Genomic DNA, 72,089 nt, shown 5'->3' with positions numbered 1-72,089 from the left:
ATAAGGAATTTAATGATACTGGCGTTTAGATTTTCAGCTAAATGGTGAGTTAAAGTTAAAGTTAGAGTTCAGGTAGAATGTGTTTGACCGTCAGGGGAAGGTTGCGGGTTGGGCAGATGTGTGGGTCTTCTTTTTTCATCTGGAAAACATGGGTTAATCTGGTGTGCCCTATCCTGAGCCTGCTAATGGTCACTTCTTTTTTTCTAGTGAATGAGTAGAATGCCATGGAAGAATATGATTTTCAGTTTCGTTTAATTTGGTGCTAGATATTTTTCATTCGTTTTGCCAAATTTTGAGAATTTTATTTTTAATTATCAGTTTAATGTCGGATATTGAATATACTTGGCATTGGGTTGCATCTGCTGATAAAATGGCCTCTTTTGCGAGTTTATCCGATCTTTCGTTTACGGAGATATCAGTGTAGCTCGGTATTTAAATTATTTTTATAATAAAGGTTTAAAATTGTTTCTTGTATCTACTTTAGTTTCTGTTGGCTCATAAAATAGTAAAGCGTCAAGGTCGCAATTACAGTAGCCAGACGACACGCACATCTTTATTTAAATAAAAGAATCTAACAAACTATGTACACGTCTCATATGTTAGTATACCTATGTATTTTTGGTGCTTTACAATGATACGAATAAAATACCTATATTGTTATAATAGCGATTTAAAAATATCCATATTATTATATTTTCACGCGTTCTCTTATTTAAACACCTGGAGCAGCTTACTTACATGTTTTGACAAAATTAGAACCATTTGCTCATTTATTTTGTAGCTATTTTGTTTTTTTACAATTTATAAAATGTGTCAACCAGTTTTTAAAACATTATTTACGAAATTACCGAATAGGTACATATCCGTACAATTTCTAAATAATCTACATAAGTGTACCTACAGATTAATAATATATTATATTCATAGAAATTATTTAAGGACTTATGGTAGTCAAACTAATCAATACCATTAAATCTAAGTATAGGTAATTGATAATATTATAGATAATGGCTATATTATGTTTATATTAAAGTTACACGCATATAGTTAATCCAAATTACAATATTTTGTTCTTAAACATTGCAACAACCTCAAAACACTTTATAATCTGATGTACATTTAACCGGGTTACCAAAACCATTTTAAATTCTGAGAGGACTAGAGGAGCGATTATTGTATTGATTTTACAATGTTCTGTTTTTTATTTTTTTTATGTGTGTCGTGTGTGTGTATGCCTGTATAACCGATAAGTATGTACTTAGACGAAGACGTGCTTTGATTTTCCATTTCAGCATCATCTGTATAATAGGAAAGTGAATCCAGCTGATACTTTCAGAGGTAAAAATTAGATACCCAATACATTTAATAATTTATAATTGAAAACTATTGTAAAAACGTAAATATGTATTATCAAATTACAAAACAATAAAGTCACTCTTCTCTACATTAGGTAGGTAGGTAGGTAGGTGTCTAGATGAGTCGCTGTAATGGGAGTGTTATTGTATTTAAAGAAAAATTATTTTACAATGAGGCATTAGCACTACTGTAGGTTAAGGGGATCGCATCACACGCATTTTTCGTACGTTTTAGACCAATAAACAGTGGTAAATTACACATACTTTCGCCCCCCCCCCCCCCCCCCCCCCCCCCCCCCCCCCCCGGAGAGGAGAGATTCACGTTTGCTCACTGTGTAAGTTGATTTTCAATTTTCAATTTTAAACGTTTATAAAATTTGGTTATTTTTTTAAAATCTCATGAAATAATTGCATAACATTTGTATTTATTTTGGGCTTTTTGGATTTTATATTAAAAAAGTGGTTCTTACAAAACATAGTCTAGGTTACAAATTCAACGATTTTTTTGAAATTACAATCAACTTCAGGAAGTATGTTTAATTTACTACCGCTTTGGTAGCTTTTATAGGTGATGCATAGAAATATATTTCGTTTTTATTGACATAATATGCGTGTGCGTGTGAGAGAGGCACACGACGGATTCTGAACGTATCTACGCACACTAATGATCATTTACTTCGCACACAACCACAATGCGTAACGAGTATAAGACATCGGATTAGCCTATACGAGATCCCTTATTAAATCATTGCCTTCAACCCCCCTTAAATAAATGTTCACTGAAAACATTGCATTTAAAAATAAATATCCTTGAGTGCAAAAATACATATTATATCGTAATAATATACTTTAAAAGTTTCAAGCACCCACCAATAATATTTAAAAATTACAACAAATAACTAAAATTGTTATTATTCTTTTAGTATCTAATTTTGTCCATATTTGAATTTAAAATGTCAATAAAAAACTGTGTGGTTTTTTATATTTCGTTACCTTATGAACTATTTATGAAAATTCTTGTTTTGATTCTCTGTTCGTATCTATAAAATGTTTACATTATATACATTTTAACTACAAAATAATTTGCAAAATACTAAATAGATTAAATTCTTAACTCGTAGAATTGCAAAAATTTCTGATAAATAAATTCAAATTTAACACCATCCATAACAGTGACCCACTTGTAACCTCTTGTACAGCGGAGTCGCGAGTGACATCCACTTGTCCACATTTTTAACAACAAATATTACAACAATTAATGAGGAACCTTGTAACATTTATAAGCATTTTGATCCAATTAATACATTTTTATTTTCACTCAGAGGAAAATTACTTAAAGAAAGGTGGGCAAGTGGGCGTTGCTCTGCTGTACAGAAAGTTTCAAGTGGGTCACTGCAATGAATGATGTTAAATTTAAATTCAATGATATAATATCATTGTATAAGAAAAACGATTCTGAGCGAAAACGGTCAGTCAGCAAATTATATTTACTAATGTTACGTCCCCAACTGACGTCGAACGCAGAAATGAATACTTGATGTACTTGGTTATGATGTGTGTTTTTATTTTAACAAAATACAAAATTACAATAATATAAACTTTGGTGGAGAAGTGAGTGGTGTTTACGATCTGTCTCTAAGTGTCTTGGGTATCCCTAACCGTCTAATCGTTAGCTAACCCATACTGTAACCGTCTAACGAGCTCTTGTCATGGACATATATATAAGATCGTGTTCTTTGGAGTGGGTGGTCATAGTAGTAGCTAAACTCGGTTATGACTTATGAGGCAGAGCTCGGGTCTCGTACTTGGTATTCTGGTCGACTCGCATCCTTCCGTATGAGTATAGAGACTTTCCCGAGGAGAGATGTGTGACATAACTTTTATAGTTTAATTGCTTAATACTGTGTTCACTACGCTCTTGCAATGACCTCAGCATGTTATGTTTATACTAATTGCCTTATTAATTATATCGTCAAATACTACTAGAAACGGGTGTTACGCTATACATAGATAATAGGTACGTAACACTAAGTATATTTTATGATATTATTGTGAATAAAGTAATTTATACATAAAATATTTATGTGGAACCTTATTTATAAATTGTAAATTGATAAACTTTGTCAACATTTGAACTTAAAAATGCTTATAAAAAAAAACTGTGATTAAGGATTTTTAATATTTTTCAAATGTCATTGTAACACTATAGTAGTAGCCTTGTAATAAATTGTCAAGCTTTTTTACCTAACAAATAAAGTTTTATTGACATTCATAGAAAAAAAGGTGGATAAGTGGATGTCGCTCTGCTGTACAGTAGGTTACAAGTGGGTCACTGTAATGGATGGTGTTAAATTTGAATTCAATGATATAATATCATTGTATAAGAAAAACGATTCTGAGCGAAAACGGTCAGTCAGCCTATGATTTTACTAAGGTATATTTGATGATATTATTGTAAATAAAGTAATTTATATATAACCTATTAACGTGGAGCCTTGTTTTAAATTTTCAATCCTTAGCCATAAAAGTTAAACATTTTATAAATTATAAATTATAAATTTGATAATGTTGTCAAAATTTGAACTTTAAATGCTTATAAAAAAAAATTGTGTCTATGTATTTTTAAATTTTTCAACTGCTATTAGAACGATATATCAGGAGCCTTATATTAAATTTTCACGCTTTTTTACCCAACAAATAAAAATTTATTGATATTTATAGAAAAAAAAACTAAATAAATTGAAAACTGACAATGTCTGTAAACAGCTCAAAAAGAGTCAAAATATTTTCAACATTTATGGTGTATAGAAAATGCTAATATAAACATTCAGTGAAATTTTCAAGTATCTACAGTCATTCGTTTTTTAATTACAATAAAATAAGAAAATTGTTACATGAGAAATCGAGTAAATATCAAATGTTGTAAAAATATAAATTTCAGACGCTCATAAAAATTTAATTTAAGTTTCTTCTAGACATTTTTTTTTTTGATAAAGGTAGACAAACTTATGAGTAATCTTATATTACATTTTCAAATCTTAGATTTAAAAAGAAAAATTTTTATGAATTCTCATCAAAATAATTTGCTATTTTTCGTGATTTTTCCGTATTTTGTCAAAATTTGAACTTTAAATGCTTATAATTAAAAACTGTGACTAAGGATTTTTAATTTTTTTCATCTGCCTTTGAAACAATAACCTAGGAGCCTTCTATTAAAATTTCAAGCTTTTTACTTAACAGATAAAATTTTATTGATATTTATAGAAAAAAAAACTAAAAAAATTGAAAACTGACAATGGCCGTAAACAGCTCAAAAAGAGTCAAAATATTTTATAAATTTTATGGTGTATAGAAAATGCTAATATAAACATTCAGTCAAAATTTCATGTCCCTACGGTCATTTGTTTTAGAGTTACACCAAAAACCAAAATCGATTTTCTCGAAAAACAGATTTTGCGTAAAAATTCCCGTTTTTCCTTAATTTTTCTTTTGTTTTTCACATCGTTTGTGAAAACTACTGGGAAATTTTTACTTTTGACCCCCCAATGTACCAACTAGATTCACTTTCCTATCAGAAAAGTTACTATTGAAGAAAATCCAAGCCTTTTACTGTCCTAAAAGATGATGACAGACACAAAAATAAAAAAAAAATAAAAAAATAAAAAAAAAAACACACATCAATGTAAAATCAATACATTCATCGCTTCGCTCAGAATCTAAAAGACTAATACAACTAGAAACTGAAAATGTTCCTAAACAGTTCAAAACAAATCAAAATATTTTGAAAATTTGATCATGTATATAAAATGCAAATATAAGCAACCAGTGAAAATTTCATGTATGTGTTTATTTGTTTTAGAGTAGGTAACACCAAAAACCAAAATCGATTTGTGGAAAACCAATTTTGCGTAAAAATGCCTGTTTTTCCTCAATTTTTATGTTGTTTTTCTCGGTGCTTTTGAAAACTATTAAGATTTTTACATTTCGACTTCCCGAATGTACCAACGAGATTCATTTTTCCATCGAACAAGATACTGTTGAAGAATATCGAAGCAGTTTTAATGCCCCAAACCGTGAAGCACAAAAAAAAAACCACACAGTTTCGTTGTAAAATCAATACAATTACCGTTCCACTCAAAATCTAAAATGTCTATAAGTAGCCTAAGACGAGTCAAAATATTTCAAAAATTTGATCATGTATCGAAAATGGTAAAATAAACATTTAGTTGAAATTTCATGTACCTACGTTTAATAGTTTTAAATTTTACATTGTTGCTATTGTTCATAAAGTTGTTTCGGAAAAATAAACAAATAAGACAAATAAAAAACTGAAAATCATCAACAACAAAAAATAAGATATGTGTTTAATAAACGAAACATGAAACGTGAAACGATAAATGTATTGATTTTACAATGATGTGTGTTTTTTTAATTTTTTTTTTGTCTATCATCGCCATTTAAGACAGTAAAAGTGCTTGGATTTTCTTCAACAGTAACTATTCTGATAGGAAAAAGAATCTAATTGGGGGGGGGGGGGGGGGGGGGGGTCAAAAATAAAAATTTCTCAGTCGTTTTCAAACATGACGTGAAAAACAAAAGAAAAATTAAGGAAAAACTGTAATTTTTACGCAAAATCTGTTTTTGAGAGTTTCGATTTTCGTTTTTGGTGCAACTATAAAACAAATGACCGTAGGTTAATGAAATTTTGACTGAATGTTTATATTAGCATATTTTTGTATACACCATAACATTTTCCAAATATTTTGACTTATTTTGAGGTGTTTATGGACATTTTCAGCACAATATTCTGCGACGCGACGTATATTAAATACTATTGTACATTTATACGTATTAGATTAATGATTAGCCTGTCTTTATATTTGTTTGTTATAACTTATAAGTTTTCATCAAATATCGATAATAATACTGGAAAATACAAAATTAACTCTATTAATAGAATTTCAAGGGCACTCGCGGCACACCAGTTGAAAACCACTGGTCTATAGACTCTAAACCCATCAAACGTTTAAGCATTCGCACATATATCTATAAATACCTATTTACATTCAAATTTACGTACAAACATACATACACATACATACATGCATACATACATACATACATACATACATACATACATACATACATACATACATACATACATACATACATACATATATACATACATACATGCATATATACGAACATACGTCATGCTCATAATATAATATAAGGTACCTACAACATCACACATACCTATCTAAAAATATTATAATATACTTATTACTAGGGCCCGGATTTATGTGCAATAAAAATCTATAAAATATGCAAATTCATATCATGAATATGCAAAAAATATGGAAAATGAATTTTTTTACAAATTAACAATATATTATGTATAAAAATTGTTTATTAATAAAAATGAAAAAAATTAATGACATTGTGTAAGTATAAAAGTGTTATAAATTAATTAAAGTATTACTATTTTCTATTTATATTAAATTATTATTAATTAATTATTATTATTGGACGAGTACCAGCATGAAGTAACAAATATGGATTTCAAGTTTTCGAATTGAAAACTCCTACGGTTATCTCGAAGCATACTTTTGTACTTGGAAAAACTTCTTTCCACGTCGCAAGATACAATTGGTGCATATTTAAAACTTGATAAATCTTCAACTAACAGTTCACCACATTCAGTTACATCGCCGTTGATTATATCATCGATTTTTTTCAATGTAGAATATCCACGATTTTTTGACAACACATTTGTAAATTTAGATCTAGTGAAATCTATTCCTGGCCCTCTTTCTTCGAATTTAATTTTAATATTTTCTATGAGAAATAAACTATTTCTTAAAGTAACATTCGATTTCTCTAGTTTTGTTATTGTATCTATTAAACACTAAAAGTGTGTTGTAATAACGTCGAGCTCATTTTTAACTCTTTATTATGAAATAAACTACGTTCGTTTTTCAATACACTTCGCTTCATTTTGGTTTAAAGCGTGAATAACACATTTTACCTCATTGAAATATAGATAAGAATATAAATTAAAATTAAATATTATAATATTTATATGTTATAAATATCTAAAATAGTTTAGATTTTTTGTAATGTTTAACAGATATTATAATCATTTTAAAAAGTGTCCTATACAGACCCATATACTACTGATGAATGTATTGATTTTACAATGATGTGTGTTTTTTTTTATTTTTTTTTTATTAATTTTTTAGATTCTGAGTGAAACGATGAATGTATTGATTTTACAATGATGTGTGTTTTTTTTTTTTATTTTTTTATTTTTGTGTCTGTGTACACGATAAGTAGTCGAAATAATGCTTCGATTTTCGACTTCAGTATCTTGTTCGATGGGAAAGTGAATATCGTTGGTGCATTGGGGAGGTCAAAATTTTAATTTCCCAGTAGTTTTCAAAAGCGATGTGAAAAACAAAAGAAAAATTAAGGAAAAACGGGAATTTTTACGCAAAATTGATTTTTAACAAAATCGATTTTGGTTATTGGTGTAACTCTAAAACAAATGACCGTAGATGCATGAAATTTTCACTGGTTGTTTATATTTGCATTTTCTATACACCATAAAATTTACAAAATATTTTGACTCTTTTTGAGCTGTTTACGGCCATTGTCAGTTTTCAATTTTCTTAGTTTTTTTTTCTATAAATATCAATAAAATTTTATCTGTTGAGTAAAAAAGCTTGAAAATTTAATAGAAGGCTCCTAGGTTATTGTTTCAAAGTCAGATGAAAAAAATTAAAAATCCTTAGTCACAGTTTTTAATTATAAGCATTTAAAGTTCAAATTTTGACAAAATACGGAAAAATCACGAAAAATAGCAAATTATTTTGATGAGAATTCATAAAAATTTTTCTTTTCAAATCTAAGATTTGAAAATGTAATATAAGATTACTCATAAGTTTGTCTACCTTTATCAAAAAAAAAATGTCTAGAAGAAACTTAAATTAAATTTTTATGAGCGTCTGAAATTTATATTTTTACAACATTTGATATTTACTCGATTTCTCATGTAACAATTTTCTTATTTTATTGTAATTAAAAAATGAATGACTGTAGATACTTGAAAATTTCACTGAATGTTTATATTAGCATTTTCTATACACCATAAAATGTTGAAAATATTTTGACTCTTTTTGAGCTGTTTACGGACATTGTCAGTTTTCAATTTTTTTAGTTTTTTTTCTATAAATATCAATAAATTTTTATTTGTTGGGTAAAAAAGCGTGAAAATTTAATATAAGGCTCCTGATATATCGTTCTAATAGCAGTTGAAAAATATTAAAAATACATAGGCACAATTTTTTTTTTATAAGCATTTAAAGTTCAAATTTTGACAACATTTATCAAATTTATAATTTATTAATTATTTTGTAGTTAAAAATTTAACGGTGCTGGTGCGGGGTGTTTGGCGAATGTTGATTGAGACGGCTGTGGTATAACCTTATGTAACATTATTACCAATAAATAAAAAAACTTTGTATCATGATCAGGGGGGGGCGAGCAGTTAAATACCTATAATATATCCAGGGAGAATCGTAGGATCCTATAGATATAAATACCATAGGTTAGGAGCAGATATGTAGATATCAGAATCTTAAATAATATATTTAAATTACTAGGATTCCATTTCAGTTATAATTATGGTTTATTGTCTACTAAACACTGACAAATAATAATACTCGCAAATATAATATTCCTATGCTATGTTCTATTATACTATGTGACTGTATCGTAGTCATACATAGTTGTAGTGTGTATTGAGACCTGAGGTGTATAGTGAACTGCTTTACTAATCCATGGTGTGTGTTGGTCATAGCCCTTGCAATATTGTGTGTCTTTTAATACTAATGTATCGATCAGCAGTTAATCGTACATAATGTAGAGTTCGTATTATATACATAAGTGTTATGAAACATATAAAAATGTTATATTTTTATATTTATAATTGTTACAAGTTTACAACTTGTTTTTAAATATCACGGTTGTTTTTATTTTATACAAAAATTAAAATATTAAAATGAAAAGTAAGTATATTAAGCATATTTGTGTTTAATTCAAATATATTAGATTAAATGTTGTATTATTTATGACGGTGAAGTCAAAATATGATAGTATAATTTTTGCATTTAGTGACCAAACTATATACTCAAAGACGACGTCTAAGACACTCAGAGTCGATATTATCCTCTATTCTCCTTAGTCAGTAAACCTACTAGTTACACAAATTCATAATATTGTGTGTCATAAATATATAATTTTGCGGGGGGAATGTCGTATACGTATGTGATAGATTGACTCAACCCGTGGGTTAAGAAGGTACACGGGTTGAGAAATCAGGTATAGGGTTGAGCCAGCATGCAGGTTGAGGGTCCAGAAATCTCTTTTTAATCCTACTTATTTAAAATACATAGGCACAATTTTTTTTTATAAGCATTTAAAGTTCGAATTTTGACAAAATTTATGAAATAAAAAATTTAATAATTATTTTGTAGTTGAAAATGTATAAAATGCTCAACTTTTATAGCTAAGGATTGACAATTTAAAACAAGGTTCCACGTAAATAGGTTATTAATATAAATTACTTTATTCACAATAATATCATCAAATATACTTGGTAATATCATAGACTGACTGACCGTTTTCACTCAGAATCGTTTTTCTTATACAATGATATTATATCATTGAATTCAAATTTAACACAATACATTATACATTAACCCACTTGTAACTATAACCGTACAGCAAAGCAACATCCATTTAGCCGCTTTTTTTATATTATTTTTTTTTTGCCACACAATACTGCTCCAAGCCGATCCGTATATATTTTTACCATATTTTCATGTATACCCCGCGATAAAGTGATGTGAGATAGCGTGCGCGTTATCATTAAGTACACAGTTTTCAGGGGTAAATTGCAGATGGGTTACGTGGTGAGGCACAACATATTATCGAGGAGTGATATGTCATTACATGGTGGGGTGTGGCGGGAAGGATAGTGCACGTCATAGACTTGCTCGGTTTAGGAGTCCATGGGCTAAGTTTCAGAACTTATTTTTCATACAACTTACATGTTACATGTATGCTTAAATTTGATAACAGTAGAAATATTATACCTATTTTGCTGTAAAAAACGAATGTGTGCCCACCATTAAACTCTGGGGAAGTAAAACTTCTTTCATAATTATTGGAGCCCGTGAAATTATAATTGAATTAGGGAGAGAGTGAGAAAAATCAATATAATAAAATTAAACATGCACGCCGTCACCAACGTGTATGACTTGCAAAATAAATAAATAAGCAAACGTGTCGTTTCATTTTTCGTTACGATTATTTTTCCACCCACACCTCAAGAAAAAAGTTTTACTTCAATATAACAATAGGTTTGCAACGTAAGCATTTTGTGATTTTTGCACCACTGTACCGTGCCTAATATGTAAACAAAAAAATATTATTTACTACAAAGTATTTGCTCAAATGGTTTGTTCAGTTGCTCTGGATAGTCATGTTTTGTTTTCTGTTTACAGAATTACCTTTTAAATACCGTTGCTGAACGACGCCTTACTATTATTCTTACTTTGTCTTCTTCAAAGCTGTTATTATTATTAATTTATAGTAGACACCTACTTTCAAAAATGGTTAATAAAATGAATAAAATTTTAGCTTTTTGTTTTATGTTTTATTTTGTTTCAAGTATTTTAGCGAGATCTGGTGATTATATTTTTATTTTTATTTTTTATTTTATATGGCTTACTTAAGATTTGCATTGGCAGCTAATCGTTACCTACATGGTATATGGACCACATGGTCAAATTAGTTAATAGTTTACAATTTTTATTCATTGTGTTTAAATAATATGTAATTTATTATATTACTACTATACAAAAGTATTACATACATTTGTAATAACAATGTCTTCAGTACACTATTTTGTTTCATCCATCTGCCCACGCGCAACATAGTTAGTTTACGTTTAGCGGTATCATCCTTATGTTATTACTTTTAATATTAGAGTAAATTCACTTTTAATAAGACTTAAATTTAAGAACTTTACCTGTGTTTCTAAGTTGGCTATTTAATGATATTTTTATTTTTATGTAAGTTATGAGCATGTAAATTATTAAAATTTAAAAATGATAATAAATTCTACTGAAATTAAAATATCGTAAAAAAACCAACGTAGTGACACAGCTAATGTTCTTAGCTTAAAGTTTGATAATATGTGAGATGACTCTAATATTAATAGTAAAACACGGGGTTGCTTCTGTTAAAAATACATTTACTCTGTCGTGCGTGGGTCAGAGGGAGAAAAAATGGCGCGCGGATATCCTCTTCAGAGTAGGTACCTACGCCGTATGTTATACCCATAATATGGGACACCCGTATCTTACAATCGTAGATTTAGAAAAACCAATTTTGTATTCTTACTTTCAATTGGCTAATTATGTTATTATGCTCATATGAATACCTATATTGATATCTTAATTTTATAGTTAGTAATTAGGCTAATTTTGAACTATCGATGTAAATAATAAAAAAAATGTCTGCTAAGTTTGTAAGCAAGTCTAACGTTCCGTTAAAAGTCGTTTATCTTGCCCTCATCTAGATTGTAAATTAATACGTTTTTATTAACTTTTAACTTATTTTGATTCAGATAAGAAACTTGAGACATGTCGTTGTAAGTTAATTGATTTTCATTGCAATAATATATTCACGTAAATACATTGATCTCTTTTCTACTGTACAATTGTGTAAACATTGAACAAAGTAAGGGACATTACTGAACAATGCGGTAGATTGTTTTTTAAACATTAATATTTAGTCTTATTCTATTTAAATTAACTTTAAATTTCCGTCTGATAATATGTTGTCCATGAGTCATAAAGACGTTTTGCATTTTAGTATTTTGGATAGCTTCAATACTAGGCTACATTTCCATACAGTATCAGAAGTGACAGACAATACTAGGAAAATGGCACCAATTTTCAGTTTCTTCTGAAAACCATGGACAGTACCTGTTCATTATAGCTTAATTGTCAACCAATGTTTACCTTTAATACCTAGATGTTTGTCTGCAATAAAAGTTCAGCTTTTGATGTCAATTGAAGCGTTAGAAAATGTTATTAGTATGTAAATTAATATAAGTATGTAACTACTAACTAGTAAGGTAGAAATTCTGCTAACTCACATTCTGACCTTTTCACGCAATACACTATTATATATATATTATATTCACTGTTATTATTTTATGATCTGACCTTTTACAGTGCAAATGATGAATACTAACCTGTTGTCAAGTACGTTACGCCACTAAAATTGTGTTAATTTAGTTGATTAATGAAAGCATACTATTATACTAAATGTTATATGACTAACTTTTTTGTAAAACTAAATTATTAACTGGCGAAGTAAGACTGAAGTTCTTTCTGAATACACATCACAGATAATCAAAAACCAGTACTAATTGTATTTGGGAACTGCTGACTATGTCTGTCTACTGCAACGGTCGAGTACAGCCATCTCTCGACCAACAGATCGCCCTCGATACTAAAAAAATAATATACAAAATATATGATATAAAGAAACAAAAAGATTGCTTTAAATTTCCTGTCTGATAATATATTGTCTATGAGTCATAATGACGTTTTGAATTTTAGTATTTTTGCTAACTTAAAGAGTAGGCTACATTTCCATACACTATCATAGGCGCCAGAAAATTCTAGAAAATGGGAACAGTTATTAGTTTCTTTTGAAAACCATTGAAAGTACCTATTTGGTTCCATGCCTGAAACTCGACTGTGCTACTGACAAAGACTCATCGACTCGTGTTTGAATTCTGGCAAGGAGCACTCATTAAAATATCTTGTATACTCTCTTGAAGTTAAGAAACGTAGTTGGCGGCTGACTTGTGCTCAGGGGCGTGGTAATACTACACGGGTGTTCATAGATAATTTACTGATTGAGGATGATAAACGAGTATTGCCTGCTGATACCCGATGAAAACGAGTCACCAATCAACTAGTTTTCTTATCTTGAACAGAGTATAAACAACGGATAGTAACGATAACGGTCTGTACATTTTTGGGTTGAAATCAGTTAAACCCAGTTTTAATAACACGATTACATTGGCTTCCCGCCATACTTTTAGTACTACGTTGTAATTGATCACCCTCAATACTAAAAAAATAATATACAAAATTAATAATATAAAGAAATAAAAAGACTGCTTTAAATTTCCTGTCTGATAATATATTGTCTATGAGTCATAATGACTTTTTGAATTTTAGTATTTTTGCTAACTTTAAGAGTAGGCCATACACTATCATAAGCTCCAGAAAATTCTAGGAAAATGGGAACAGTTATTAGTTTCTTTTGAAAACCATTGACAGTACCTGCTTGCTACAACTTTTTCCATGCCTTAAACTCGACTGTGCTACTGGCAAAGACTCATTGATTCGTGTTTGAATTCTGGCAAGGAGCACTCATTAAAATATCTTGTATACTCTGTTCAAGTTAAGAAACGTAGTTGGCGGTTGACTTGTGCTCAGGAGCGTAGCAATACTATACGGGTGTACATAGATAATTTACTGATTAAGGATGATAAACGGGTGTTGCCTGCTGTGACCCGATGAAAACGGGTCACCGATCAACTAGTTTTCTTAACTTGAACAGAGTATAAACAACGGATAGTAACGATAACAGTCTGTACATTTTTGGGTTGACATCAGTTAAACCCACTTTTAAAAACACGATTACATTGGCTTCACGCCATACTTTTAGTACTACGTTGTAATTTTTAACATATAAAAACATTTTTGTCAACCAAAGTTTACAAAAAAGTTTACAACCTAAAGATGTTTACCTGCAATAAAAGTTAATTATAAATATATAATACTTATAAAAATAAGTTGATGCTGATTGAAGTGTTAGAAAATTATATTTTTATGTAAATGTTAGTAACTACTAAGGTAAATATTCTGCTATGTATCGATCGGAAAAGTCCATGTCCAAAGCAAATTATTATACATGAAAGTCTCGATACATTTTGTCTAATAATCAAATGATAGATGGTAGGTGGGTTAGTTCTGTGCTCTTTTCTATGAAACATTTTGGCAAATCTATATACCAAGGATGGCAATAACAGTTCATTTTGAATTATCATAATATGGATAAAGGCGTAACAATAAATAGTATGTGTGGATTTTTCGGAAAAATAATTTAGTTTTGGGTGAATTTCAGCCTTTGCCTGTAGATCGTCTGACAATAGTTGCCCGTGACTGAAACAACTCACATCACGCCCTCTCCACACAACATACTATTATATATATTTAATATAAATATTCTCTGTTATCTTTTATGATCCAACCTTTAATAGAGAAAATGTCACAAGCTGGTCTGATGGAAGGTATGTTCCGCTACTAAAACTGTGTTAATTTTGTTAACAAATGAAAGCATACTATTATACTAAATGTTATATGACTAACTTTTTTATAAAACTAAATTATTACCTGGTGAAAGAAGACATGCAGATCATACATTACAGAAAATCAAAACCAATATTTACTGTAGCTGGGAACTATTAGCTGTGTCTGTCGACCGCAATGGTGTCTAGTACACATAGGCGTAAATATTATTTGTCATTTTATTTATTTATTTATTTTTTTTTTTTGGGGGGGGAGGAGGGGGAGGACTAAGAACACATCTGTGAATTTTTAAAAACCAATAGCTTCGTCTTTAATTTTTGTATGTTCAGCTACTATTATACCATGCACCACTATTTACGCCCTTTTTGAGAGACCTGGGCATGACAAAACAAGTTTCACATTCTAGTTAATATTATTATTATTATTATTTATTATTATAATTAACGCCAAACGAAATAGATGTACCTCCTAGCCTATAGCCAAAAGAAATCACTGATTAAGAGCGATGAAAAGATATTACATTGCATTTAGAGATGTTGAGAGATAAATTAAAAGTATTGACTATCTGGTAAATTTATCTAGAGTGAGACAATCATTGTTAGTGGTTATCCTCTGAAAAATTTTAGATTCATTAGCGAAAAGTAGAAGATGACAAGGGGAAATAGCTAAATGTATGGTATTGATGAAAATATTGAATAATAGGTGACCTAAATGGCTACCCAGTGGAACTCTTGATGACTCTCGGATGTGGCGAATAAATCGGAGGACTTGCCGAAAAGATTAACAAATTGTCGACATTCAGTAAGGTAGGAACCAAACCATGATGGGAGTGGTTCACCAACACCATATCAGTCAAGGATAGTGGTCTTGTGCATTGTGCATTGTGCATTGTGGTCTAAGGAGTCAAACGACTTGGAAAAGTCTGTATATATCACATCAACCTGATTACCGAAATCAAAAGCCGTGGAAAGAACCCATGATGGTCAATAGAAATGGTGGTAAAGAGAGGACGCTCGATTCGTTTGAGTACTATATGCTCAAACAACTTACCTAGGAGAAGTAGGCCAGAGATTGGTCCGTAATTGGCAATATCAGCCGGATTCCTAGACTTCAAGATAGGAGTAACTCAACTAATTTTACACACGGAAGAGAAAACCCCCTCTCATAATGATTGATTAAAAATTAAAGTGACAGGTAAACTGAGAGAGGCACGAAAGTGGTAAAGAAGAGTGGCAGAGATGCCATCAGGCCCAGAACTACGAACATTGGATAGGAAGTTTAGTGATTCGTCAACTTCCTCAATGGATATGGATAAATTTGAAGGAAGGAAGGAAAATTGTTGGTTTGTAAATTCATTCGTGTATTTGGAGTTAGTATTGTCTAAAATACACGAGAAATATTTGAAATTCATCGCGCACTTCGAAATTTCGAACACGTGACTGCGAAACGTATTCGAAATTTCAAAAAATACGCGAGGATACTATGATAAGATACGAGAGATTTGAATTGAGTTTTGAGTAATAAATAACGACTTTAACTTTATTTTGACTTAACTGGTTAACTTTTAAATTTTAATATTTAATTATGAAATACACTAAATACACAACATGCAAACTGTCTTTGCATAGAGAGCGTGATATGCTCGCTACGTCGTCCGAATTACTACTGACCTGGGTGCTTATCTACAATATCGTACGCACCAAAGATAGTTGCTGAGCATATAGAACACATATTGTAAAGATTTTTTTTTCAAAAACATTTAATTTTTGTAATAACTAAATTGTACTAGCATCACTTTGTACTACCCACGAGATTTGTCAAATATATCACCAATAATTTTAACCGATTTCCTATCTGTTAGGTAAATCAAGTGTTATAGTCATTAATTTAGGCTAAAATAATGATTTTAACATTATTATTTATTTTTAAATTGTATTTACGTATACAAGTAAATTACGAGTTGATTAGACTGACAAATAAAATCAGTAAAAAAATTAGATTTATAAGTAATATAATGTATCTTTTTAGATATTTTCTATGAATACAGAACTATTCCTACTTGGCAAAATACTGTAGGTAACATTTTAAGTAAGTATATATTTTTAGTTATTTAAAGTCTTATATTTTAATATTTTATACTAAATGTAGCATCCTTATTCGATACCAAGTGAGACAATCCCACGCACTTCAGTCACTGAGGTAAAGGTCTAGCCTGAAGGTCTATAAACATTTCAGGAGAGTAAGTTAACTATATAAGATCCAGTTACTGAAGGACCAAAGACCACAAAGTTGGGCCATTCATTTTCTGACGATTTTGATGGGCCAACACCCTATCACTGAAAAACACTCTTGTGTTCAGAAACTTCAAATAAAACTAGGACATTGAATATAAAGGATACCCAAATTGGAAATAAAAACAGGAGAACAACCAACAATTAACAGATTGGATTTTTTCAGAACACTTTTTAAATCAGGGTCAACGAAAGTAGTTATCAATGAGATAATAATGTATTATTTAAATATTGAAAACCTACAGGAGATGATATGACCAGGGAATGTTTGTATTAAACAAGAAATGACAACAATCTTCTATAGTAGATGTTATGATAATATACATACATTTCGAGTCAAATTTTATTTGATAAGGAACATCACAAAAATTTGAACCCATAAAGGAGCAAATATGTTTCATCTGTCTGAGAATCAATGGGCAAAAAATCATAATATTCAGTTGTCACGCGACGATGAAAAAGAAAAAGAAAATTTTTTATGATGAACTTGAACGGGTTTATAATATACAACACCGAAACTCTATTATAATAATAATGGGGACATGAACGCAAAAATAGTACGGGGAAATATAAATAGACCTATTGGTATGTAAAGCTTACAACGGATCAAATATTTAAAATTAGACTCCTAATGGAATAATCCTACGAATAGGTAGGTACATAAAATACCTTCATATTATTTTTTTGGACTTTAAGCAAGTATAGAACAGTATTGATTGTGGATTGGGATTAACTCTGGACAGTTTTAAAAATAAGTTAGGTTTACCAAGCACGTACTTATCTGGAAGAAATTTGAGTAAATTATTTTTTTTTGTATTGAATATTTTTTTAAAAACTTTTAATTGTAAGTATTTGAACGATAGGTACGGATAATGGAATAATATCGTAGTTAGTTATTATCGTCTATAACAAAGATTTCAATTTCATATAAAACATTTGAGGCAAGCTAAAATAAAAATATTTTTATGACATGACTTGTTATGTATATATTATTTTTAATAATAAATATCATCACAATGTTAGAACGTCTTTCAGAAAGATTAGTTTATTATACTGAATACAATATAATGTTACACATAATATTATATTCCAATATAACAGTATTTAAAAATGAATGGAACACTCGAAAAAAAAAGAATAAAGTAATTTTCGGCACGTAGTGTCAAAATAATTTCCACTCCCTAATCTATAACTATCATATGTTTTTGAATATAAATTTTAGTAATTTTTTCTTTGACTTATAAAGTGTTTATGCTTCATGTATATTTATTACTGTGTTTAGAGAACCTATGTAAATATAAAATTAATCACTAATAAATTAACAATAAATACATAATTGAACCTAATTAAAATTATTTCAGTACCATTATGTTCTTATATACACAGCCATGAAGAAAATAAAATGGAAGAAAATAAAGGTAATTAGGTATTAAACCGTTTACAAACCATAAATTTCACACGTAATTTTGGTTTATGACCGATCTCCCTCCACGACCAATAGGTTTATCCTAACGGTGCAGCCTGTATAGGTATGCTCTAAAACCATAAACGTAGCTGTTGTATTCAACTAAAATAAAATATATAAAGGCCAACTCAAATATTTTTCAGTTTACTATTTCAATAACTGTCATTTCTATCATGTTCTATGATATAACCAATAACGTGTTGATATAATTTTACCTCCAACCAAGGTAGATTTTATCTTAGTTGGTGATTAGAACGAACAATAATTTATAATTATTTTAGTCTAAGATAATATTTTCATTTTAAAATTATCATAATTAAAATTTCAATTATTCATTTTAAAATTCTCATAATCGCTTCAAATATCGAATATTTTCTACTGGTGGGGGTGAGGGGACTCTAGATAATTATAAGGAACTATAAAGTAACTACGTATATCTAGACATAATATACAAGGTTCAAAGTTAAGATATTGTACGATACACACATTATTGTATCCTTTATTATGTATGAAAATATTACATAAATATATTTTTCATTTGACATTTGAGAGTACGAGATTAATTGAGAAATTTAATTGATAATTATATAGTACACTCACATACTTACTTCAAAATCTCTGTTAAATACGCCTGTACAACTTTGGTATTATGAGCTCGTGCCAATGCATATTTAACAGTCAAGATCTTCATCACCGTAGAAATTGTGATTATTATAATTCACCTATGCATTTGTAAACAATTTTATCATCTTCCAATCTGTCAGTTTAATGAGCATCAAATTGAAAACAACTTTCAAAATTATTCGATTGCAATAGTTGTAGGTAGGTACAGGAGTTACCGTGTATGGGTGAAATCAATTTTATTTAACTATACACTGAACACGTACTTGTACATGTTATCCCTATTTGATCTATTATTTAAAATTTAAAATGTATTTATTAAAATAAATCTAATTGACAATTCGCATCATTTCATATAGATATTATATTGTATACATGCAAAGTAAATGAATTTACATATATATGTATATATATTTAATATAATTTAATTCAAAATAGTAAATATAAAAAAAAGTGGAATGTTATTCCAATTGATCTATTATTGAAAATGTAAACAACAATTTTAATCTAATACTTTATATGAATATCTGATATAACTCATCATTATAATATGTGGAAAAAAATACAATCAATTTTGTTTATTCTTTGATTTTACTTTTAATGTATTCTATATAAAAATATGATTACAATTTGCTAGTACAATTTATTATAATTAATAAATTGTAAAAAAAATATATTTATAAAATTAAAGGTCTATTCATGCATTTATAATAAGTAGGTAAATATGTAATATACTTTTAGTAGTGGCCCATCCGATTTATAGGCTTGAGTTTTACCGTTATGACTATTGTAGAACAGTCACAGCATTTTATATTTTAACAATCAAATTAATTAAATATATTTTTTTTAATTTCTTGTAATTTAAATTTTTAAATTATTTGTATGTTTGTTTACAAAATCTTAATACTATTGGCTTTATTCTAAGATAGAAAATTTGTTTTCTATGAGCTTATTGGCTACACGAGTTGAGTATGGATAATTATTTTGTACTAAAGGACTAGTTATAAATAATTTTTCAATTGAACATTGTAAGATTATACAATTAATATAGAACTAATGTAATAAATATTATTTTTTTTGAAAAACAATTAATTTTTGAAATAAAGTTGTTAGGTTCATGTTATATTATAACTTATAAAGTATACACCAGGCATTACACATGTGATTTGTCAAATACAAGAATTTTAACCAATTTTAGTTATTGACTTATGTACCTATATAATATAACCCTTAAAGTTTATTGAGTAATAATTCATAACTAAATTTGTCTTTTAGATTAACTATTTTGGATAGATTTTCTATCCATTACAAACGATTAAGTGTTATAGGCATACTTCATTGCATTAGGCTAAAATAATAATTTAAATATCTTTATTTATTATCATATTGTATATTTTACTAACACAATCATGTTACGATTCAACTGAAATCTAAAGTCAGTAAAAAACTGAGGTTTATGAATAATGTAATCTATCTTATTATAGGACCCAAATATATTCTTAATGATTTATGTAAGTATACATTCCTAGTTATTTATAATGTTATATTTAAATATTTTATAATGTATGGGATAACTTTATTCGGTAACGGGTGTGACAATTTGTTTAGAATCTAAAACGTAAAAAATATACGTCAGATACCGTACGTAAATGATTCCAAACCTGTAAATAAAAACAGGTAAATAATCAGGAACTTGACAATTGGTACTTGTTGGAACACTTTTTGAATAAGTGTCAAAGAAAGTAGTTATTAATGATATAATAAAGTAAAATTTAAATATCGTAGCTCAACAGGAGATGAACTGACGGAAAAGAAAAAGACGGAGAAATTAAGGACATAGTTTATGATGAAGTTAAACGAGTTTACACCGACGCTCTATTAGAATAATAATACGGAAATGAACGCAAAAATTAGATGATAAAATATATATAGACCTATGGTTGGAAGGGAAAGCCATCATAGTGTATAAAATTATAATAGAGAACGTCTCATAGATTTCAAAATGTCTGTGTTATCATTATAAGCTACACATTTTTCAAAAAATAAAAATCTCTTTGATCATTTTACGATATAAGAAATGAATAACTGAAGAACTTCAAAATTCAAAGGGACTGATGGCAAATGGAAATTCTAGCCACGAAGCAAAACGGACAAGTATAATGAACGCTATTTAGTGCGAAAATAATCTCAAAGCAAAACGCATTTATAATAATAAAAAAAAAAGTTGACGGGTTAGAAACGATTGAAACTGTCGAAATATCTAACCAACAGACATCCTGTAAAGTGCACTTTATAGAGGAGATGTCTGAAGCATTTGAAGGTGAAACTGGATTAAAGCAAGGAGAGACTCTATAAACTCTTTGTAAGAATTAGGAGTTTTGATACCACCAAAAACTACCCACGACCAAAGGGGAACACTTTGGTCGTGACCTATGAGCCACACCACGTGTGACCCGATGCCCAAGTCCGTGGAACTCATAGGTTTAGTTTGGTGCACACGAATTTGATATTAACCTATGACTTATAAATCTAATAAACTTTTTTAAAAATATGTGAATATGACCATAATATGATATTATGATTTTTCAATTTAAATTTGTTAAAAATATGTGAATATGACGACTTATTATATACTATACTCCGCGCCACGAGAGAAGGAACCCGTTTCGCGCATGCAGACTAACGGCAGCTAGCGTTACTAGGCTCCGTTTCCTCCACTTTGTCCTCTACAGTTCTCGCTGTGGCGTGCATACAGCGTGAAATATGCGATATACAGAGTGATTATATTACATTATAATTTGTAATATCGTATGTCACGTGCAGAACAAATCATTTATTTCCTATCACATATTTATCAATTTCGTTTGACTTACAATTTTTTTTACTCATATATTTGGTGCATATACACCAACAACTTAATTTTAATCGATTTTTTTTAAGTATTTTGATCTATAAAAAACAATTGTTGAATTAAAATTTTTATTTAATTGTACGTAATTATATTGTAGGTGTCTAACAAAAAACACAAGTAAACAAATAATACGAAACAAAATAAAATTATAATAATATCGTCCTTCGAAATATTTAAAACTACTTTAAGTATATTATACAACTCTGAACTAATAAAATATTCTACAGTTACATACAAAACCAAAAATGTACATATATACACAATATATTCTACAGTTATATACAAAACCAAATATGTACATATATACACAATATATTTTACAATTATATACAAAACTAAAAATATACATATTACATACACAATATATTTTACAATTAAATACAAAAAATATTACTCGTCAGAAAAATCAGACGAAGTGTCACCAGTGATTGTCATTATATGATCCTCATCATTCATCATTCTGTCAGAAATTATATCGATGTCATAAAATTTGTCCTCTTCTTTTATGGTGTGACTAACGAAATTGGCCCACATTTCAGACGTCACTTTCTTAACTCCTTCGTTCAGTAGTATTCGAACATCGTTTAACTTAAACGATGCGTTATTTTGCTTGACGTGATTTTTCACAACAGACCACGCAATTTCAATCGGGTTAAGTTCGCAGTGGTAAGGTGGCAAACGCAATACAAGTTTATTTACTTTCAAGGCTTCTTCGTCGATTACATATTTATCATGGCGAGGTCTAATTTCATTTACCATGTCAAGTAATCGAAATTTTATCATTGGTTTGTCTAAAACCACACCTTTCGACTTCAACCAATTTTGAACGTCCTCTTTTTTCCATGCAGTTGTGGGTACCGGGTCTTTTTTGACAGAATGGTAAGAAGCATTATCCATTACTATCACGCAATTGTCCTTCAATTGGGGCAAAAAATAACGTGATAAAGTAACGGTAGTAAAAAAATTAAACAGTCACGGAGTGAAAGTAATCGCATAAACGTAGTGACACAAACGTATTGACACACTGTATCAAGTGCACGGAATAACAAATGATACATACTATACAGCGTTCCCGACCGTTAACGATTGTGATCGAGCAACGACGATATTTCAAATAAGTGGGGATGCGCAGAGTCGGTTGCTATTTGGTCGGGACACGGGTTCCTTCTCTCGTGGCGCGGAGTATAACCATATGATTGTATTTTACATAGTTATATACTATATAGTCATATAGTTAAAAAAATTAAATAATAATCAGTTTGGCACATGGCAATGGCAATACATTTGTGGAATTCTGTCATTTTTTCCCGGCCCATGGGAGACGACGCACCATATCATTCATGATTTGCCCTCACAGGGTTACCAGGAAAAATCATGTGTGAGAATAAAAATGTAGGGACCTGCGTCTTGCGACGCCTCAACAATATACGTGCTTGTGTAGGGGGGGGGGACACACGAAAAGAGACAAAATAAATATGTTACTATATTTGACAACGACCGACGATTTATGCTGTGCCTTGAATGGAGACTCCATGCCTGGTCTGCTTGGCCACCAGTGGCCCATCGTTGGAGCTTAGCCCATCATGGCGTTGTTTCCACGAACAAAGAACCAGGTTCAAAACGACGGCGTTTGTGGTCAGTTAGTCACGAGGTTTTTTCTTTTTGACGGTCTCGGAGACGTGACGTGTGGAAAAGTCGTCGGTTGCAAAAATGAAAAGACGTGTAGACAGGTCACGCCAGTTGCAAAAAGAGAAAGACGTGTAGACAGGTCACCAGTTGCAAAAGCCAAAAAGAGAAAAGTTGATTTGGCGACGGAGCTTGGTATTCGTTGAATTAGTGGGACAGGTCAGTGTCGGCGTTGTTGTCATTATTTTACAATATAATTATTACATTTTGGAGACAGGATGTCCTGCCGGTGTTATGACGCCGGGCGCGACCGAGGCGCTGACAGCATCGGCAGCCGTGGGCAACGGCGTGTGGACACTGAACACTGCAGGTTGTGGGGGTCGGGGGATATCTGTTACATAATACTACGATCATTTACGTATTAGCGCGCAATACTATTTGTTTTGTGACTATTGTATGAGAGTGGGTACGCGCAACCATGGATTGTTACCACTCAGGTACGCTCGGGGACTGTTTCTAATAAAATAATGTGCCAAAAAATGCTGTGATGTTACATCTTCTTGAAAAAGCAGATGACTTAGTAATTTTAGGAACATCAATTTATTATAAATGAGATAACAAAGATCGTGGATAGACTATTCAATGCAAGTCCAAACATAGGTTTAATAGTTATCGAAGCTAAAACAAAATAAATTACTGACAATAACTCTATAACTATAACCAAAATATTTTCACATTCATTCCCGTACGATGAGCACGAATGGTCTTTCTAATCCTTAATATCTATGATTCTGCTGAGGTTTTAATCTCTTCCTCTGCTTCTTAATTAACACTGTATCATCCACGTGTGTGATTGAATTTTATTTTGAAATTCAATTCTTTCGTCAGTATCAAGCAGTCCTCTAACCATTCGTTCTAACCTTGCGTTGAAAAGCATAAGAAAAACTACGTTTCCCTGTCTTAAACCCCATTTTCACATCAAATACTTTCAATTCTTGGGCATTGAACTTAATTTTGAATTTTGGGTTTTTTAATTTCTCCTATGTCTTCTTTGCCTCCCATAGCTCCTATATTATTATAGAACTAGACACTGTTTTTTAGTATACGTATAACATGCAGAGATCCTGATTATATTCATAACTCTTTCTTCATTAATTTTTAATTTATGAGGACCTGGTCTAATGTATTTTAAGTATTTTATACTAAGTAATGGGATTTCGACAATTATATTGTTAGTAGCTTAGACACATACCCTTGTAATAATATTACAAGAACCAAAATCTTTTCATGTCCCTTACTATTTTTTTTATTGTACACCCTTTTATAATAATATGTCTTATTATAAGACTATTTCGCAGTTTATTATAATTCGTCACTTAAGAAGCAATACCACCTATCTCAGTTTTGCTAATTTTTAAGGAGAGCAAAAATATCAATTTCTGTGTAATTGATGGTACATTTTATAATTATTATAACGTTTTTACTTAAACTAAGTAGTTTTATTGTGATTTTAACTGCAAAACAACAAAAAACAATAAATTAGCCAAAATATTTGAGATAGGCGGTGTTGTCGTGTCAATTTAGTGTAGATAGGTGGTGTTACAAAGAACAATCTAATCAAATTAAAACATAGTAGTTAATAGTTAATATTATTCTAAATGATTTGTATTGTCAACGTAGCTCTCATTATTAATAACGTAGTTATACAGATCATTTACATTCTTAAGAACACCGGTTTCGTCATACACTACACATTGTAGATCCTCAATATTAATATTTATTGCATTATTTTCCTTTTCATATTGATCTATTGAAATTTTATAATTATTTTTGTTTTTTTAGTATGACCAGTACTGTTTTTTAAGGCATTCATAATGTCATCTACTGTATAGCATTCATCATCCAAACTCAAATATTCTTCCCTTGATACATGTGCCATCATGATCTGAGTCCTCGCTTGCCATGGCTAGAATTACATTAAAAGTTTTATTATACTTATTCACCCACCACCTTAGATGAAAAAAACATTTTAAATTAAAACCATAGAAATAAATAATATACCTAAGTAGATAACTAAATGCATATTTTTGCACCTCTTATAATGTAAGCCAACATGGCCTATCTCATATAACTTAAACTACAACACAAGCTATCTCAATAGTGCAATACAAACAACAATGTCTATCTCATATAATTCGATAACACAACACTTCCTATCTCAACATAGTATTTTGAACCTTTCGTAAACATTGTTGTCTGAAGCAGTTCACATAAAATTTGAAATAAATTATAAGTTAGTTCAATAATTAACGAATAAAACTAAAAATGTTACAATGAAACACATAATTATATTAAAGCTTACATGATTTCAATATGCAGATATCTGACACAATACAATTAGTACGGAGAGAGGCGGTGTTGTCTTAAGATTTAAGATATGCTGTGTTATCGTTTTATCGATTAGTGCATTATCTATTGACTTTATTCTAATTCTGATACCACCAGTAGATTCCGCGTCAAATTTCCAATAAGACAGTGATGTAAACTCAATTTGACCAAAATGTGGGATAGGTGATGTTGCTTCTATCTTATATTATATGGTATAATAGTACCTAAAATTAATACTAAAAGAAAATGGAATAGTATTCTAGTTAGTTATTTATGTCTATAACTATCACATCATGTATAATATTTTTATTCTACACATTTTTCCTTTAAATCGTAAAGCTTTTATACTTCATGTATATTTTTTACTGTGTTTAGTGAACTTATAGATATTATATAGATGTATGAGTAATAAAGTAAAAATAAAAACATAATTTAACCTAATTCAAATTATTGCAGTATCCACATGTGAAACTCTAAACAAATATCAAGAAAATAATATGACAGATAATAAAGGTAATTCCAATAATAATTAGGTATCAAACTTTTTACAAAACATATATATTAAGTTATATAAAGTGTCCCATGAGGATTTAGCCATTGTGATATCTCCTACGATAATAAATATACCATAAATGTGTTTTTTATTAGATTCACAGACACAAGGACTAATCATATTTAATTTTAGATTCTGAGTGGAACGATGAATGAATTGGTTTTACAATGATATGAGGTTTTTTTATTTATTTATTTTTTTTTTTGTGTCTGTCATCACGGTTTGGGGCGGTAAAACCCCTTAAATTTTCTTCTACAGTATCTTGTTCGATGGAAAAGTGAATCTAGTTGGTGCATTCAAAAGGTCAAAATATAAAATTTCCCAGTTGTTTTCAAAATCACCGTTAAAAATAAAAGAAAAATTAAGAAAAAACGGGAATTTTTTCGTAAAATCTGTTTTTGAGAAAATCGATTTTGGATTTTGGTGCTGCTCTAAAACAAATTACTGTAGATACATGAAATGTTGACTGGTTGTTTATATATTAGCATTTTCTATACACCATAACATTTTCCAAATATTTTGATTTATTTTCATATTCATAGTCACAATTTATTTTCATAAGCATTTAAAGTTCAAATATTGACAAAATACCTTAAAATGACAAAAGTTTGCAAATTATTTTGAGTAAGAATTCATAAAAAAATGTCTTTTTAAATCTAAGATTTGAAAATGTAATATTATATTTTTCATAAGTTTGTCTACCTTTATCAAAAAAAAAATATGTCTACAAAAAGTCAAATGAAATTTTTATAAGCGTTTGAAATTCATATTTTTACAACATTTGATATTCATTCGATTTTCTTATTTTGTTTTAAGGCCGCTGCAAGTGTGTCATTTTTAAGGAGTTGCGTTTAGGCAATTATTTCGTTCCTGCGATTACTGATCGTCTTTGTGTGTGTATACTCCCCTTCCATCACCCGCAACCCGAATCAATTACACTTCATTGTCATTTCTTATCTGGTTTATGGTCGCACGCACGCACATGCACAGGTCATTTAAAGTCATTAGAAACCCAATTTATAGACGTGAAATAACCGTCGCACTGACAAAAATTAAGGTACTTCTAGTGGTTCGATTTAAAAAATGTAAAGAGGTTTGTGTTGGTAAACAAGTTTACTTTGCATCGGTCGAAGCACTTTTTCAATTTTAGCTATTCTTGACGAAAATAAATATTTTACATTTTATAAATTTATAAATTTTTGATATTGAATATATTGAAAAATATCTAAAATGTAAAAGTATGCTCCAATCGATGCGAAGTAGACTTGTCGACCAATTAAAACATCTTTACATTTTTTAAATCGAACCACTAGAAGTACTTTATATTTTGTCAGTCGCTAAGGTCGTTTTGATGAAAAATTATTAAAAAACGAATGACTGTAGATACTTGGAAATTTCACTGAACGTTAATATTAGAAATTTCTATACACCATACAATTTTGACCTTTTCAAATTTTAATTTTTTTAGTTTTTTTTTTCTATAAATACCAATACAATTTTATTTGTTGGGTAAAAAAACGTGAAAATGTAATACAAGGCTCCTGATATATTGCTACAATAGCAATAGAAAAATATTAAAAATACATCATAGGCACAAGATTTTTTTTATAAGCATTCAAAGTTCGAATTTTGAAAAAAAAGTATAAAATTAAAAATTTTATAATTATTATGTAGTTAAAATATTATAAAATTTTCAAGTTTTATAGCTAAGTATTGAAAATTTAAAAAAATGTTCTGCGTAAATAGATTATAATATATAAATTACTTTATTAGGTCCGTTACATTAGCACCACCATATTCAAAATTCCAAAAAAAAAAATACACCAACGATTGTTATTTCATTTGTACACATTTGTAATCCGGATATAAACATTTGTACACCTCCCCAAATGCCCCAAAAAACCAAATTTCCGCGGTGGTGCTAATGTAACGTTACACCAGCACCCCACTTTTTGTACAGTCGACTTATGGACTCCAAAACGGTATCAACGATTGTTATTTCATTTGTACACATTTGTTATCCTGATATAAACATTTGTACAACTCCCCAAATGCCCCAAAAAACCAAATTTCCGCGGTGGTGCTAATGTAACGTTACACCAGCACCCCACTTTTTGTACAGTCGACTTATGGACTCCAAAACGGTATCAACGATTGTTATTTCATTTGTACACATTTGTTATCCTGATATAAACATTTGTACACCTCCCTAAATGCCCCAAAAAAACCAAATTTCCGCGGTGGTGCTAATGTAACGTTACACCAGCATCCCACTTTTTGTACAGTCGACTTATGGACTCCAAAACGGTATCAACGATTGTTATTTCATTTGTAAACATTTGTTATCCTGATATAAACATTTGTACACCTCCCTAAATGCCCCAAAAAAACCAAATTTCCGCGGTGGTGCTAATGTAACGTTACACCAGCATCCCACTTTTTGTACAGTCGACTTATGGACTCCAAAATGGTACCAACGATTGTTATTTCAATTGTAATTATGGTTGTCTATATTATGAATTTTAACCAACAATAAATAAATAGTTGTTTATTAATTAACATTCCTTTTTATTTAACTTAAGTTATTTAATATAAAATATATTTAAAATACAAAATTTTAATAAATTAATGAAACAGTGACATTCTTTTTTTTAATTATCTATTAATGAACGTTTGCCATTTGAAAATACATTATTTTTAAATATATTAGTTTAAAAAATCAATAACAGGACATAAAAAATGATATTCAATAAAAAAATCTTATTAGAATAAAATAATTTAAATAGAATAAAAAATCTTAATTGAAATAAATCTATTTGAATAAATATTCTATTTATAAATATAATTTATTAATAAAAAGTTGAAAATTGTGTTAATTGTTTTCTTTTTATTATCGTAGTTTGGGGTGACTTTGATAATTTTTACAACTTTTTTTACACATAATAACTCATAACTTTTGTATACTTATAATTAAAAACCTAAAAATGGTATCGTTACTTCAAGTTCTATTTTGCCTTTAATTAGGTTAAGTAATATTTTAAAAAACGTAAGTAGTTTTTTAAATATATTTTTTTGAATGTTCCTATCAATCTTAAACCACATGTGGGGTCACTTTGATACCCCTATTTTTTTCTATGTTAAATTGATAGTACTGCATATAGACCAGTCAATCTAGACCCACATAACATTTGGTTGAGTAGTTCAGAAGTTATTGCCTAAAATGTACAACGGGGTGACTTTGATAGGATTTTTAAATAATTAGGTTTTTTTGTAATATTTAATATAAAATTACAATTTTTAATAAAACAAAACAAACTTTATTATATAATTTTTAAAAATAAATAATAGGTATAAAACCATGAAAATGGTTATATAATTTACCATAAGGTATATTATAACGTTTGCTAGCAGCCAAAACTGATAGTTCGCCATTAACTATGGTATTCAAGGCATCTTCTATTGTGGAAACTGCATAATTCCAATAGAGTCTGCACCGCATTTTTTTTTGTACTTACAAGCTACTATAAACCACAAAAAGTGCATACTAAAATGTATTTGCATTAGAGTCAAAGTCGCCGCAACACAATTATCAATCTCACCCTAAGATACATATTACTATCATACTGAATAGATTTATTTTTTTATATTGTAACGATAATTCAAATTATCCGCGGAAATTTGGTTTTTTGGGGCATTTAGGGAGGTGTACAATTGTTTATATCAGGATAACAAGTGTGTACAAATGAAATAACAATCGTTGATACCGTTTTGGAGTCCATAAGTCGACTGTACAAAAAGTGGGGTGCTGGTGTAACGTTACATTAGCACCACCGCGGAAATTTGGTTTTTTGGGGCATTTAGGGAGGTGTACAAATGTTTATATCAGGATAACAAATGTGTACAAATGAAATAACAATCGTTGATACCGTTTTGTTGGTGTATTTTTTTTTTTTGGAATTTTGAATATGGTGGTGCTAATGTAACGGACCTTACTTTATTCACAATAATATCACAAATATACTTAGTAATATCATAAGCTAATATACCGTTTTCGACTAGAATCATTATTCTTATACAGTGAAATTATACCATTGAATTAAAATTTAACACTACTAATTACAGTGACCCACTTGAAACATACTGTAAATCAGAGAGACACCCACTTGCCCACTTTTTTAATTTTATTACATTTTTTGGGTAAAAAAATTAAACATTTTTTGAATTTTTAAACAATTAACTATATATTTTTTTGTGAACATTTTGACTTTTTGACTTTTTTTTTCATTTATCTCCATGATTTTTAAAAAAAATTTTAGTTTATGGATAAAACGTCAAAAAACGGTTTTCGACCGGTCTCCTTCTACGACTAATAGGTGCAGCCTGTATAGGTATGTTTTAAAAGTCTAAAACAATAAACGTACATAGCTGTTGTATTCAACTAAAATAAAATATATAAAGGTCAACTCAAATATTTTTCAGTTTACGATTTCAATAACTGTCATTTCTATCATGTTCTATGATATAACCAATAACGTGTTGATATAATTTTACCTCTAACCAAGGTAGATTTTATCTTAGTTGGTGATTAGAACGAACAATAATATATAATTATTTTAGTTCAAAATAATATTTTCATTTTAAAATTATCATAATTAAAATTTCAATTATTCATTTTAAAATTCTCATAATCACTTCAAATATCGAATATTTTCTACTGGTGGGGGGGAAAGGGCTCTAGATAATCATAAGGAACTATAAAGTAACTACGTATATCTAGACATAATATACAAGGTTCAAAGTTAAGATATTGTGCGATGCACATATTATTGTATCCTTTATTATGTATGAAAATATTACATAAATATATTTTTCATTTGACATTTGGGAGTACGAGATTAATTGAGAAATTTAATTGATAATTATATAGTACACTCACGTACTTACATCAAAATCTCTGTTAAATACGCCTGTACAACTTTGGTATTATGAGCTCGTGCCAATGCATATTTAACATTCAAGATCTTCATCACCGTAGAAATTGTAATTATTATAATTCACCTATGAATTATTATTATTAGCTTCCATATGATCTTTTATAAACAATTTTTATCATCTTCCAATCTGTCAGTTAAATGAGCATCAAATTCAAAACATCTTTCAAAATGATTTGATAGCAATAGTTGTAGGTACAGAAGTAGTCGTGTATGGGTGAAATTAATTTTATTTAACTATACACTGAACACGTATTTGTACATGTTATCTTATCTTCATTTGATCTATTATTTAAAATGTAAAATGCATTAACTAAAATAAAACTTATAGAAAATTTGCATTATTTTATATTGATATTATATTGCATTTAAGCACAATAAATGCATTTAAATATATATATATATATATATATATATATATATATATATTTAATGTGAGTGAATTCAAAATAGTAAATATAAAAAAGTGGGTAAGTGATGTTCCTCTGTTGTAAAGTACGTTACAAGTAAGTCACTGTAATGGATGGTCTTAAATTTAAATTCAATGATATAGTATCATTGTATATGAGAAAACAATTCAGATTGGAGATGGTTTGTCAGCCTAGAATAATTTATATAATATTTATTTTGTTATTAAAAATACGGTAGCTTATGCTAAAATAATTACTTATTTATTTTTATTTATTTTCTATTATATTTGCGTTACACAAATAATATGCTATGATCTAAAATAGACTGAAATATATCATCATTAAAACACTAAGATATGTGAATAATATAATGTGTCTTTTTATAGGATATCAACATATTCTAGACAATATTTGTAAGTATAAATAACTAGTTAATTATAGTGTTATATTTAAATACTTTAAAACCAAATACTTCCGATTCCTAGCCATTGAATTACATTTTGCATGTTGAATTCCTTATATAACTCTTATGTCTTCAATTTTCGCATATAAAGCTTCTATATTATTTTGGAACAGTACGCTTTTTTTTAGTTTAAGTATAGCAATAAAAGATCCTGGTTATACTCATAACTCTTTTTTCATTATTTGTTAAATTATGTGGATCTGGTCCGCTGTCAACCTTCCTAATCTGAAACCTGTTTATTACTCCCCTCTATTTCTTGGTTAAAATTTTTCTTACAATTAACTCAATCAACTAATGATCTTATACGCATCCCTCTACAACTCTTCACATCTATAATAAATCGTTTTTTCTTGATTCAATAATTTCGTGGTCAACCTGGTTCTTTACATATACTCTTGTTAAGAACCCCTGATTAGTAAATATTTTATTTTTATATATCTATTTGATATGTTGACAGTCATAATGCAGAGTGTGTGTGTCGGAAGACGCTGCTACCGTGGGAACCACTGAATAAGGGTTTTTTATGTGAGACGGGGCACCGTCACGACAACACACAGGTAGTCAGTCAGTCGTAGATTAACAGTTTGTAGTTATACTTAAGATTTCTACTACCAATTTTAATATAAATACATGAATTATTTTAATCTTCAATTGGTGCGTACGTTTTATTTTTGTGTTGTGTGAAAAATCCATAACATTTTTGGTGGCAGCTGTGGGATCCGTAGATTCCGGTGTTACGTTTAAAGTAAAAATTTCTTTTTAAGTGTTTCAATAGCTAAGTAGTTCGTGCACTGCGTCCGTGTACCCAAATACGACTCACAGAAAATCTAAACACTCCAGATCAACCCAGATACTTCAGACCTTTAACATTCAGACATTCTATCGAAAATTCCTGAAAATAGCGTAAATAATATCCTTTTTATTATTATTACTATCGGCATCAGCAAATTCTTGGGCGTGGCATTGGTGCGCCACCTTAAGCCGAACATCGGTCGAACCAGTTCAATCAACGGTAAGACACCAACATCGAAATCGATAGTTAAAATCGAATTCGATAGTAAAAATTGACGCGTTGAATTCCAAGTTGTTAAATCCGATTTCCCAGTACCAAATGAAGGAATCTTAGGCAAACCATTTATCATCGGACAAAGAACCATAATCAACTACCAGTCAAAAGAATTAATCGTTTCTCCTCTTTTGAACTTAACAATACTACCAAGAATAAAAACTCTTGTTGCCATTCCAGCACCCAATAAAACAGAGAAATCAAACATTTTAATTTTAAGCCAAAGCATTACCAATGCCATCACCTGTGGAAATTATGTAACCAAAGTGAGAAATCATCATATATACGTCCCACTTATTAATCCAACAGACAATCAATTTCAATTGCAAATCCCTCAACTAGAGCAACCCGAGCACGAAGATTTAAATGAAGCTAATGTGCACCTATCACAAATCTCAGAAAATAAGGAACCTTGTGTTGATGGAAACAGAATATCTCGCTTACATTCAGCTCTGCGAACAGATCATTTAAACTCGGAAGAAAAATCCTCATTGCTTACTATTTGTGAGGAATACTCTGATGTGTTTCAATTTGAAGGGGAAAAAATTACAACAACAACCACCGTTACCTACGAAATCAAGACTTCTGAAGCCGTTCACCCAATTTATGAAAAACCATACTGACTACCCCAGTGACATCGGCAAGAAATAACTGAATAAATGGAGATTTTAGAGCGAGAATGTGTAATTACTCGTAGTGATTCTCCATGGAACGCGTGTAACCAAGTTTACTAACTTTTGGTTGTTCCAAAGAAACCGTATGTTAACGAAGTAGTAAAATATCAAGTATGCGTTGACTTCCGACGACTCAATTAAGTTACGGTGAGAGATGCTTTTCCATTTCCCAATGTTACGGACATCCTGGATCAGTTAGGTAAGTCCAAATACTACAGTTCACTCGATTTGGCCCAAGGTTATCATCAGGTGCTAATGAACTCTGCAGACCGCGAGAAGACAGCCTTCTCTACGGATAAAGGCCATTTCGAATTTTTGCGGATGCTGTTTGGTCTAAAACGTTCCCCAAAAGGACGATTCCAAAGGATGATGAACAAGGTACTTTCAGGCCTGAATGGGTTAAAAGCGTTTGTATTCCTTGATGATATCATTATTTATGCTAAGGACCTCCCAGATCATTCACAAAAACTCATAGAAATTTTGGAAAGGCTCAGACAATTCAATCTAATACTACAGCCCTTGAAATGCGAATTTTTGAGGAAAGAGGTCACTAATATAGGACACCAAATTACTGACGAAGGCGTTAAGCCAGACCCAAAATTGGTTGAATGTGTTTAGAATTTTCCAGCACCCCAAAACGTAAAAGGTATTAAATCGTTCTTGGGGCTCTCTGGGTATTACAGACGTTTCATACAAAATTATGGACAGATCGCTAAACCACTAACTTTGCTACTTAATAGAGATGTGTAATTCAAGTGGAGCGATCTATGTCAACAGTCATTCGAAAAACTGAAAAACTTTCTAATAAACTATCCAATCCTTCAATATCCCGATTTCACTAGACCCTTCAATCTCACTTGTGACGCCAGCAACTACGCAATTGGTTGTGTACTTTCTCAAGGATCCATCGGGAAGGACCTACCAATTGCTTATGCATCCAGAACATTGAATAAAGCTGAAATAAACTATAATACTACCGAAAAAGAATTAGCAAGCATAGTATGGGGAGTTAAAAATTTTCGGCCGTACCTTTTTGGTCAACAGTTCAATATTATAACAGATCATGGGGCATTGTTGTGGCTGTTCAACCTAAATGACCCCGGTTCACGGCTAACGCGGTGGCGTTTAAAATTGAAAGAACACCAATACATTATTCATTACAAACCTGACACTAATAACACAAATGCAGATGTATTTTTTTATTTTGATTCGGATAAATCAAGTCGTCACCAGATCATTAAAGGCTGCAGAGAACTCAAAATATCCAGACAATGCAGAACCATCAAAAACTATCGAACCTCCGAACGATCAAAACTCTCATCAAGCTATTTCTTCTGGAGAAATACAAATTACGGAAAATTATCAGGAATTTCTACAAGCAGATTTCAGTCTTAAGAAATCAACTAAAAAAATTAGCAAAGTATCAGGGAATATATTTGAAATGGACCCTAACATTTCTCTGGCATGTGGCGTTTCAGTGGATTTCGAGATAACACGCGGAGTAGCTGTACAAATGAGAAGAAAATTTGGCAACCTGGTACAGCTACTGCAGAAAAAGGTTACCGAGGTAGCATCACTAGAAATAACAGACAGAAACATCATATTCTACCTCATTACTAAAGAGAAGTTCTGGCAAAAGCTGACCTGCGAAGATATTTTTCAGTCTTCAGAATCTCAAGAAAATTTGCCAAGATTGGAAAGTCACGCGACTTGCTTGTCCACGTTTAGCGATAGATCGGGATGGTCTCAAATGGGAAACCGTCTGGAACATGCTCTACTACACGTTCTGAAATTCGGAAATAGAAGTAAAAATCGTAACACCAGAACAGTTATCGAAATAAAATTAGTTCCAAACCATTCATGAATTCCACGAGACTCCTTTGGGGGACATCAAGGAAAAAATCGGACATATCAAGGAATATTACAGCAACATCATTGGAAAGGAATGATAGAGATGATCAAAACATATATCCTTTCCTGTGAAACTTGCCAACGTCAGAAAATACCATATCGATCAGTAAAATAACCAATGGTTATAACCACAACCTCTTCCAGATCATTTGAAAAAATCCTCATGGATATTGTAGGACCATTTCCTAAATCTCACAAAGGGAATATATTCATTTTAACTCTTCAAGATGGCCTTCCTAAATTCACATGGGCAGTTCCTATGATAAACCATGAAGCAAATACTGTAGCATACCATTTTGTAACCCAATTTGTGTGCTTACATGGACTTCCGAAGAGTCTTGTCATAGACTGTGGCACTGAATTCCCGAGTCACGTATTCAAAGAAGTATGTCAACTCCTTAAGATCAAACAAACGTCAACCACACCATACCATCCACAAAGTAATCTAGAGCGTAGCCACAGAACATTAGGGGACTTACGAAGTTTTGTTGACAAAGATCCTCAAAACTGGGACACTTATGTTCCATTCGCGATGTTCTGTCATAATTCAACAGTACATACTGCAACCAAATTTCAACCATATCAATTAGTTTATGGTAATGAGATAACAGTTCCCCATTCTTTCACTCGAGATCCAGAACCTCAATACAACTATGAGGATTATCACTTTGAGATGAAGAAACAAATGCAGGAAGCTCATAAATTAGTGAGAGCAGAGCTATTGAAAAGCAAACACAAATCTAAAGAGCGTTATGATAAATCAATAGCACCTCCAAACCTTGCCGAAGGAGATAGAGTCCTAATACAAGACAAGGCTCGTAAGGGAAAACTAGCTCCAAAATGGTTAGGTCATTACCCCATCGTAGAAATCCAACCAGATTCACAAAATGTCACGATACTTAAGAAAATCAAGCCTGTAGAGGTACACCGGAACCTTTTAAAACAATTTCATGAAAGAACATAACTATGTTTCAGACTCAGCCTTATTTCAATAAGCGTCACGGGACCTTCCATCAATGATTTGTACCAAAGAAATCATCACCAAGTATCCAATGTAACGTCATTCAAGAACCAACAAGGGATTTATTATGAGTCAAATAGAGTAGCCAGATTGTCACATGTTAGTTGGGAATTGGTAATCTCCTTGGATGTACAATTATTAATTTAAAAAAACCATCTCATCATGGCTCACTATAAAGCAACCACGACCATTTGCGAAAATATGAAGAACAGATTTGGTAGTGTGGAGATTTGCTCTGTGTTTATACAACAATTTTCTAGAGTGACTGCCATATTTAAACGATATCGAAGCTAATCACAGAAGTCTTGTGTTAGCAATTGATAATGATGGTAATAGAGTTCGATGGGGATTGGAGCAAACCTTCAGGCGTATGGCCAACGTTCTGTATGGTGTAAGCTCAAAGATTGATGTCAAATTCATTATAAATCAAATAACAAAACTAAACAGAAGCAAAGTACTTAGCAAAAGCAATATTCCGGAAAATATCAGATTCCTACAAGCAGAAGTAAATCACTCTACACAACAATTAGAACTTCAACAACAAAAAGTATAACAAAACCTCCAGTATCTACAAGTACAAACAAACACTACTATCCAAAACCTTAATAAATTGGCGTTCTGAACCAAAGTATTAGAACAATCATTACTATTTGAACTAGTATTAAATAAGTACGATTATGAAACACAGAACCTTATCTCCATAGAAAACACAGCATTAGATGGAAAAATTCACACTAGCGTCTTTACTCCACATCACATTATTAAAGAACTAGTTGAAATTAAGGTAGACTTGCCGATTGGAAATACTTTTCCATTAGAAGCAAATACAGGATCTCTTAACGATATCCTCCGAATCTCTGAAAAAATCATATTCTTTAAAAACAACTATCTTATTTATGTAATAGAAGTCCCACTAATTACAAGTGAAGAATATAGTATATCATCCGATACCATTACCCATACCCCAAAGTAAACAAAACGTTTTCTTAGTCGAACCTGAAATAGATTATTTAGGGGTAAGCAGAGAAAACGAAAATTGTATCGCTTTAGATAACGTCATGTGGGAAGAACGTATAACATTAAAGCCCTATAGAGTTTTTAGAGGTAATCAACATATACAAAATTGTGCAGAATCGGATGTATGTGTAGTTTCATAACTAGTCAATAACCAATTAAATCCAGACCATTGCAAATTCAAATTCGTTTCCTTAAAAGCCCCTGTATAGCATCAGTTAGTGCAAACTTATTCATGGATCTATTATACCCAACCGGAAGTAGGTACCATCACTTGCACAAATCCAATAGAAAATTCCAAGATAAAAATTGAGGGTGTAGGCAGAATAACTAAACCCCCATTTTGTAAAATTAATCTCAGAAACTCTATATTATTTTCTAATAACAAAGCTATTAGGGATATTCATTCAGATATAATACCAGAAAATTCTAGGAATGAACTGTTACACACATTGACAGATATGGTAAAAACAATTATTCCTCAAAACCTCACTAATAAAATCCTAATTCAAAATTTGAACCAACTGACTAATAAAGCAGTTGACTTAAATAACCTTTCACATACCCTGGCTGAACCTTCGTTAATTGTCAACATTAACATACACGTTATTGTCATTTATATTATTGTAATACTAACAATATTAACAACTAGTATATTAAGTTTTAGATTAAGAAAAAATGTCACAAAAATATACAACCCTGAAATACCAGAAGCAGAACAATCTAATGGTATTCAGGAAAACACACAAGTGTAATTTATTTTCTTTTATTATTTTATTATTTTATTGTCAAACTGAACTGACCCCCAAATAACAGAAAATTCGAAACTTTGCAGAAACTTATGATTTAAGTGAAACATTGTGGTCATTTGACCCCTGTGTCTCATTTAGTCTGGGGGGTGTTAAGAACCCCTGATTAGTACATATTTTATTTTTATATATCTATATAATATGTTGACAACATTTATAGACTGATAATCATAATACAGAGTGCGTGTGGTAAGACGCTGCTACCGTGGGAACTGATGAATAAGGGTTTTTTATGTGAGACGGGGCACCGTCATGACAACACACATGGAGTCAGTCTGTCGTAGAATGAACAGTGTACGATTAACAGTTTGTAGCCATACTTAAGATTTTTATTACCAATTTTAATAAAAATACATTAATTATTTTAATCTTCAATTGGTGCTTACGTTTTATTTTTGTGTTGTGCGAAAAATCCATAACACTCTCAGTGAAATCCAGGTGAGCTTAGGGATGTAGTAAAATTTCATACTGCATATCTTAGTAATGTATTTAGTACATTTTTTTTTTCGTTTTGAATTTATTTTTTAAGTATTTTAATGGTTCAAAATGGTTTTCCATGTTTTTATATTTTTTGTCCCAGATCATCTATACTTCATCCACGTTAAAAATATACCTTGTCATCGATCAGTTTTTGTCTAGCGATGGTCAGGTGACACTCCATTTTTACCCACACCGAATCAACCATCTGTCTGGTTAAGGTATGCCCCTGCGCGACAATCAGCCACTGATCTTAACGTGCATTGTGTATAGTATTCTGATCCACTAATATAGCCAGTATCTGTGAAGTTTAAATAATACAATTATCAGAGTTCTAGTTCAATATAGTGTTTACTGATCTTAAATTCGATGTTGTGATCTTAAAATCCCGAAGCTCCACGTTCATCATATGCTTTTGTTGTGTTTGTTTCTTAATTATTGAGTTTTACGTATTGGGTTGTTGGTCAAATGACAAAATTAAAATCCCCGTAAATGGAGGGGTCAACATAGTGATGGTATAGGACGTTGTTGTTACGGTGGTATGATTTAATGGTTCATTCCACCTAGGTGTTATACACCGGGGGATGTCATCTCAATAACCGAGACATAGTTATATTAAAATTTTAAATAGTTTTCTATGAATTGTTAAAAAACTGCATCAGGGAAGAGGTAACAAATTATTCACTATAAAATAATACATAATAAATATTGTATTCGTATTGTATTTCTTAGAAGGTAGTGTGTATACGATAACTCGTATTAACAATCGTAGAAAGAGAATAAAGCCTTTGAGAAATCTGGTGGTTGAAAAAAGTTGTGATTACTAAAATTGGGGGAACAGTTTGAAAACATACTGGGTATATGACTATAAAACCATAATCTACGTGTACATGCAAGTGTGATAGGAGAGTCGAATGGCCACAAAGTTTAAATCCAAATTATTTTACGCTATGTAATGTGATTTAGACAAATATTATTAGGAGATTATTATTATTAATACATACCCTAGTAATAATTTTACAAGCACCACAATACATTCATATTCCTTCCTGTCGTTTTATTACATACCCTTTTATATTAATATGTGTTATCATAAACCTATATCCCAGTATAATATATCTTATATTATACGGTATATTAGTACCTAAAAAAAGAATGGAAACAAAAAATAAAAGAAAATTGAATAATATCCAAGTTAGTTATTATTGTTTTTTACCATCATATAGCTTATAAGTTATAATTTTGTTTTTTGAATAAAAGCGTTAATAATTCATTAATATATTTTGAAAATATGTAGAAATAAAAAGTATCACTAATAAAGTAACAATGAATATTTAATTTAACTAAATTCAAATAATTTCAGTACCAACATGCTCTGTTCTAAACAACTATCATGATAGTCAAGGTAATTACTAATTAGATATTATAAAAAATATAAATCTTGTATGTTATAAAGAATATATTATTATATATTATATTCTCTAAAACTATGAAACGGTACTATAGCTATTTGTATATAACTAAAATAAAAAAGTAGGTAAGTGGATGTCACTCTGCTAACATCATATGTCCTCATCTTCCGTGTCTAGTTCTTAATCGGTTAAGGAATACCCAGTCTCGCCGTGGAAGTTCAAACCCTTTAATTCTTTGTGTTGAGTCTTTTATCAAATTTTTATTTAATGCCGTATTGCCCAGCCACTCCTCCTGCCATTTTTGAGCATTGCAGAACTGCGACTGCATTAGCTCTCTGGCCCTGGTCGTTTCCTTGACTTTTGTCTTAGATCGGGCTCATTTTCTAAGTAATTGTAGAGGATTGAGTTTTTGTAGGCATCGGTCTTAATAAATCTTTGCTTCCGGGTAGAAAGGGCTTAAGTCAATTTTTCACAAAAACATATTTTCCCGCAGATGTAAAGCTTAATTTTTGCTGAGTTTTTTGGTACATTTGGCATAAGTCAGTGACGAATATTATACTCATATCACTGAAGAAATAAATAGGGCATATCTAAACATACAACTACGTTTGGGAGAAAAGGCGTATGATGACTTATGTCTGGACAAAAAACCATAAGTCGTGGACAATTAGGGCGTAAATCAGAACCAGTGAAATCAAAAGGGCATACGTTGTGGAAAAAAGGGCATAAGTCAGAACAAGTGAAATCAAAAGGGCATAACTACAGTTATCTCGTTAAATATTCATAATAACAATAATTTTAATGGTTACATGCACTAAGAATGTAATATATTATATAATATAAAAATACCTTAAATATGTATGGATATAATGAACTTACAAGGAAAAATTTTCAAACTTCGATACTGCTGTTGCAAAAAGTTGATAAATTTTACTTAAGCCCTTTTTCCCTAGGACCAAAGATTAATAAACTTACTAATGATTTATTCCTTCTGATTTCTGTTGGTGCGATATTTGGAAGAACGGGCAGCCATTGTATAGGCGTTGATTGTACTACTCCGCTTATTAAGCACATTGCACTGTTTAAAAGCGTATCCACTTTTCCTGAGACAGTGTGCACTAATCGAACAGATTGGAGCTCCATTCCTTGTTAGGATACATAGATCCGGAGAGTAGAAACGGAGAGTATGACAATAGAAACTATTTACAAATATTCTTTTCCAAAAAATTTACTTTTTGTAATTATGAGGTTAGGTTTACATGGTTATACCTACGTTTAATATAACACTAAGAATTTTAACTGATTTCTTGTTACTGTCTTATGTTTATACCACTCCTAGAGGCTATTAAGTTATAATTCATAACTAAATTTGTCTTTTAGATTTATTAGATATTAATTCATTTGAAACCAATGTTGGATGTTATTGACACTTGCTTTCCATTGTAATATTTCTCCAAATAAATCCAATTAATAATTTTGGTTAGATTTTCTATCCATTACAAAAATATTAAGTATTAGAGTCATACTTCATTGTACATTGTATTAAGCTAAAATAATAATTAAAATATTTTTTTTTATTGTTATATTGCGTTTATGAATAAAAATAATATGTTATGAGTTGATTAGAATGAAACATAAAATATGTAAAAAACTGAATAAAATAATGTAACTTTTTATAGGATCTGAATATACTCTTGTCGATTTCTGTAAGTATACATTAATAGTTATTTATAATATTAAATTTAAAAATGTATAATACATGGGGTACCCTTTTCGGGTGTGGTGATTTTGAGTACCTCAGTCACCGATGTAAAGGTGTAGCCTGGAGATCTGAAAACAGTGTTTCATAGGCAAAAATCCATTAAAATTTCAGGGTGGGCTAACATTAATACATTATTAACTTCAATGTGGGTGGGAAGATTGACGGATTTTTTTTTTTTTGGGGGGGGGGGGGGGTACTTTGTATTTTAAGTTTAAATCACATTTTTACAAATAAAACCATATGATATTATATTATTTTAATGATAGTTATAATTTTATAAATTGTAATGTTTTTTTTATTAAATTATATTTTTTACTTAAGCTATGTAGATATAAAATGTATAACTAATAAAGTAACAATGAATACTTATTTAAATCTAATTCAAATAATTTTAGTACCAACATGTACATTTCTACTCCAGTATCAAAATAAAAACCAGAAAAAATATACAGGTAACTTGGTATTAAACTGTTATTAAACTTTATAACATTGTTAAAAGTCGTTATAAAACAGTATTTTTTTTTCAAAAGATCATAATTTTAACTATTTTTTATAATTTTAAAAATATATATATTAAAAATGCTGTTTTTTTAAGGTTAAAAAACTAAGTAAAAATTATTGTTTTCAAATAAAATTACTTTTTGTAATAATTAGATATTTCGGTTCATTATAAAATTAATACATTATATATCACGGCAAGAATTTTGATAAGTATTAATTACTTTGAAATCCTTGTTGAATATCCTTGACACTTGGTGGCCATTGTAGTGCACGCTAAATAAATTGAATGAATAATTATTTTGGTTAGATTTTCTATCCATTATGGAAAATTAAGTGTTATAGTCATACTTCATTGCATTAAGTGAAAATAATAATTAAAAATTTTTTTTTTTTTATTGTATTTACGTACACAAATATGTTACGAGTTGATTAGAATGAAGTATAAAATCACTAAAAACTAAGGTTTATGAATAAAATAATGTATCTTTTTATAGGAAATGTATATACTGTTGATGATTTCTGTAAGCATACGTTGATAGCTCTTTATAATATTATATTTTAAAAATGAATAATGTATGGTGTACCTTTATCGGGTAACGTGTGTGGCAATCCCGCTTACTTAAGTCGCCGAGGTAAAGGCGAAGCTGAAGATCTAGAAACACCTCAGGCGTGTAAGATCCAGTCACCGAAGTATCCTCACCAAAAAAGATTTTTGATGGGTCAACTAACTATAATGATATAATACATAATACATTATATTCTTTTCGCATTTCTCAGTAGGTATATGTGTATATATGAAACACGTAACAACAATGGTAGAAAGAGAATAGATCCTTTGGGAAATCAGGTGGTTGTAAAAAAGTTCAAATCCAAAGTATTTTATACTACGTAATGTGATTTAGACAGTTATATTATTAGGAGATTATAGAAAATTGTGATTATATTACAAGCACCACAAACCTTTCACATCCTTTCATGTTGTTTTATTATATACCTACCTACTCGTTTATAATAATATGTGTTATAATATAAGCCTATGTCGCAGAATATTATACATTATATTATATACCTATTTTATACCTAAATCAAATAGGTACTGCATGAACATGTAATATAACTATCATATTATTAATTATAGTTTATAATTCATGTAATTATATTTTTTACTGTGTCTAGTGAACTATGTAAATATAAAATGTATGACTAATAAAGTAACAATGAACACTTAATTGAACTTAAATAAAATTATTCCAGTTCCATTATGCACTTTTGTACTCAATTATCATGAAAAAAATAAGGTAGAATATGAAGGTAATTAGTTATTAAACTGCTTACAAACCATAAATCTTATACGTAATGTAGAATACCAATATTTTAATATTTATGCTCTAAAACTATGAACCGGTACTATGGATGTTGTATTCAACTAAAATAAAAAAATTAATTTAATTATATTGATATTTTTAGATGAACCTCAAGAACCAGATCCATTTTGCAATAAATACAGCGAAGAGAAATGACTCTGAGTAAGCAACATTTGAATACTATTAGATATTCACAGATCACAAAAATGAATTGTGTATTTTATTATAGGTTTATTAAAAACATGGTAGGTAAACAATATATTACATTATTACATAATTTTTAACGAAAAGTTGATAAATGTTAAGCTTGTGTTCAATTTTATTTTATTTTAATTTAATTTTACTAACGTAATTTTCCAAAGGTACAGTTTCTTGAAATAAGCAATTATATACCTACACGTTTTACCTTTTGCACTTTCCAAATCCTGTTTATTAGAGAAAATAAATAAGAACTACATGATCTACCCAGTCAAAGGCTTTAGAGATGTCCGAATAGATAGTGTCGACTTGAGAATAGTTTTCGAGTACGCTTAAAATGAAATTATTAAATTAAATGGTATTAAGAATAGAATTTGAATACTATATTATAATATAATATTTTATGTACTGATGGAATATTTATAAAAATACTCTATTTCAAAGAAGTTTGGAAAAAAAAACCCGACTTAAACTCGTCACGGTTCGCACACGTGCGGCCGAATATTGCAGCTAATCTGAGCAGTCCTACCGTATTGCGCAGTATTTTCAAAATTATTTGGAATAGAGTATATTCCGTACTGTTATCCGTACTGTTTGACTGTACATTTCCAAATTTTTATGATTGGACCGACGCAGAGTTGGGAATAGATAACTAAAAAATTTATCTAGATAAGATAAGATAATTTTAACAAAATATTATCTAGATAAAAATAAAGATAACATTAATGTAATTTATCTAGATAAAGATAAATACAACAATACATTTATCTATATAAATATCTAGATAAATATAATTTTTTTCCACTTATTTTTATTGTTTTTTAGTATTTTTGTATTATTAGATTTATATCAATATAATGACATAATATTTATAATAACAACTAATCGAGCCTTTGAAATACAGTTCTACGAAGTTAATTTTAATTTTTTTAAAAAACGAATGGGGAAATAAACTATACCTAATAAATTTTAATATGCTTATTAGTTATTACCTATGGCTAGTAGAGAACGATGTATAGACGTATAGTGCAAGCCCGCATGCAAGTTCTCGTATTATCGTAATATTGTCGTTGGCAATAATAACAAGAAATAATATAGGTATTCTTCTAATTTATATTTTACTCGCTCTCCGAGCGTCGCTGGGGGAGACCCCCAAACCCCCCCCCCCCCCTCCCGCCCGATTTATTTGGGCCATTTGGGATCTAGCGGGTTAGTCACCTACCTCGACGTTGGACTTATATATCTCGGTGTTCATTACTGCTGCAAAAACCGCAAATTAAGTAATAAATTACGTGAAAAAAATGTAAAACATTTCGGGCGTCCATGCAAATCATATAGCCGCCGTCTTTTTTTAAGTGTCTAGCAGGTCAGTCACCTCGAATGACGTTCGCCGTAGTAGTAATAAGGGTAGGCTATCGTCTATCCGACTTCGTCGGATAGCGGACAATGTGCGACGACCGGGTCACGTCGTCAGATATGCAATCCGACTGCGTCGAATCGCGGACAGCGTTCATAACTGTCGCCGAAAACGCAAAATTAAGTAATAAATTACGAGATGAAAAGAATTCAAAACATTTCGGGCTTTTATGCAAATCATATAGCCACCGTCTTTTTAGGGTGTCTAGCAGGCCAGTCACCTCAGTGGTCGGGGTAGGCAATCCGACTTCGTCGGATAGCGGACAATGTGCGACGGCTGGGTCACGTCGTCAGGCATGCAATCAGACTGCGTCGAATCGCGGACAGCGTTCATTACTGTCACCGAAAACACAATATTAAGTAATAAATTCAAAACATTTCGTGCGTATATATTCAAGCCTGTATAAGATAGTAATAGCGACACGACGGCGGAGCTCTCCGCGATGTCAATCGGCCCCCGGGACTCGTCGCGAATTACGGCCACGAGTGGCCTATACATCTAGGAGGGAACGCGAATAAGGTTTCAACGTGACTGTACGGAGTGTTATATTTTGAAAAAAATCGTAAAATTTTCGTTATTTACAAATAATATGATAAGGTGGAAGTAATAACAAAAAATAAATATCGAAAAAAAATCCGGATTATCACGGCTGCCACAAATTAACGATTATCTCGACGGCCGGCACCGAAACCACGACCTGCAAGTCATCCGCACACACGCCTAAACCTACCTACCTACCTATCGAGTTGAAAACTGACGTCAAATCTATGACTCTTAAACAGTAATGCGCAAAACAATTTATCCCTCCGACGCATATATTCAAGCCTGTATATAGTAATAACGACGTGACCCCGCTAAATTAATTATTGTTGTTTATCAATTACTTATTTAAAAACTATATTTACTAAACGTACCTATTACATAAGCAATATCAAACAGTATAGGCATATCATTATACAATAATTTAACTACCAGACTTTACTGAAATATATGAAGATCTATTTGTTTATTAATATTGTATTATATGGTATCTGCAGCATTATAATTTTTAATTTCCTCAACCAATCAAGTCACCTAAAAACTGTTATGAATTAAGTGGGTACTACATATTATACGTCATGTAAGTTAGTTATATTGTACTAGTGTCTATTCAAGCAAAGAACCATATAATCCAGCCCTTGTTAAATAATATAGGTGGGTTGCTCAATAAATGTGTAGATAATAAAATAGTATTAATTAAATATTAATTATTAAATAGTTTAACAGCATATAGACCATATAGTCATATCATAATACAATTATTTAACTGCCAGAATTTAATTAAATACATATTAAGTTATATTTTGTCTATTAATATACATAATTTGACTCACCTAAAAACTGTAATATTTTAAGTACCTACTACGTAGTAGGTATATTATATATTTAATATTTAACCACACAATCGTTTGACATGGGCTCAAACCCTACCTATATAGTATAGTCATATATCATTATCTCAACCAATAAACTCACTTGAACTGTAGTATATTAAGCACAACATAGTATAAATGTACCTTAGTTATGTTACTATTGTCTATTCGAGAAATTAATTTGTTATGTATTAAATAGTTGATTTCATATAATACCTACTCATAATTAAACCTACCTATATAATATAAGTTGTTTCAAATAGTATATAGTCATATAATCATACAATTTAATTTCCAGACTTTAATTAAATACATACATTTTTATTTTCATTATTAATATTGGATTATTTAAAATCTGTATCATCATTTGTATGCTACAACAAATTCGACTCACCTAAAATCTGTAATGAATTAAGTGGGTACTACATAGTATACATGTAGGTTAGTTATTATTAGATAATAAAAGCAGTAGCTGTGTATATTTTTTATTTATTAATTTGATTTTATGCTAAAGATTGAACCCATCAAACGATGCTTAATAAATGTAGCTAATTATTTATCAAATTGTTTACTTGATTACTTAATACTCATAACTAAACCTACCTACATAAGTAATATCAAATAGTATAGCCATATCATCATACAATTTAACTGCCAGAATTTAATTAAATACATGAAGATCTATTAGTTTATAATTATTGTATTATATAGTATCTGCAGCAGCTTTGTATCATACATAAAATTTATAATTAGCAAATTATATTACCTCAAACAATCAACTGCCCTAAAAACTGTAATATATTTAGTACTACCTACATAGTATACATGTAGGTTAATTATATTACTATTGTCTAATTCAAGTATAAAAGAACCATCCCATATAGTCCAGCTCATGTTAAATAATATAGGTGCGTTGCAAAAAAAGTAGGTATTATTTATTAAACAGTTTACCTATTTCATATAATACTCATAATTAAACAAACCTATAAAAGTTATTTCAAATAGTATATGGCCATATCTTTATACAATTTAATTGCTAGACTTTAATTAAATACATAAAGTTCTATTTTGCTATTGTATTAATATTGTAATATTTAGAATCTGTTGCAGTTTATTTTTTATACTACACTAAATTTATGATTACCAAATTTGACTCACCTAAAAACTGTAATATATTATGTACCCACTACATAGTATAGGTATTTCATATTTAATATTTAACCATATAATTGAGCCCAATAAATATTGCTCAATAAATGTAGACAATAAAAGCAGTGTATATCAATTTGTTATTTACCTTTTAATTATCTGTTTATCAATTTGATTTTATGCTCTTTACTATGTAGTAAGTACATAATATATTGCAGTTTTTAGGTGAGTCAAATTTGGTCATCATAAATTTAAATTTAAATTGTATAATGATATTGCTATACTATTTGATATTACTTATGTAGGTAGGTATTGTATATTTAATCGTGAGCATAAAATTATATTAAATATATAATGCCTATACTACGTAGTAGGTACTTAATATATTACAGTTTTTAGTTGAGTCAAATTTGGTAAACAAAAATTTAGTGTAGCACACAAAATATACCTACCCGTAGTATAGTCATATCGACCAATCGATTAATAATAATATATTGTAATACACTCTGCGTTGAAGTATTCGAACGTTTCCGTCACATCCATCGTCGACTCGAGCTAGGATATTATTATAAAATTTAACTAACCCAACCACCGTATCAACTCTTAACATTTAGACATTTATTTATTAAGTATGCATGTACCTACAGTACCTTCTGGGGCTATTTCGTGTATCAAATATATAAATACCGATATGAGTAGCTCACGGCGTCACCGAGATCGAGTAGGCAAAAGTCTGTAAAATATAAAATCGAACTCTTCAACGCATATATATATATATGCCTGTATATAGTAATAACGACGCCGTCCGCTCTCGCTGTCCGCGAACGAAGTACGGTCGCAGGCGGTCAATACATTTAGCGGGGAACGCGAATAAGTCTTCAACGGGGAGGTCCGACGTCTTCAATAGGAGTAAAACTCGAATTTTGAAAAAAAAACGTAAAATGTTCGTTAAATACGAATATACTTTGATAAGGCGGAAGTGATAGCGAAAGGTAAATAAAAGGAAAAAAAACGCGAAAAAAAAATTCCGAATTTACACGGCTGCCGCAAAATGCAAATTAACTTCAATCCCGGCGGACGGCATCGAAACCACGACCCCGGGTCAACCGCACCAACGTCTTACCTACCTTACCTACCTACCTACCTACTGAGGTGAAATTGGCAGGGCTTGAAATCGAAATAAAATTTTTCGATTTTAATTTCAATTTTGCTTATCGATTTTAGTTCTTTTTGATTTAAATTTAAAAATAATTTATCGATTTTAGTTTTTTTCGATTTCAATTTAAAAATAATATATCAATTTTAGTATTTTTTGATTTTGATTTAAAAATAATATATCGATTTCATTATATTATGATTTTGATTTTAAATATAATTTTCTTTTTTTCAATTTTAGATTACATTTTAAAATTTAAATATCAAATTTATACTATTATTATTTCAATGTCACTGAAATATTTTCAATTTATGAACTTTAACTATACATTTTTGATTATTCTTTATTACTTTTACATTTCAATCAATGTGAAATTTAGATTAGATTTTAGATTCTGATATTGATTAACTTTATCAATTAAATTTCTGTCGCAACCAGGCCCGTATTTAAGGGAGGGCTCGGAGGAGCAATTGCCCCTGGCGGCAGTATAAAAATTAGGTTTAGGGGCGGCAAAATATTGAAATGGTCAAAAATGTAAAATGAAGGTTAGCCCCTGGCGGCAATATTTGTTAATACGGGCCTGGTCGCAACCATTTAAAATTTAAATAATAATGCCCAAGATCTAACGTTTACCTAGTGTTTAGACTTTTTTAATAACAAAACACTTAAGAGCCACCAAAATTAAAGATATTACCCAATAGATTGTTATGCTTTTTCAATTTTACCTTCAATCTTACATACGGACTCATTTTTGTCAATATTGTAAGAAAAAAATAATTTTTACACGGGATTAGTTTGAGGTCTACCCATTTAAAATTATATAATATGACAATTTTACAACGTGATAACTAATAACCGGGCATGAGCGGCATACACGGCAAGCTTCAGCAAACTGAACAGTCAAATCGACAAAATGTAATGATTGAGATTGACGACGCGTAGCAAATTAAATTATTAAAACTATTTTAGTATTTTAGGTTATTGGTTTAAACTTAACAACATACGCGCCACGCACTAAGATATTATTATCTTACCTCCATAATACAAAATATCTATATACGGAATAAATAATGTACGATAATGGAAAAATTATTTTTCCAAGCATTTTACTTAATAATAAGTTAAATGTGTGTATGGAAATAAAACTTGCAATAACAACAACAATCGCCTGTCGAACGCTGATTCCTTTTATCCTATAATATGTAGGTACACTATATTGTAAAGATTCTATTTTAACTTTCAAGAAAACAAAATATTAGACACAAGTTATTAATTATTACTAGTAATTAGTTATTACTATTGTGCATAATACGCAATATGGTCATTATGTAAGTATATAATAGTCAATGCTATAACTTATAACCCAATATATCAATGCGTGTGCCTATTAACAATATAAAATATAAATAGACCTGATGGCTGTATGCCTGTATACTTTTTAATTTTAAATTAAATGTTTTTTGTAATTTCTTTAAAATCGATATTATTATGATATGATTTCGATATTGATATAAATTATCGATTTCAACTTTTTTCAATTTTAATATAAATTTTGGAAATCATTAACCAGCATTAATGATTTTGATATTACTTTTGATTTTTTAAAAAATTTTTAACGATTTTTATCGATATTTAAAATCGATTTCAAGCCCTGGAAATTGGTGTCGAATCTATGACTCTTAAGCATAGGCGCCGACTTTTAGATATTAGCGCGGGGGCAAATTCTTCTGTTAATGGGAAAAAAAATTCTATAGTTTGCTGATCGGGAGGGGTAATTATCTGATTGTTCCGTAATTCTTTTTTAATATTCCTATAGGGTACAAAATAAAATATTATGCATGTATATTATTTAAATTTTATTTATTGGTTTTATTTCTTTTAAATTATTTACATGAAAATATAGAAAATAAAATGTTTTATTATACAATACGTTATATTATAATACATATATTTATTTTAATGTGAAAGTATTTTTTTCTTGTTGAACACTTATTTATAAAATTATTTCCTATTTTGGTATAGTCCAAAGATTCTACAATTGTTTTGTGGCAATTGAGAACCGCCAAATCATTCAAACGTTTTTGTGTCATAGTACTTCTCATATAATTTTTCAATCTTCTTAACATAGAAAAAGATCTTTCAGTAGTACCTACACGTTGTGACTGGTACTGTCAATATCAATTGTATGCATTTTCTGAGCTCGGTTAAATGAATGACCAAGTGTGGTTTATCTTTAGCAATATTTAAAACATCTGAAAATGATGATACATTTAAGCCTTGGCCTCTAATTATATCATGAAACATATCTCTGTGCAATTTTAGTTTATCAATATTTAAATCATCTTTATAAAATTCGCAAATTAATTGTGGTGATATACTTGGATCAATAAAAAACATTTCAACATCACTTAAAAACATTCGAACTTCAGAATTAAATCTTAATTGTAAACCAGATAGTATATGATCAATAATTTCTTTATATATTTTATTATATTTACTTTCAGGTGTAAATAAAAAGGACTGGGATGTACTGTCATCATATTTAAGAGGCATTTTTCGTTTTCTAGATTCTTTTGGTGGATCTAGTTTTAATTCTGACCATTCGTTTTTTGTAGATTTCCATAAAATATTGAATGTATCTCTCATACTTGAAATAGTACCTTCCAAAGTGTATCTTCCAAAGTGTTCAAAATTTGTACGGGAAGTTTAAAGTATACAGATTTACTTTGTAATATTGTATTTGTTGTTTCCATATGTTTAAAAATACTAATTACTATTTTAAGCATTATGTAAGTATCTGAAGATTTTAATTGTTTTAAAAATCCTTTTGCTTTACATCCTGCATCGTTCTTTTCAGTTTTTGAAAAATCCGATAAAAATGTCAATAGTTCATTATAGTTATCCATAACAGATAATAAACTAGAATATCGTAACGTCCACCTAGTTGGACAAAACGGTCTTAGAGCAGTCACGTTCTCTTCTGTTTGTAACATTTTAAACCAAGATAGCCTCTTGGGTAATTGTTTGATAAATGTAATTAATTCTCTTATAAAATTTAGTATATCTCTAGCTTTTTCTACATTTCGCATACTATCTTGGGTAACAAGATTTAAAGAATGAGCTTGACAGTGAACAAACAATGCTCTAGGTTCAATTTCTTTAGTTCTAGCTTGTAATCCTTTGTGAATTCCAGAAACATTGCTAGCACCATCAAAACATTGTCCTCTAACATTATGAATATTCAACTCTAATCTACATAGAATATCTTTTAAAATATTTAAAAGAGTATTAGAATCAGTTTTAGGTGTTTCATAAAATCCTATAAAATATTCTTCAATTTCAAATGATTCTTTGTCCACTGTTCTTAAACAAAATGAAATTTGTTCTTTTACTGTAATATCACTAGTTTCGTCTAATAAAATAGCATAAAATGTATTTTCTTTAATTTTTATAATAATGTTTCTAATGACTTCTCTTGAAAGTATACTAAGAATTTCATTTGTTATATCGTGGGAAATCCATTTATAAGTAGTTCTACCTAACCAGTTTTTTAATTCAGTCGAATCTTCCGATCGAAGTTTTAATAACTGATTGAAATTTGCAGATTCATCAGTATGCCCTCTTATTGCTACGCCTTGTTTTGCCAAAAACACTATTGAAGATAATATTTTATCAAAAGCAAATCTTGATTCTTCCATAGATTTTTTATGACTATCCGAAATTTGAGCATATACATTAGCATTTGTTTTAATAAAAGAACTTTTAACAATATTTGTTTTGTGCAATTCTGAACGTTCATGCATATTAAACCTTTCCACCACTTTTTTCCAATTTTTAAAGCCCTCCAAGATAAATACAGAAACATTATTATTGCTATTACTACTCAGTCTACTCATAGATTTACATAATTTGCAAAAAGCTTTATCATTAATTTGATCATGTTCTAACCAGTCATATTTGTTTAACCAAGATGTTAAAAATGTTCTTTTTTTTTGTTTTGAAAAATCTAATGTAGTCGATGTAGATAAATTATTTTCAGAATTAATTTGATTATCATAATTTTCATTAACGCTTGAAGTTGAACTACTATTAGAATTAATTTGATTATCATAATTTTCATTAACGCTTGAAGTTGAACTACTATTAGAATTAATTTGGTGGTTAATTAAGTTTGAGTCAAGTTCGATATTTTTTTTTTGTATATATTTCCACATAGACATAATTGTTATTTGTTGAAGAATTACTTTTATTATTATTTGTAATGCCCTACAAAAGTTTTAAAAAATTAAATATTAAAATTTATTTTAAAATCTGATTTTGCCATAACTATTTTTAACAAAAACTAGATAGGTGCGTACGTAAAAATGTGGAAAAACGGCGTAGGCGCTAAATTGCATTTGTTCCAATATGATTTATAATATAAACTTACCTTAATGGCTTATTGTTATAATCTTCGAATAGTACACTTCGTAGGAACAGTAATAACTAACAATAATAAAATAATTGAATAGGTATTGGTATTAATACTGTAGAATAATCAGTACAAAAAAGGAAATACTATGGATCACTAGTTAAGTTAACACGTAATACGTATATCACCGCAGTCTATTTTCCGTTGCGTTACTGTGTCGCCACAATGGAGATACTAGTCGACTAACGAGTAGGTAACGACTACGTGTCGACTAGTTGGTGCATAGATACATGTATATCATTCTAAAAACTATAAAATATATTTGCTTATAATTTATAAAATGCCTATTGCCTATACAATATTATCATGCATGTTTTTATTTTTATATAGTATTAATGGTATACTATAAAAGTAATAAAATCAGCTCTGTCTCTACATTTCGGGAATAATTGAAATTACAGATGTATTTTTAGACCAAACATAAAACCAAATAGTAGTGAGCGATTTATAGTATTTGAGTATTTATAATTATTATCGATGATCATATTTAGGTTTTATATAAATATACAATCGTCGATGTTCATGTTCTAATGAATATTTTCATGTCATAATCTGGTATTTTAACCAAATAATTATTATTATACACAACGGGGGCGAAATAATACTTTTACCCCCGTTAAATCAATGCACGGGGGCGATCGCCCCCTTTGCCCCCGTGGAGTCGGCGCCTATTAAGAGGGGGGTAAAACTCGAAAATCTAAAAAAAATTTGAAAAAAATCGCAAAATGTGATAAGGAGAGTTGATAACGCAGCGACGGCTCCGCCGCCGCCGGGAGATCGCCCATCCGGGAAATGCGAATTTTTCATAGGAGGCGCCCTCGGGTTTCTGTTTTTTATACAGAGAAGATTATATTAGAATTTTAGTAACATTGATCTTATAATTTTGTAGGGCACTATAATATTTATCTAGATAAGCCCATTTTTTTATCTAAGCTAAACATTAGATAAATCGTAACGTAATTATCTAGATATTTTAAAAGATAATTTATTTCAAAAAATCTTATCTAGATAATTCCCAACACAGGACCGACGTATTTAAATAAAATGTATTTAAATTGTGTATTCTTGTTGGGTTTTACAGTACCTTGTAAGTTACAATATTTACTATATATATTGCCATATTGGTAATATTAGATAGAAAATATACACATTAAAAGAATAATAAATTAAACATTATATATGAAAAATCAAACATCTTGAAAAATAATTAGGTTCATTTAACTATTTAAGAATTTTATATTTTTAATAAAAACATTTAAATATTTAGAAAAATTCGCAGATCCCAAGTATTAAATTAGTTGTGTATTTTAGTTGACCGAAAAAAAACCTGGTTTTAATACATACATATCATACATAATATAGTACCTATTATACATATATAATAAACAATTAATCAGTATATAATGTATTCAACCAAAATAAAAAAAGTTTAATAAAACCAAACTGTTTTTCTTTTATTTTTAGATCAACTTACTACCTCCATAGGGCACAATGGAATTATTTTGACATGATATTATATTAAATAAGTTATCTTATTATAATATATAACTTTACTATTTACATATTATCAATATGCACTTATAATCATTTATCTTATATCAAATACTAATTACTTAAAATGCAATGAAAAATAATGCACTTCAATTATTAATGAGATTTTATGATTTTCTAGATGTACGTATATCATATTAAAATTATTCATATTGTTTAAAATGATAAAGTATAATAAAACCACACACGTAATATAATTGCTTTGTTCTTTATTTTTTTTTTACTTTAAATGTCACAATTCATGCTTGATGTCTCATGGGCATACACAATTAAATATTACACCAGTTTAATTCTGTAACTATAGTATGAGAAATGAGTATATTAACTAATTAAACGAACGAGGTTCAGTAGTTGTTTTTGTGTTATCTAGGGCGTTTTGTTCTAAAGAATATTTTATCTCATGATTGCTATGTTAATTTTATGTTCCTAAAAGCAGCCATGATATTTTTAATAAGTCCAAACAAAAGTGTTCTTACCGAGTATGCTCAACGATTAATTGAATATTTTATGATGACATTTGATCAGATTTATGGAAATTAGAATGTATCACAAAATGTTCACGGACTTCTTCATATTATTACTGACTATCATAATTTCGGCCTATAGATCAGTGTACTGTTACCCTTTTGAAAATGACATGAAAGTATTAAAATCTAAACTTCAAAAATACGAAAAACGTTAGAAATAAGAGGAACATCGCAATTTTCAAAAAAAAAAAACACTTGTTTTGAATAAAGATAACTTTGTGTTTAAACAATTGCATTTTAAGGGTCCTTTACTCAAGGATATAATGGGACCTTAATATCATCGTTTGAATTTTAGTAATTATTTTATGTTAAATACTACTATTGATCGAGATAGTTATAAATTAACCAACTGTGGTAAAATAGTAAAATGTATAAACTTTGCAAATAAACGATTAATAATAAGAAAGTCCCAATTATTGTATGTAGTGAGATAAAAGCAATAGAGAGATGGGTAGGTCGGGGAAGTTTGGATTAATGCAGCAAATTACAAAGGGTATGAGAAATTACGATGGTATACGTACCTATATATTGTCACTTATATTACGTTATTTTTATCCTACTAGGTACTGAGTATTATTAGTTACGGAATTGATAACTTGTCTTAGAGTGTAAAATATATGTGTGTTCACTTATCTCTTATAGCTGTGAAAAGTTTTCGTTGGTCCTTGTTAGAATGGATACATCTCTGATTGGTGTGGATCGATGCACACTACTATTATTTTACGGCTTATATATTATAATATGTTATACCAGTTATAAATTCATATTTTGCTTATGCACTGTTGACTCTTTGTATTTGCGATATGTTATAAAGACAGAAAGGATTTGACAGCATGAAAAGATTAGGAGTTCTTTAAATTATAATGTTGATTAGCGTTTTTATATATTATGTGTTATTTGGAAACTGCATTTTCGTGACATATGTGGGTCTTTATAATTTTATAATTATTTGTTTGCTAATATTATGGATTTATACATTATAATATTTTATTTTGGTATTTATCCGCCTACTTCAAGCAGCACTTGAAATGGATTTTGTTATTTATTTTTATTTAATATTTGTATAACACGCATTTCAATTACCTATGTATATGGGGTCTAGTCACTTAAGAGAAAATTACTTTCGGCACATCGCATATGTCTATCCGGTCCTTTGCTCGAGATCTAAACTGCAAATATATTTTGGCAACCCAACGTCTAGGAGAGACAATGAATTCACAAACAGTACTTGAAATGGAGTTTATGTAGATTCCTATAGGTTGAGATGCATTTTACGTGGTATTTATAATTTGGATTAGATCTTTGGGAATGTAGCGTTTGGATATGAATGTATGGATGCCTTCCCTACATAGCTTAGTATTATTGAATGATCATTGGGTTTATAAAGAATTGAAATAACAGTATTAGCACGGTAGGATAGTAGGGTGAATATATCAAAAGTGAACTCATACCTGGTGTTAGAACAAACGCAATAGTTACCGCTCTCACAAATTATTCTGACACCGTACGTTACTACGGCGGCCCGTTAAAGCTGATGCGTTCTAGAGGGGCTCGGATCCCAGGACAGCAGCGCGCTTTTTCATCTCGGACTGCAAGCCATTCCGTACCGTTGTAAAGTCGTTCAAACGATTAGCGGTTTCATCGAGCCGTCGTTCCCAGGATGCGAGTCCGGGCGGTCCTCTCTCGAGAGTGCGTCACAACTTCGCTCTCGTTTGTGAGGGCCTGTTTTCTGCGTTCAAGGCCGTACCTCGATCACCGACGGTCGGGCCCAGCGTGCCCCAACTGTCGCCTCTCGGCGATTCAGTGTTCAAACACATTGTATTAGGCCGCCCATAGCGGAGCTACCGGTTAATCGACCGCAATCGCCATCATCTGATTCCTCCTCGGCAACTCCAGGAGGCTTTAACGAATAAACTCTGTATTACGAAGGCATGGGAACCACGATGTGTGAAAGTCAGGGCCTGCTAGGGCCTGGACCGGAGGGAAAGCTCACGATCAGGCCCCTCGGACGCTAGCTCTCGTTCCAGATATCATATGCCATCCACTGCATTGCGCTACCAAAAATTGATATCTCCCCAGAAAGTGTCCCTCCAGGGGACTTTCCAGACTTTGCATATTTGTCCGGGGACTAGTGGGTCTCAGTGCCCTGACCGCGATTTTTCCTTAGCCTCGGACGGTGTCCGAGGTCTTTTCTTCCTGTCCTACGCGGTAGAGGCAGGCACTACAGCGCTGGGACAGGAATTTTTCGAGTAGTTTGCTATTTCTATTCTTCTTTCACTGCCTGGCCCAGACGAAGGAAGGTTTTTGCCTAGAGCGTAATCCGGCGACTCATGCCCCAAGGTCCCACCGGGTGTTGGAGCATCCGTCGTTGACGGCTCGCTCCAACGCCCGACGGGCCCCGTGACCCGGCGCTGGTCAGGGCATCTTCGGCAAACTCACACCAGCTGTCGTTGACAACGGGTGCGAGCCCCCGGAAGAAGTCCTGGTAAATCCTCGGGTCTTGGCTTAGTTTTGCGACAGCTGAGCTCGCCTTGGAGAGTGCGTTCAAGGTGGTTTCACTAGTCCATCGAGCGCCTGCGGTCCGGCGTGCCCTACTTTCAGTCCGATCTCTCGAATACCTTTCTATGTTATTCCACGTTTGAAGCCACCGGAAACCGGATGTAAAACGCCCGGCGATGTTGTCGAAACATGGTAGTGGCGCCAGAGACGACCGTTCCTAGTAACTGGGAGCCCTGAGGCCTCTGGAACTGTGCCATTCGCGTGCTAGTTTCGTCGTATCGACGGTCGTCTGTTTCGACACGACATAATATCTGGGGACTTTTACGAATATAGGCGGTATTATTGAGAACTGTAAGTTAGAGGGTCCGGGACGCGGTGCGCCGCCCGTCCTTATCACGCGACCGAGACAAGGATTTTCAATCCGTGCTCGGCGTTCGCAAGCGCTCCGCGATCGTGGCTCCCGCCTAGGCGACAGTCAGTCGACCGCGAACCCACCCGCTGGCCAAGCCCTTGGTTGTGGTTTAACTAGATAAAAGATAGGCAATCGACCTATCCGCGATGATGTCATCACCGCGGCCACGGCCGGCCTCCAAGCCCGTGCAGGGCTCGCGCGAAGCGCCCACACGGCCTATAATAGCGCACATGCGGTAGCCGTCCGGTCGCGTACGCGGTTTGCGACTGAGCCCTTGGCTAAGGTTCAGCTAGATAGTAGTAAGTAAAATATACCTATACTTACGACATATTATATTGTACCAATGTGTGTACAAGCCCAATAGGTTCAAAAATATGGGTTGTACAAGAATATTTAATAGTGTACCCTAAATCAGTTTGGGAACGTAGTGAAGACCGGAACTACGGAGTCCAACCGGATTCGGGCACTAGTGGCCCAGCTCAGTTGGGGTTCGGAAATACGCTGCCCGGTCAATGTGCACAATGCCCAAATTTCTACCTTGCCCGTAACATATATATAATATAATATGTTATAAAATATTGTAATTCCTGAGTTAAAATAGTATGAATAAAATATAATAATTTAAAAACTGTGGGTACACGGCTGTTATTGTTCATAAAGGCATTTGGGTAAAATAAACGTATATAACAAATAAAAACATTTTAATTACAACTAAAATATCTAATACCGTTATTCTTCTTTTTTTTTTAAATAGGTACTTAGCTAATTTTGTCTAAATTTGAACTTCAAATGTCAATAGAAAAAAAATTGTTCTTATAGTTTTTAGATTTTTGGGTTACTTCATAGAAGTTATTAATTATGAGTATCCTTGTTTTAAATATTCAATCCGTAGTTTCAAAAATCGAAAATGTTATATATTTTAATTTAATGTGACAACTCGAGACATATTGCTCATGACTCGAGAGTCATGTGGTTATACCTGCCGCTTTGAGCAACGTCACCAACCACGAGCCGAGACCCGAAGTGCCGGAGCGGTAAAGCGCGATTGAGCATAAAACGATTGAACGTCGTGGATTTCTTTTACTGTAATAATATAATGAGAGACCCCGGGACAAAAGTATGGAACCACGGGTATCACAGTAATAACAATTATAAAATAAAACTCAATATACAATATTTAGGTAAATTAAATTAAATATATTAAGTTGGTGCTGAAAAAGTTTAACGGGCGTAAAACTCGCACTGATAAAATAACAAAGACAATAATAACATATTTGACTAAACGATGATATTTTCAATAATAACTCTAGTAAGAATAAATGATTATCCTCAACGGCTCCTCGGGTGATTACCGGTCATTCGCTTAGAACGTACCTATATTATATTATATAAATATATAATTCACTATACGCATTGTACTGGCCAGATAAATAAAAAAAAAAAAAATAATAATACCTACTATGTACATGCTAATAAAAAGGATCAGACATCCGTCGATGTCTGATTACCCTTTTTCTCCAAACATTCTTCCCACGGGCATCGCCAAGAAAACTTAAACTGTCGCTACTCCATGTTTTCAAAAGAAAAAACGCTGATATACAATAATAATTTACGTAATGTGTTACCGTATAGGCGGCAGGAAGAAAAGAGACATGAATACGTAAACCGACAGGCCAGTGGAAGCTGGTCGTCGGTCTTCGGAACAATAAATTGGTGGGAGACCGGTAATATACATAGTGTTAATAATATAATTAATTCACGAAAATGTGATTGCGGGCAGAGGTGATAGAGTGTGCGGACGGTGGTGCTGGAGGTTTCACAAACCGTTGCGTGGCGAATTTACACCTGATAAATGATAATATAATATACAATTAAGATTAATATACACGAATGACCTTAACATACACTGAACGTTACAATAATTTGCAATTTTTCGAAATTTTGATGAAATTTGTCAGTTTAAAAAGATAAATTCGAACTATCATATGATAATATTATACTATTCTATGCGAAGTGATTAATGTACCTATTGCATTATCTTACAAAGTTCTGTTTTTATTTTCTCTTGTGTGTGTGCCTGTAATCTGTATATAACCGAGGAGTAGGTATCCGAAGAAATGCTTCGATTTTCCATTTCAGCATCATTTCTGATATAGGAAAGTGTATCCAGCTGATACTTTTGAGGGGACACATTTCAATTCCCAACACATTTATAAATAATTGAAAATTATTGTAATAACGTAAATATGTGTTATTAAAAAACAAAAGAAAAAAGTCACTTTGATGTACATTCGGTGTTTAGAGGAGTTACTGGAATGTATTGTTATTTGAATTCAATGATAAAAAATCATTGTTTATGACAGACGATTCTGAGTGAAGACATCCCATCACCCAATAATATTACCAAGAATATTTTATGATATTATTGTGATTAAAGTAATTTATTTTACTATGGGTTAAATTAATTTTCGCTGAAAAAATGCATTTGAAAATGTAATTTTGTGTATAAAATAGGTAGGTACCACATAATATATTATGATTATAATATGCTGTGGCTTAGAGAGGCGGGGTGCTGAAATCAATCATATGACGTGATTGAGAGTAAGCAACGAGCGTTGCCACTAGTTCTCAGATGGGTGACCCGGGTTCGTAGTACGCAAAAATATTGCCACACATAGGTACATGTATTCCTAACCAAACGTACCAACCGTTTCAACCGTTTCAACCGTACTGTGCAACCTTACCAACCTTACAGGCTACTGACCTCAGTCGGCGAAGCCTTAAACCTAATAAAAAAATTAATAATAATTTACTTTAAAAGTTTTAACGAAAGTTTTTAAATTACAACAAATATATATAAAATCGTTATTCATCTTTTCTTTTAAATACTTATCTAATTTTATCTACATTAGAACTTATAATGTCAATAGAAAAAAGTATTCTTAAATTTTTTATTTTTTTTGGTTACTTCGTGAAGATTAGCTGCATGATGTCAATACATGCATGTTTTCGAAATTTTGATGAAATTTGTCAAAATTCAAATTTTAATACTTAAAAAAATGGCGCAGTGGATATTTTTTTTAACAATTATTATGGCAACTTATGGGGAACTTTGTACTATATTTTCAAGCTTTTTGACCCAATTAAAAAATGTTTAATTTCACTGAGAGAAAAAAAAATTTAAATATGTCTATAAGAAGCTCCAAAAAAGTCAAAATATGTCGAAAATATTATCCTGTATCGACAATAGTGAAATAAACATTTGGTAAAAATTCCATGTATCTATACATTTAACAGTTTCTGAATTATGACAAACTGAGAAAATCGTTCTGTGACAATTTGTTAATTTATGAGTGATTATCCATGTTATTATTTTTTATTTGCATATGACATATTCGACTTTAGATAACGTGGGAAATGTTATAGATAAAGTTAGTAAAATTAAAACAAATAAATAAATATGATACTTAAGATAACTAGTCAACTATTTAAAAACAAGTAATAAAATATATAAAATGTTAGTATGGTAGGTTATAGTAGGTATAGTAAATTATAATAACATCAATACTAATAGCAATAAAAATCACAGACGAGTATTTAGTTCTTCAAGCCATTTTATAGCTGTTGGTCCACCCTCGTGTAGTTTTGTTAATCCTTTTTTGAACATTGTAATGGGGCACGACTTAACCATATGTTTGATTGTCTGCGTTTCTCCACATTCGCAAAGTGGAGAGTCTACCATTCCCCATTTGTGAAGTAGGTAGTTGCATCTTCCTTGTTCCGTTCTTATTCGATTAAGCGTTGTCCATGTAGCCCTTGTGCCATCCCAGCCAGGGACTTTTTTAAATGGTTCTTTGATCAGGTCTTTATTACGGGGTTCTGACTGTTCCCAGCGTCTCGTCCATAGGTACTCAACTGATTCGCTTTGAGTTTCTGCATGCCATATGGGAACTCTAGACTTAAGGCGTAATGGCGGATGTTCGAGGATGTCAATTTGTAGTGGCAAAACTGGTAGCAGGCTTTTTAGCTTATGTAATATCTTTGTGGTGTGTGATAGTCTCCTTAAGTCTGGGGGGGCTCTATTCGAAAGGGTGGGTAACCATATTGTCTGAGTGGACCTGACTGTACCTGATATGATACGCATGGTATGGTTTAGTTGTACGTCAATTTTAGCGCAATGAGCGCTTCTAGCCCACACGGGTGCACAGTATTCGGCTACGCTATAAACCAACGATAGTGCTGTAGTCCGGAGTACATTGTTGTGGCAGCCCCAGGTGGTGCTAGCTAACTTAGCCATAATGTTGTTGCGTGATTTTAGTTTATTTTTCGTTCCCTCCAGGTGTTGGTTATATGTTAGGGTCCTATCAAATTTCAGACCGAGGTATTTGGGACATTCTTCTGATACAATATTTTCCCCATCAATTTGTATCTTTAATTCTCTGTTCGCTTCTCGGTTGTTAAGATGGAAAACCTTTGTTACAGACTTGCTCGGATTTAGTTTTAAATGCCACTTTCGAAAATATTTTTGTATGATTATTAGATCATCGTTTAGCGTTTCCTCAAGTTCTGTGAAGGTTCTGGCTTGGGCGACAAGTGCTACATCATCAGCGTATATGAATTTTCTTGAGCTCGTGCAGGCAATGTCAGCAGTATATGTGTTGAAAAGAATTGGTGATAATACAGATCCCTGTGGTAGTCCATTTTGTAGTATTTTGTAACTGCTTACTTTCCCATTGAGAGATACACTGCATTTTCTGTTAGAGATTAGGTTCTCTAGTAGTCTTAGCGTTGTTTTACATTTTATTATTTTAGCCAGTTTTAGTAATAGTCCTCTCTTCCAGACCGTATCATACGCAGCTGACAGATCCAGAAAAACTGCTCCTGATTTTTCCTGCCGTTGGAAACCATTTTCAATGTGCGTTGCTAGTGCAAGGGTTTGGTCACAACAACTTCTATTTTTCCTGAAACCGGCTTGTTCTATAGGCATGGATTCTTCTAAGAGTGGTTCTAGGCGTCTTAGGAGGAGTCTTTCAAACACCTTGTACATTGTTGACAGCAGGGATATAGGACGGTAGTTTTTTGGGTTCCTGGCTTCTTTGTTGGGTTTCAAAATAGCTATCACTTTAGTTTCGCGCCAGAGTCTTGGAAGAACATTAGTGTCTGCTATTTTACTGGCCAATTTTGCAATCCAGCAAATGCTTCGTGGTCCTAAATTTTTAAGGAATTCTGGAAGGATTCCATCTACTCCAGCTGCTTTTCCGTTTTTCACAGATTTTAATGCGTTATAGACCTCTTCAGTAGTGAACTCGTTCATAAGAGTCAACTTTTCTTTACACCTCCTTAGCTCTTCTTGGAATTCCCTTTTCACCTCGATTTTTTCGTTTTTTATTATCCATGTTAGCTCCAAACGTTTCAATTGATTTTCCGATAGAAATTAATTTTTTTGTTAAATGTAGGCAATTTTTTAGGAATCTTGTACTAAATGTTCAAATCTTTAGTAAAAAAATAAAATGTTTCCCTGTTATCATCGACACTGGTTATTGAACGTTTTCAGTCAGTCCGTAGTTTTATAGTCAATTTAATAGTCCATTTAATATATTTTAGTCCGTGCGATTAACAAAAAGTCGCGAGATAACACTGTACAATTAAGTGATTAATATAAAATTATTAGGTAGTTATAATTTACAAAATATAAAATATTATACTTGAGTATAATATAGAACCTGAGCTGAAATATTATAAATGTCAAACAAAAAAACTGTGAGTACACTGCTGCGTTATTGTTCATAAAGTCGTTTCAGAAAAATAAACAAATGAAACAAAAAAAAAAAAACTGAAAATCATCAACAATAAAAATACGTTACGTGTTCAATAAACGACACATGTGATGTCTGGTTTATTTCTCAATTTTTTCCCAACTAACTTCTTGTATTCTGTATTTCGCATTTTGTTCTTATTGTTTTGTTTAATAGTTATTATGTTTGCTGTGTTACAATATAGGTTATCAGTGGCCACGAATGTATGTATAGGTAAACAAGTGCCATATGTATACAACACTGACTAATATAGAAATGTTACGCCAAATAAAACCAGCAGCGCCCAGACATTCAATGCCCAGTGTTGATGATAACGGAGGAATCTCTTGGTAGTATGTATGTATGTATGTATGTATGTATGTATGTATTTATGTATGTATGTACGTATGTATTTATTTATTCTCGAAGTGGAGTGGTGAAGGAGGGAATCGAAAGGCGGTCGTCTCTGAGTTTCTTATGGGATTGCGGGTTGGGCTATAATTTAGTGGTAACTGCGTGAGTCTGTTAGTTGAAATAATATAAATCGATGGGTTACGTGGCACAACATATCGAGGAGTGATAAGTCATTACACGGCGGGATGTTGTAGGGAGCGACAAGTCACATCAAAGACTCGCTCAGTTTAGCAGTCCATGGGCTAAGTTTCAGAACTTTCCTTTTCATACTACTTACATGTTACTAGTATGCTTAAATTTGATGCCACTCAAAATATTATACTAATTTGGCAGTAAAAACGTATTTTTAAAAATAATAATATGTTAGCAACATATTAAGCAGCTGTGTGATTTTTGCACCGTTTTTCTGTGCCTAATATGTAAACAAAAAAAGATTATTTACTACCAGGTATTTGCTCAAATGGTTTATTCAGTTGTTCTGAATACTTATATTTTGTTTTGTATTTACAGAATTACCTTTTAAATACCGTTGTTGAACGACGTTTACTATTATTCTTACTTTATGTTCCTCGAATCTGTTATCATTATTAATTTATAGTAGATACATAACTTCAAACATAGTTAATAATATGTTAGCTATTTTTTTTATGTTCTATTTTATTGCATGTACTTTTGCGGGTTCTGGTAATTATATTTTTATTTTTATTTTACGACTAATAACATATTAATATTTATAGATAATCATTAAAGTTTAAGTTATCTATAAAATATATAATTATAATTTAAATGCATAGACTTATTGTTATTTTATGATATAAATAATAGTCAAAATATATTATTTACTAGAGCGAAATTTCTTATGGCACTATATTTTCAACAGGCAATAACTTTAGAATCAGTAGGTCCAATATTATACATTTTTTTTTCTATAGCTTACCTAAGATTTGCACTAGTAGCTATGGTCATTATAGTTATTAGTTTACAATATATATTCAATTTGTTTAAATATGTAATTTATTATATTACTACTATACAAAAGTATTACATATATTTGTAATAATTCCACGTTTTTAACAATTATTAAAAGGATGTCAGCACACTATATTTTATTTCCTTTATCTGCCCCATGCGCACCATAGCTAATTTATGTTTAGCAGAACTATCCTTGTGTTGTTACTTTTAATATTAGACTGAATTCACCTATTATTCAACTTCAATTTTAGAATATAACCTGTGTTTCCACGTTGACTATTTTATAATATTTTTATTTTTATGTAAGTTATGAGCATTTAAATTATCAAATTTTTTAAACGCTTATAATTTCTACTAAAACTAAAATATCGTAAAAAATTTTAAGTAAGGATCCCTGTGTGCATAAAGGGGATTTCGATATCTTAGAGACTGTATTTTTAAGTCTCAAATGTGATATCACATGACTACTACTATGTAATTTTAAATAGATGTTATAAAAAAAGTGTTTAGAATTATATTCTCTGATATGTCACAAAGTGATTTCTATGCGATTTAAATTTGAAATAACAAATAGAAATTACTATTCACTACTATGGGTGTTATTGTATGTGGAGTCGTATCGATCTATCAACTAGATATAATACAATTGTCGAATGCGATATCCCAGAGATATCTTGACATCTCGTCGTTGTGAGATAGTCATCGGTGAAATCTAAAAATAGAAACTCTAAAAAAACTACAACCTATTAGGGAGCTCATTGTGTAATCATCAAAACATCCCAAAATGTAATATAAATAAAAATACATCTTATTGTAACTCCATTAAATTATTGTATTATGTATTTATGTATCAAGATCCCATTCCATCTTGCTTAATTAAATAATTTTATATTAACAATAATAATCATAATTCTTCAAAATTAATTGACTTGGACTGTTTAAAAAATAAATGTTTATGTATACCAATAGCTAGGTAGCAAATCCATTGCTATAGCTCTACTTCATGAATTATAAAAAAAGATATGTGTGCCAGCAGCCTTATATTTATAATTACCTAACTTACTATTCTTATGTTAGCTCTTAAGTTATACCTACTAAGGTATACTAAATAATAATTAATCTGATTTTTTAACGCTAATAATAATTGATCATTTCTGTACCTAATTTAAAGTTTTAATTATACCTAAATATTAATAAAGAATTGAATTTTTTCAAAAATTGAAATTAATACTTGTATTATTTTATTTATGTATGATTGTATGAACTTGCATACATTTAGTTTGATAAGTGATAACCAAATTATCATAACTACAACCTAACCTATGTCATAACAAACTAACAAATAAAGTTGATTGGATTAATTATTTACTGCATGTTGCTTGGTAATAATTAATACTTAGTAGGTAGGTGATAGATAAGTTTTATAAGTTTATACCTATATACCTACCTACTTTATTGAACAATTTATAAACTATAAATCTATAAATCATAAGTATACCTATACCAGTATTGTTGTTTGTAATACATTTATATTTCATTATAATACTTATACCACGTACCATACACCCGACTATTACCTAATACCTATACGAGTCTAAATACACTATGTTATTTCTATTGAGGTATCTTGTTAGTGTGTCCCTGTAGGTAAGGTGTAGGTTCAGGTCGTTGGTGTAATTTGATAAGACTTGAATATTTTTTTCCTATTTTTCCGGACTCCACTTTGTGTACTCTCGGCGAAATCGGTGCGCTAGTAGACTACTAGACGCTAGTGACGAAACATAGAACATTGTTTTGCGACATCACATTCAGTAACTTCACGGTAGGGATATTAACGGTTCCTACAACATCTACGCGATATCCATAGGTACTAATATTAAACTTTACATTTCACAAAATAACTGCTATATAACATCTACGAGAATCGTTTTTACACACAAGTAAAATGCGAATAGTTGACAAAGTAATGTTATTAGATTAAATATTTATAATATGTGAGTTTAGTTTAATATTCAAAATAAAACACGGGGTTGTTTCTGCTAAAATTAAATTTACTATGTTGCGTGTGGGTCAGAGAGAGAAAACAAATTGTGCACTGACATCATCTTAAGAGTAGGTATGTCATACCCATTGGGCATAATATGTGACAAGATAGTCTTACAATCGTAGATTTAGAAGAACCAATTTTGTATTCTTATTTTTAATTGGCTCATTATATTATTATGCTTATACGAATACATATATTGATATTTTAATTTTAAAGTGAATAAGTGAGCTAATTATTAACTATATATCTTAATAATGAAAAAAATTTCCGCTGAACACCTAATTTTATGTATGTTGTACAGTTGTGCGTTTGTAAGCAGGTCTGACGTTCCGTTAAAAGTCGTCCATCTTGATTGTAAAATAACACATTTTTTACTAACTTTTAACTTATTTTGATTCAGATGAGAAACTAGCAAAATGTCGTTGTAAGTTAATTAATTTTACTTTGCAACAATATATTCACGTAAATACATTGATCATTTTTGTACCGTACAATTATAATTTGTAAGTTGGTCTGTCGTTTGAATTGTAGGCTACTATAAAAAATAAATTGCAAAATTAAATATCAATCAAGAACTAAGTATTAAGTATTAATTGATTAGGCGTTACTTATACATGATATTGTAAATGCCTAATGGTACTGTTGGATACCAAATTCATTATTTAAACTTCGCACGACGTAGCTTTCCTGGAGTCTAGTCTAGCGCGCCGCAGTCGTTCCTCCAGCGTCCGGCCGCCGCTGCCAAAAACTTTGTTTGTTGTTTTCGAGCCGTCTAGGCTAAGTGTCGTGTCTCCGCCGTCTTGGCTTAAAACCACATGTTTTTTGACCAACGCGTCCCGGTGCGCCTTCGCCGTTAAAAACTGCCATTATTTTTGTTCCGTGCCCCCGAGCCTCGCTGCTCACGAGTTCGTCGCGTACAACCGTTTACGCGATTCGAGTTCCAGCCGTCTGTGCCGACATTACGGCTTATTGTCTTATATCCGTCGCCCATCCGTTCTTTTTCACTGTGCGACCCCAATCCGTGGTCACATAAACACACATACGCGTATACTCGTCCGCCGGCTTCTCGTGCAGCCCTCTCGCACAGGTACATACATTTTTCAATTATACATATAATTTATTTTATTTTTTAATTAAATTTAAATTAAATCATACCTTTACATAAAAAAGGCGATAAAACTAAATGCGAAAAATATAGAGGAATATCTCTTCTGAACTCAGCCTACAAAGTATTTTCGAAGATTCTACTAAACCGGCTAACACCTTACGTGGAAGAAAACCTAGGAAGATATCAGTGTGGATTCCGAACGGGAAGATCAACGATCGAACAGCTATAGGCCAGCTAATAGAAAAAAAGTACGAGTACCGCCAAAATATCTGGCTACTATTTGTTGATTTTAAAAAGGCCTATGACAGTGTACATAGAGAAAGCCTTTATAATATTATGGAGGAGTTTAGAATCGCAAAGAAACTTGTAGCTTTGACGAAAATATCCATGGAGGACACACTGTACAGAGTAAGAGTTGAACATGTCTGAAGCTTTCGAAGTAATTACAGGAATAAAACAAGGAGATTCGCTCTCTCCCACCTTATTCAATTTAGCCTTGAAGAAAGCTATAAAAGAGATGCAAATGGAAACAACGGGGATAGCGATAGGCCAACAACGTATACAATTACTTGGCTTTTCCGATGATCTAAATATCTTAGAAAACTCCATAGAAGATATGGAAGAGCCACCAGTAAAATAGGTCTAAAAATTAATATGGATAAAACAAAAATAATGGAACTACTAGGCGAGGAAATAACACTGATACGGGATCCCTAACTTTCGAAAAGGTTAGTGAATTTCGGTACCTAGGTGCAGTACTGAGCAAAAACGATGGTTGGGCTAGGGAAATAGGTGTAAGGATAATCAAAACAGAAAGAGTCACTTTCGCTCTAAATAAGTTCTTAAAGCCAAAAGTATTTTCCAAAAAAACTAAAGCAAGGCTGTACACAGCAATAATAAGACCCACAATCACATATGGTTGCGAGGCATGGACTACTACAAGCAATATGGAAAGAAAACTCAGAACTTTTGAGAACAAAATATGGAGGGTAATATGTGGACCGGTGTATGATAATGAAAAAGGAACATGGAGGAGAAAGTATAACAAGGAGCTACGGGAAGAAATGGAAATGGCATCAGTAGTAAGTTTCATCAGGGGACAAAGGATCCAATAGCTAGGCCACATGTAGCGGCGCAGTGAGAACGAAATAAACATATTAGTCCTGGAGTGGAAGCCTACGGGAAAAAGACCTCGAGGACGACCAAGCAAAAGATGGTTAGGTGTAGTGGAAGAGGACCTGAACAGAATGGGAGTTCAAGATTGGAGAGAACTAGCCCAGGACAGAGACAAATGGTGGCAGTTAGTGATGTCAGTGAAAACTTTTAAAGAGTATTAAGTGCCAGATAAAGAAGAAGAATTAAATTCAAATGCATTATACTGATTATTTAAATTAGTATATACCTATAGCTAAACATTTAATATACTTGTTAATGAAGGGTGTATGTCAATTTTAAATTAAATTGATAGAGTGAGACATATGAGTTAACAAAATAAAATACTCTGTAGGTATGTAGTATTATATACCTACTTTTATAAATTTATGATGAAAACGATTTTTAAGCCTGTTGTTTTTGTATTAATATTTAAAGAACCAACAAAATTTGAAAATTCAAACGTTTTATAAATAAACTAATTAATATTTTAAAGTTAAAAATGTAATTAATTATACTTTTCAGAATTGAAATTTATATCTTATACATCAACTAAATACCAAATCACGAATAGAAAATGTCCGCTTAAAATTATATTTAAAAATATTTATTTTTAATTTTTAATTAGTTTGGAGCTTATTAAATTTACTATTGCAGTATTATAATGATAATAAATAATTGGAAACACAGTTTCATCACTCATTAATTGTTAATTCATAATTAACTTTTGATACTGAATATTTGTAACTGAATAGTCATGAATACGTATTTGGAGTAAAGAATACTCAACGTTTTTAACGTAGTTATTTTAAGTTTTACTTATATGGTAATTTAATATTGCTCTAGTCAAATAAATATACCGCGGAAGTAATGCGAAAGCAGTTCCCGCGACGCCGTCGGTTCAAACAGGAAAAAAAAAAAAAAGTCAAATAAATATTAAATAATTATTTTTTGTCACACCTGCAATAAAAATTAAATTATTGATGCTGATTGAAGCGTAAATATTAAATATATTTGTAAATGTTAGGAACTACTAACTAGTAAGTTAGAAATCCTGCTACGCATTGGTCGGAAAAGTGTACGTCCAAACCAAATTATTATATGTATATGAAATCCTCGATACGTTTTGTCTAATATATCAAATATTAGGTTGTAGGTGGGTTACTTCTGTGCTCTGTCCTATGAAACATTTTGGCAAATCTAGATACCAAGGACAGGAACAACAGTTCATTTTGAATTATCATAATATGGATAGAGG

The 72,089-nt window shown here is 30.9% G+C and overlaps 2 protein-coding genes, 1 long non-coding RNA gene and 1 pseudogene across 3 annotated transcripts; 2 read left to right on the top strand and 2 right to left on the bottom strand.

Moving 5' to 3' along the window:
- Window positions 1–22,499: 22,499 nt before the first annotated feature.
- LOC132938882 (uncharacterized) lies at window positions 22,500–23,006 on the bottom strand. The gene has a single exon (XM_061005874.1). The coding sequence runs from the start codon at window positions 23,004–23,006 to the stop codon at window positions 22,500–22,502; it is 507 nt and encodes a 168-aa protein (XP_060861857.1).
- A 14,368-nt stretch (window positions 23,007–37,374) lies between these two features.
- On the top strand, window positions 37,375–38,981 carry LOC132938577 (uncharacterized; annotated as a pseudogene).
- A 5,460-nt stretch (window positions 38,982–44,441) lies between these two features.
- Window positions 44,442–44,890, top strand: LOC132939448 (uncharacterized). The gene is made up of 3 exons (XR_009663980.1): window positions 44,442–44,498; window positions 44,655–44,713; window positions 44,781–44,890. It is a non-coding gene; the product is annotated as an uncharacterized LOC132939448 (long non-coding RNA).
- Window positions 44,891–52,022: 7,132 nt separating this feature from the next.
- Window positions 52,023–58,249, bottom strand: LOC132938881 (zinc finger MYM-type protein 1-like). The gene is made up of 3 exons (XM_061005873.1): window positions 58,180–58,249; window positions 52,651–53,889; window positions 52,023–52,543 (listed from the first exon to the last, which is right to left on the bottom strand). The coding sequence occupies exons 1-3, from the start codon at window positions 58,247–58,249 to the stop codon at window positions 52,023–52,025; spliced, it is 1,830 nt and encodes a 609-aa protein (XP_060861856.1).
- Window positions 58,250–72,089: the final 13,840 nt, after the last annotated feature.

This window comes from Metopolophium dirhodum, chromosome 2, assembly GCF_019925205.1.
Source record: "Metopolophium dirhodum isolate CAU chromosome 2, ASM1992520v1, whole genome shotgun sequence".
In the NCBI taxonomy this organism is placed as follows: Eukaryota; Metazoa; Arthropoda; class Insecta; order Hemiptera; family Aphididae; genus Metopolophium; species Metopolophium dirhodum.
The sequence above is the reverse complement of the archived record's forward strand: the minus strand, read 5'-3'. Positions and strand labels throughout refer to the sequence as shown.

Excerpts from the sequence above, each read along its gene's own strand:
- LOC132938882 (XM_061005874.1), bottom strand. The coding sequence starts at position 23,006 with ATGGATAATGCTTCTTACCATTCTGTCAAAAAAGACCCGGTACCCACA.
- LOC132938881 (XM_061005873.1), bottom strand. The coding sequence starts at position 58,249 with ATGTGTTTGAACACTGAATCGCCGAGAGGCGACAGTTGGGGCACGCTG. Across the intron at positions 53,890-58,179 it reads CCCGACCGTCGGTGATCGAG|ATTTTTCAAAACAAAAAAAA; the intron begins GTACGGCCTTGA and ends CGACTACATTAG. Across the intron at positions 52,544-52,650 it reads AATGCTTAAAATAGTAATTA|GTACTATTTCAAGTATGAGA; the intron begins GTATTTTTAAAC and ends ACACTTTGGAAG.